The 57,847-nt window shown below is 43.6% G+C and overlaps 1 protein-coding gene across 2 annotated transcripts; it reads left to right on the forward strand.

Moving 5' to 3' along the window:
- Positions 1–7,687: 7,687 nt before the first annotated feature.
- Positions 7,688–50,203, forward strand: LOC144691678 (suppressor of tumorigenicity 14 protein homolog). 2 transcript variants are annotated; one of them, XM_078560009.1, is made up of 8 exons: positions 7,688–7,848; positions 9,157–9,192; positions 11,593–11,818; positions 19,698–19,831; positions 26,235–26,332; positions 31,901–32,010; positions 42,245–42,363; positions 48,134–50,203. In XM_078560009.1, exons 1-8 carry the CDS (start codon positions 7,713–7,715, stop codon positions 48,139–48,141), a joined length of 867 nt encoding a protein of 288 aa, XP_078416135.1. In that variant the 5' UTR covers positions 7,688–7,712; the 3' UTR covers positions 48,142–50,203. The 2 variants fall into 2 exon arrangements, with proteins under 2 accessions (XP_078416135.1, XP_078416136.1); XM_078560010.1 differs by lacking the exons at positions 26,235–26,332; positions 31,901–32,010; positions 42,245–42,363; positions 48,134–50,203 and adding an exon at positions 22,431–22,690.
- Positions 50,204–57,847: the final 7,644 nt, after the last annotated feature.

The raw sequence follows: 57,847 nt of genomic DNA on the forward strand, positions 1-57,847 counted from the left end.
GGAGGTCCCATGATGTTCAGGGTGCATTTCTCCTACCTGAACCTGAGTGAGAAACAGTGTATGCCAGTGAATTTTTGCCTGAACTTACTTCTCTTTTTTTGTATTTTTGTATTTTACTTAAAATTGATTGTAAAACATATCTTAATTCAGCTTCTGGTTGCAACAAAAGTTGACCTGAATAAACCACCAATAATAATCAGACATCTCCCCTTCAGCTAAATAACTACGTTTCATTTGCTCTTGCCAGAGAGCTGAAAGCATAAGACTTTGCAAGGATTATAAATTTCCCTGTGATGAAGGGTGTCATTGACTGCATGCAGATCACTTTACGGGTATCACATGCTAACTCTGAGATATACCACAACTGAAAGGGATTCATCTCCCTCAACGAACAGCTGGTTTGTGACCATTCTTAGCATATCATGCAGGTCAGTGCCTGGTGTCCTGGCAGCAGTCATAATGCCTTTGTTGTGTGACTATCCACTGTGCCATCTTCTTTTGAGCAACAAATCAAAGAGTAGCTAGTGGGCAACAAGGGCTATCCATTGACAACATGGCTGACGACTCTGGTGTGCAACCCACATACAAGTAGTAGGCATTATGCATACAATGAAAGCCATGCTGTTACACAAAATGTGATAGTGCACACCATTGGCTCAAACAATGCTTCTGCTGCATGGACCACTCTGGAGGAACCATGCAGTGCTCACTAGAGTGAATGTCTACTATTAGCTGTACAATGTTGCCATCATAAAGGCACAGCCTTTGCCACCAGCTATATGGCGAGCAACTGAAGAGCCAAAGGAGGAACAGAAGGAGGATGAAGAATAGATTAGGAGGAGAAGAAGAGAAAGAGGAAAGGAAGAGGCAACCTAGACAGCCCTTTCTGGCTGGGCTGTACGTGAATAACTCACCCAACTGCGAAACCAGAAAAAAGAACCACAATTTCCCATTCACCAAGAGTCCCATACCTTCACTTCCCTCTGTCACTGACTACTACAGTGTCCAATTGACCACAATACAAAAATAAAAACCGACACAAAATAAGCATTTCAAACCAGATTTATAAATCAAAGTATGCCATTTTGCATACAAATTTCAACTAATCACCCTCATGCATTTCCTTAGTTCCTGTCTTCTGTGTGCTTTTGCCTGTCCTAATTCTCCAATGCTGTATCACCCCAGTGGCTGCATATGGCCTTGGTGGTTGCCCTCAAGTAGCTCTTGACCTTGAAGGTCTGACTTAAGACAGCAGCAGTCTGGGCTGGCTGCCTGACAGGCAATAGCTAGGACACTGGCTGGGTGGAAGTGGTCAAAGGACGAATGCAGTCATCCTGAGAGAGAAACTCTCCACAGAGCCATTGCCACTCCCACGATATGGCACCTCAACGATCCTAGTAATTTGTTGGAGGACAGATTGCTGGACTGCTGTGAGACCCTGCAAACCCCTTTGAGCACTGGTAAGCATACAGCGTAGCAAGATGAGTTGGCATGGCAGAAAGCTGACTTTGCATGCAGCGGTCTGAGTTTCAAATGCAGCATTCAGAAATTGGATAGCTTTTGCTTGTGCCACAATGAAAGCTAAGGCATCAGCCATTAGATGCTACATTAAGACTGGAGTTGGCCACCAGTCACCTGCTGGAAAGATTGAGCTTCAAGCTCTGTGCAAAGTCCTGTGTGAAGTTGGAGCCAGGCTCTTTGACATTATGTGCAAGTTTTCTGGCAAACCTGCCAATACACTAAGCATTTAATTGTGCATCTAAGTTTGCTGATGATACCAAGCTAAGTGGGAATGCAAGATGTGAGGAGGACACAAAGAGGCTGCAAAGAAACATGGAAAGGTTAAGTGAGGGGGGCAACAGGGTGGCAGGTGGAGTGTTATGTGGGGAAGTATGATGTTATTCACTTAGATATTAAGAATAGAAAAGCGGGTCATTTTTTAGAAGGCATGAAGCGTGTGAATGTTCAGAGGTATTTGCGTCTACTCATACAAGGAACACAGAAAGTTAGCATGCAGGTACAGCATGCAATTAGGAAAGCAAATGGCATGTTGGCCTTTATTGCAAGGGGATTGGAGTACAAAAATAAGGAAGTCTTAACAATTGTACAGGGCTTTGGTAAGATCACACCTGGAGTACTGTGCGCAGTTTTGGTTTCCATATTTAAGGAAGGTATGCTTGCTTTGAAGACAGTACAGCAAGGGTTCACTTGATTGGTTCCTGGGATGAGGGGTTGTCCTATTATGAAAGGCTGAGTAAATTGTGTCTATATTCTCTGGAGTTTAGAAGAATGAGAGGTGATTTCATTGAAATATACAAGATTCTGAAGCGGCTTGACAATTTTTAAAATTCTTTCATGGGATGTGAGCAAGGCCAGCATTTTGTTGCCCATTTCTAATTGCCCTTGAGTAGGTGGTGGTGAACTTCCTTCTTGAACCATTGAAGTCCATCTAGTGTTGGTGCACCCAGACTGCTGTTAGGAAGGGAGTTCCAGGTTTTTGATTCAGAGACAGTGAAGGAACGGTGATATGATTCCAAGTTAGGATGGTGTGTGGCTTGGAGGATAACTTGCAGATGGTGGTGTTCCGATGCATCTACTTTTCTCATCCTTCTAAGTTGTAGAGGTTGTGGATTTGGAAAGTTCTGTTAAAGAAGGCTTACAAGTCGCTGCAGTGCACCTTGTATATGGTACACACCACTGCTACTATGCATCGGTGGTGGAGGGAATTAATGTTTAAGGTAGTGGGTGGAGTGACAGTCAAGAGGTCTGCTTTGTCCTGGATGGTGTCAAGCTTCTTGAGTTTTGTTGGAGCTGCACTCATCCAGCCAGTGAACAATATTCCATCACACTCTTGACTTGTGCCTTGTAGATGGTGGACTGGCTTTAGGTAGTCAGGGGATGAGTTAATCACTGCAGAATTCCCAGTCCTTTACCTGCTTTTTTAGCCACAGTATTGATATGGCTGGTTCAGTTCAGTTTCTGGTCAGTGGTAACCCCCAGGATGTTGATGGTTGGGGATTCAGTGATGATAATGCCATTGAATGGTTATGTTTTTTTTATTGTTTCGTGGGATGTGAATATTCCTGGCAAGTCCAGCATGTTGTTGCCCATTCCTAATTGCCCTTGAGGAGGTGGTGGTAAGGCGACTTTGTGAACCACTATAGTCCATGTTAAGGAAGAAGTTCTAGCATTTTGACCCAGCAACACTGAAGGCAAGTCGGTATAGTTCCAAATATGGATGGTGTGGAGGCTTGGAGGGGAATTTGCAGGTAATAGTGTTCCACTGCTCTTTATCTCACCACCGTTCTTGACCTGCACTTACTGCTAGTCCTTGAGAGGGTGCTGAGATTTCGATGGATGAGGGATTTTAGCTTCAAGGTTAGATTGGAGAAACTATGGTTTTTCTCTTGAAGCAATAACATTATGAAATGGTTTGGGACTCTGCAGCAAATCCTCAGCGTCCTTCTGTGCACGCTTGTCCAAGTTGTAATCTATGTTGTCTGGCTTCTTTTGTCCTCACCATTTCCAGTAAAGCAGACCAAATATTACAAAGAGAAGATTATTTTTGAGTGTGATTTGGGCTCAGTGACAGCATTCTGCTGCATGCTGGGTTATATTGGCTTTCTGTCCTGCATGAGCTTTGTTCTTGCATTCTTAGCTCGAAAGCTGCCAGATAATTTCAATGAGGCCAAGTTCATCACCTTTAGCATGCTGATTTTCTGTGCAGTTTGGTTGACCTTTATCCCAGCCTACGTCAGTTCTCCTGGGAAATGTACCATGGCTGTTGAGATCTTTGCCATTTTGGCATCGAGCTTTGGTCTGCTTATCTGCATATTTGCTCCAAAATGTTATATAATCCTATTAAAACCAGAAAGAAACACTAAGAAGCATCTTATGAATAAAACAGGTTAGGGCAAATCTTACCTACAATCTTAATATTATTTTAATCCTAAAAATAGGTAATTGGAGCACAATCAGTCATCTGACACAAATTGACTCTGAAGCAGGCTAGCTGTCTGCATTGGCCATTTCCTGCTCAAACCTCCGCTCAAATTCAATTGCAGGCTGCCAAACATAAATTGTTCCAAAAACCAGTGCAGTTAGGCAATTTTTGGAATGTAATTATTTGTTTATTTCAAAATATTCCTTGATATATTTAAGAGCAGTAGCCTGGTGCAGTTTTATTAATAAGGCTGAAAATGGATTTATCACAAAAATTAAGCTTTTTTACTAAATGCTTTGTCCACCACCTGTGAGCAACCTGATTATAAATGATTGAAATGACTTTAAAAAGCTATACAGAACCATTTACTAGCTTCATTGGTGAACAGTCAGATTTTTAGTAAATTAAATTGTTTTTAAATATTGAAAAGTTTTTGAAAGGTACCTTTGTGCTGTCACCACTGCACGGTGGGTAAGTTAATCTTAAAAGCTTACGAGAAGGGCTGCAAACAGGTTCAATTAGCGGGTAAAAGGAGTAACTCACCTCCTGATTCCCCAAAGCCTGTCCACCATCTACAAGGCACAAGTCAGGAGTGTGATGGAATACTCTCCACTTGCTTGGGTGAGTGCAGGTCCAATAAAAGTCAAGAAGCTCAATGCCATGCAGGAATAAGCAGGCCGCTTGATTGGCGCCCCATCCACCACCTTAAACACTCACTCCCTCCACCACCGATGTACATTGGAAGCAGTGTGTACCATCTACAAGATGTACTGCGTCAAGGCTTCTTTGACAGCATCTTCCATTGAAGATTTGATACGCAAAAACACAAGAATTGAGAGCAGGGATAGGCCATTCAGCACCCTTCGAGCCATGGCTGATCTGATTGTGGCCTCAACACTTTCTTGCCTGCCCCCTACAATCCTTGACTCTCTTATTGATCAAAAATCTAACTCAGCCTTGAATATATTCAATGATACAGCCTCTACTGCTCGCTGGGGAAAAGAATTCCATAGCCTAACGACCCTCTGAGAAAACAAATTTCTTCTCATCTCAGTCCTAAATGGGAGACCCATAATTTTTAAACTGTGTCCCCTAGTTCTAGACTCTCCCACAAGGGGAAACATCATCTCTGCATCCACCCGAAGTCCCCTCAGGGTCTTATACACCTCTCATTCTTCTAAACTTTAATGGGTATAGGCCCAACCTGCTCAACCTCTCTTCATAAGCTAACCCATTCATCCCAGGAATCAGTAAAGTGAACCTTCTCTGAACAGCTCCTACTGCAATTATATCCTTTCTTAAGTAAGGAGACCAAAACTGTACACAGTACTCCAGATACAGGATCACTAAGGCACTGTACAGCTGTAGCAAAACTTCCTTACTTTGATATAAGATTCCCTTTGCAATAAACACCTACCTTCATAACCATTTGTTGTACCTGCATGCTAACCTTTTGTGATTCACGTACAAGGACACCCAGATCCCCCTGCACCTCAGAGTTCTGCACTCTCTCTCCATTTAAATAATATGCTGCTTTTCTATTCTTCCTGAGAGGTGCACAAGATTATGACAGGCTTAGATAAGATAAACAATGGAAACCGTTTCCATGAGCTGATGGTACTGGACTAGGGAACGCAGATTTAAGGTTTTGGGAAAGTGATTCAGGGACGATGTGAGGAAGAACCTATGTTGAGGTGGAATTCACTGCCTATAAGGTTGATAGAAAGGGGATGATGAATGATTTCATAAGGAAATCTGATTGGCACTTGAGGGAAATAAAAGGTTTGGGGGATAGAACGGGGGAAATGGAACTGATTGGATTACTCTACAGATAGCCGGCATACACCTGTTGGGCCAAATAGCACCTAACTGTGCTGTAATGACTCTATGACCTCAACATCACCTCTTCCAGCTCAGACTAATCTTAAATTCATTTACACAGGGTGACAGATATACTCAACACTGCAAAGCACAATAAAACCCAGATATACCAACACAAATTTCAGACAAGTAACTAAAATACATCAGCAAGTCTGCAATTTAACAAGTCCTGATGCAGTGCTGCACTGCCTGCAGGACAGTACTGAGGAAGGCTGCACTGTTAGAAGGTCAGTTCTGAGGGCGCACTGCAGTGCCAGAGGGTCAATAAGGAGGCAGTGCTACATTGTTGGAGGGGAAGTACTGAGGGAGTGCTGCAAAGGGGCAGTAGCGAGGGAGCACTGCACTGTCAGAGTAGCAGTACTGAGGAGGACTGCACTCTCAGTTGGCAAGCACTGAGGGTGCACTATGTTATCGAAGGTTCAATACGGAGGATAAGCTTCGCTGTTGGAATGTCAGTACTGATAGATTGTTGCACTGTGTTAGGTTCAGTGCTGCATTCAGCATCATGATCCTTGCATCTGTTTTCAGGGGCTATCATATTTAGTCCTCAAGCTATTACTAAGCAGCGATGGTGCAGTTTACTAGTCTTACTTCTGTTTAAGCATTTTTCCTTTTTTAATCTTCCAACTTTACTTTTCATACTTCTTCTGCCCTTTGTTGCACTGTTTTAAGTTTTATGTTATAACTTGAAAACTTTATACAATAGTTACTTCCACAATTTCAATTCCACTTAATGGGACAGTAGCATTTGTGACTGATCCAAGATGAACAATTCTGACAGATGGATAAGTTGTCAGTCAACCTGATCTGCATATGTCGATAACTATAAATGCCAGGTTAAATTAGTTGGATAATTGACAGGACTCCAATTAGGTGCCACACTTCTCGTTTTTGCTAGCATTCACGTCATGGATTGGACAGTGGGGTTCTGATATTAAATGCCTTCCATGAATTCCTTTCTGCTTGGTCTTGCAAGATGCAGAGCATGCTACTTAGTCCACAGTTGTGCAAGTTGGAAGTTTACAGCTTCCTCAAAGACCTCAGCTGACATAGTGCATGTTATTATTGGAGTCGCCAACTAATAATGATTAACTTCTTTCCCTAGTTCCAGCATACAGAATTCTAATATTATCCCTTTGTTTTAAAGAATGTTATATAGTGTGTTTTAGAATTGCCAATTTTCCTACAATTACCTTCGTTGAAATCCTGATCTCACCCTTGCCTTTACAAATTAAGTGACCATTCATTTCCTAAGCTGAAAGATATCCATTATAAACTAGTTCTTAAATTCCTAATATCATGCCACTGTATTAGTCACTTATTTTAGCTCTAAATGTCAGCAAATCATTCTTCCCCTCCTTCCTCTCTTGAAGCCACTGGGCCACAGTTCCATTGAGCAAACTCCCTACAGTATCTTTCCCAAGCAGCCATTATTGATGTGCTTATTTGATAGTGAGCATTCACAGACTATTTTTCCATGGGAGAATCAGAGTTGAGTCTGATTCAGTCCTCACCTGATGTACACACATGTGCACTATCAGTTAGGAATTGTTGATGGCAATGTGAAGCTGGAACCCTGGTTAATCTTCCCTTTCAAACCCAGGACAGTCCCTGCTATTACTCTAGCTGAAATCAGCTGACTCAGACCAAAAATTCTGGTTGAGAACTGTCTCTATGGTTCAGCTACTCACTCTGTAAATTGAATGAGCTGAGGGATGCTAATCAGTCACAAGTCTGTCAAATCATTCACTACAAACTACATTTTTTTAAGGCTTGCAATAGATAATTTTGATTAATGAAGGAGAACTTAACTGATTTTCTTTCTGATATTGTTATTTTTATTTACAGCAATGGTAGTGCTACTGCCTATTTCTGGCTGCAATTTGCAATGCCAGAAGAACATGACCTTTTGATTAAATATACACTAAGTGCAGAAATGTTGTTAAACGTATTACGACAGCATCTCTATACTGACAGAACGGGAGAGAATATAGAAGTTGAACCATCTTCAATCGCACTAAAGCGTAAGGACTTCATTATATACTGAATAAATCCAGCCAAAGATAACAGAAAAAAACCTGTATTGTTGATTACTTTAACACTAAACGAAGCTGGTAAACTATGTTGTAAGATTGTGGTTTAGTGTTTAACATTTACCTTTGCACTATAGGAATAAATGTGGCTTCCAAAAATGCTGCTAAAGTATTGTAACTTTGTATGTCTCTTTAAGGTGTAATAATGCGCATTGCTCAGGTAAATTTGTGGTCATACTTTTGGATGCTGTGACAGAGAGTCTGTAAAGTCTTTCCCGATAAATGAGATAAGATCACAGAATCACAGAATTGTTATGGCGCAGAAGGAGGCCATTCGGCCCAATCGTGTCTTCTCCGGCTCTCCAAATGAGCATTATGACTTAGTGCCATTTTCCTGCCTTTTCCCTGTACCCTTCCACATTGTTTGTATTCAAATAATCATCCAATGCCCTCTTGAATGCCTCAATTGAACTTGCCTCCACCACACTTCCAGACAGTGTATTCCAGACTCGAACTACTCGCTGAGCGAAAAAGTTTTTTCTCACATCACGTTTGCTTTTTTGGCAAATCCCTTCAAATCTGTGCCCTCTCATTCTCAATCCTTTTACGAGCAGGAACAGTTTCTTCCTATCTACTTTACCCAGTCCCCTCATAATATTGAACACCTCTATCGAATCTCCTCTTAGCCTTCTCCTCTCCAAGAAGAACAGTCCCAACCTCTCCAATCTATTTTCATAACTGAAGTTTCTCATCCCTGGAAGCATTCTTGCAAACCTCTTCTGCACTCTCTCCAATGTGTTCACATCCTTCCCATAGTGTGGTGCCCAGAACATAGTACACAGTACTCCAGCTGAGATCTAACTAGTGTCTTATGTAAGCTCCTCCTTGTTCTTGTGCTGTATGCCACTAGATAGGCCAAATAATCTTCACTTTAGTCTGCGTTGTGAAGCAAGGACTTGTGAATTAAAAGAAGACATCCTAACCTAGCATAGCTTGTGCTATCCTTTATAAAATAAAAGTAAGAATGGCCATCACTAAAAGCATTATTTATAATCATAGAGCCATAAACTATGAACATAGCTTAACAGTAAATTTTGCCACAATCATGTCAAATTATTTAGTTTAACTTTAGTAATTTACGCACATTTGAATTTTGTTATTGATTATTCCGTTTAACCATAAATTCCTTTCCTTGGTCTCTTTATAGAAATGGAAATGAGGGGTTATTTGGTAATGCTTCAAAGTGAAAGTGCCCTATCTTTTAAGTTATTGACTGAGTTTATTTTGGGTCTTTTACAGTTGCTAAAGCAGGATATGTTCAAAGCTTGAAAACTGGTAAGTAGCTCAAGTGTGGAGGTAGCATACCAGTATTCGGGGGAGGAATCATTGGAATGTAAATTTGGGTAGAACAGAAGATGTTAGTTTAAAATAATAATTGCATTTATATCACACTTCTCATTTTAAAATGCCTTAAAGCATATTAAATTACTGTTTTTGAAGTGAAGTGATTGTAATGCAGGGAGTTGCTTCACACAATTAAGATAATTGGTTAAAGAAAAGATATGGGGAACATTAGAATTTTTATGCAGTGAGTTACTATAATCTAGAGTGCATTGCCTAAATGGTAGTGGAAGGTGATTCAGTCGCAACGCTGAACGGGAATTGGATATGTACCAGAATAAGAAAAAGTTTCAGCACTGTGAGGAAATCAGGAAAGCAGGAAATTGGGACTAAGAAGAAAGAGCACAGACATGGTGGGCTAATGGCCTCCTTCTGTACTGTAAGCCAGTTCCACAGGGTGAACTTTAACCTAGAGGAGTGTTTGGGTTTGGGTGCAAGTGGGTCTTGGAGGGGTGGTGGAGGGGTAGGGATTGAAACTGGCAAGCGCCCCGATGTCATCGTGCATTGCGCAATATTTTGCTCAGCGGGCACAAGCGTGTGCTGGAGCAACGCCTGCCATCAATTAACAGGCCATTAAAAAGCCAATTGCCAGCAATTTTCCGTTGCCCATGTGATTTTGTGCTCGTCGCACGGGCAAAACAGGCAGCCCACAATTTCAAAAATCTTATCCAACCATAGATGAACGGGCACCTAGCTGGGATACTGGGTGCCGCATCCATCTCCCACACGGACACTGATCACCTGAGGTCAGTGCCTGTGTGAGGGCTTACAGGTCCGAGCGCAATCCCAGGAATCCCTGATTCTGTCCCTGGAGCTGCTTCTCCATGAGAGTCGCCACTCTCTCCATGGAGGAGGCAGTGTACTCGGCCATGACGGTCAATGCAGTGCTGATGCTCCCCATGGATGCCTCCTTTACGGAGACAATGGCACGCAGGCCCTCATGGATCTCCGCCAGGTCCTCCCACACATCTCACTGGACATCCGTCATTTGCCACCTAATGGACGACTCCAGAGGCTCATCATAAGCCTTTGACTCAGCATCGTCCTGGTGCCCAGCTGTACTCCAACTGCAGGCGCCCTGGGCACTCTCTGCCTTCGCCTGCACCTCAAGCGAGTGTGAAGTGCCCTCACCAATGCGCGCTGAGATACTAGCCACTGACCTAATGCACACTGAGGTGCTGGAATCTGCACTGGTGCCTGCTTCAGAGAGCAGGTGTGAAACAGGTGCAGCTGAAGCCCGGTGGTCCTCTGTTGTCAGGGGTGGCCCTTTGGGGTCCAGAGAGCATACGCCTGCTGGTGAGTCTAAAAGGGAGAACATGTCATTAGTTAAAGTCATCACACTTGTCACTGTGCATGCCAGGCGCCCTGGTGAGACCATAGAGATCTGCCTCATGGTGCCCACGTCTTCCAATGATCAATGGGGACTCCAGGTTTGAGGCTCACATCAATGAAGAGACTACACTAGAATGGTTGCACAAACCTAAAATCTCACCTCTGTGCATTGCACTCTTACCTTCGTCTGGCACCCCTGCCTCTCCATGACCGGTTGCATGTGAATCGTGCCAGCTCTCGAGCTCCAGGGCATCTTCCTTGTACCTGGAAAGAATTAAGAGGCTAACGGGGCCTCTGCCAGTCAATGACCTTTCAATATTATTATGGGCAGTCTTCTCCTGAAACAACAGAGGAGCATTGATTAGTCCACTCTGTACATGCAGCACCATTGCAGCCTGACCAACCCCAGCTGAGGAGCACCTGGCAGGGCACATCCGAGTTGTGTGCCTCGAGCTGCAAGGCACCAGTCCAAGCAGCCAGGGCTCACCCACTTGGCCAGCTCCGGCGCCATTGACAGTTGGCACTCAGACTCTAGCATCCCTGAGGTCCATGGGGGGATAGCCACACCTTAATACTTCTGCACACTGACCGATGCCAACATGGGACTCACCCTTCCTGAGCACAGCAGGTCATTGAAGTGCTTCTGCTTCTAGCCCGCCCACCACGCCCTCCTGAAGACCTCAAAATTCAACCCTAACAGTTTACTTTCTACTTCAGAAGTGCTTCAGCTCATTTTAATTTGTCAAAAACACTGTATAAATGCAAGTTTTGTCGATTTTATCAAGCGACTTAGGCCAGGAATTTCCTATGAGTTGCTCTTGCTTCACCATCATAACTTTGCTAGAAATCAGAAACTGCATTAATGTGCATAAATGCAACTCTGAGGAAATTTTGTTCCTTAGTTCGGGATAAAGTACCTAGCTAGGAAGATCCACTTGGCTCGCATACTAAAATATTTGACCTAAGTATCCTAATCCTTTGGATTTCTTTGTGTTTTTTTAGGTCAGTGTGTATTTCGTGTTCTGTTATTGAGCAATGAACAGACGTTTATTTCACTGAGATTAGTGAACTGCAGCAAAAACAGCAGTAACTATTGGCTGGTGCAGAGTGAGAGTGATCGCTCCATCAAAACTATAATTTCAACTGAAGATGAAGGATCTGGCTGCACTGGCATGAATGTGGCAATGTACAATACTTGGGTCCCAGGCTCCAAGCAAATTGTTAGTAAGTACGTGTCATTCAGAGAAACTTTGCAATAGATCAATTTGAAAATGGATTTGAATTTCTTCTGTTACAGACAATGATATTTATCCCATATATCATTGTTGGTCTATTTTAATGAACTCCATGATTTAAATTAAAGGATGTAAGAAATAGGAACAGGAGTAGGCCATTCGACCCATCAAGCCTGCTCCCCCATTCAATAAGATCATGGCTGACCTGAACTTGGCCATAATTCCAGTTTCCTGCCTGCCTCCCCCACCACCCTCCATAACCCTTGACTCTCTTACCAATCAAAAATTTGTCTAACTCTGAAGAGTAGATTAGAGTTAGACATTGCAGGAGCATTGATCTCCTCATTAAAAACATACACTTTTAAGTAGCATCACTAAATTATTGTGGTTAATTTAACTGGCAATTAACACACAAGTGCAGCAATTTCACGAAATCGCACAGGGTGGATGAGGGTGGGTTGCTGGTTTTGCAAGGGTAATGCCAGATTGATTAGTGCAATTGCTTGTGTTTTTGGAGCTTTCCTATACTTCGCTAAAGATTAACTTTTTTTTATTCTTTCATGAGAGATAGGTGTTGCTGGCTAGGCCAGAATTTATTGCCCATCCCTAGTTGCCCTTCAAAAGGTGGCGGTGAGCTGTCTTCTTGAACCACTGCAGTCCATCTGGTGTAGGTACACCTACAGTGCTGTTATGAAGAGAGTTCCAGGATTTTGAACCAGCAGCAGTGAAGTAATGTTGTTATGGCTCCATGTTGCGATAGTGTGTGGCTTGGAGGAGAACTTTCAGGTGGTGGTGGTCCCATGCATCTGCTGCCTTTGTCCTTCTATGTAGTACAGTTGCAGGTTTGGAAGGTGCTGTTGAAGGAGCTTTGGTGAGTTCCTGCAGTGCATCTTGTAGATGGTACACACTGCTGCTACTGTTCATCAGTGGTGGAGGAAGTGAATGTTGAAGGTGGTGGATGAGGTGCCAAGCAAGCAGGCTGTCTATCCTGGATGGTGTCCAGCTTCTTGAGGGTTGTTGGAGTTGCACTCATCCAGGTAAGTGGAGAATATTCCATCACAATCCTGACTTGTGCCTTGTAGGTGGTGAAAAGGTTTTGGTGAGTCAGGAGGTGAGGTACTCGCCGCAGAATTCCCAGCCTCTGACCTACTCTTGTAACCACAGTATTTATATGGCTGATCCATTTCAGTTTCTGGTTAATGGTAACCACGAGGATGTCGATAGTGGGGGATTCCGTGATGGTAATGCATTGAATGTCCAGGGGAGACGGATGGATTCTCCCTTGTTGGAGATGGTCATTGCCTGGCACTTGTGTGGTGCAAATGTTACTTGCCAATTATCAGCCCAAGCCTGAAGGGTGTCCATGTTTTTCTGCATATGGGTGCACACTGCTTCAGTATCTGAGGATTCGCGAATGGTGCTGAATGTTGTGCAATCATTAGCGAACATCCCTACTTCTGACCTTATAATAGAAAGAAGGTCATTGATGAAGCAGCTGAAGATAGTTGGGCCTGGGACGTACTCCGAAGAACTCTTGCAGTCTTGTCCTGGGACTGAGATGATTGATCTCCAACAACCACAACTATCTTTCTTTGTGCTAGGTATGACTTCAACTAGCGGAGAGTTTTCCCCTGATTTCCATTGACTCCAGTTTTACTAGGGGTCCTTGATGCCACACTCAGGCAAATGCTGCCTTGATGTCAAGGACGGTCACTCTCACCTCACCTCTGGAGTTCAGCTCTTTTGTCCATGTTTGAACCAAGGCTGTAATGAGGTCAAGAGCTGAGTGGCCCTGGTGGAATCCAAACTGAGCGTCAGTGAGCAGGTTATTGCTAAATAAATGCCTCTTGATAGCACTGTCGATGACTCCTTACATCACTTTGCTAATGATTGAGAGTAGATTGATGGGGCGGTAATTGACTGGGTTGGATTTTCCCTGCTTTTTGTGTACAGGACATGCCTTGGCAACTTTCCACATTACTGGGTAGATGCCAGTGTTGGAGCTGTACTGGAGAAGCTTGGCTAGGGGCATGGCTAGTTCTGGAGCACAAGTACTATTGTCAAAATGTTGTCAGGGTCCATAGCCTTTGCAGTATCTCATATCTTCTGCTGTTTCTTGATATCACGTGGAGTGAATCAAATTGGCTGAAGACTGGCATCTGTGATGCTGGAGACTTCCGGAGGAGGCCAAGATGGATCATCCACTCAAACTTCTGGCTGAAGGTGGTTGCAAATGCTTCAGTCTTATCTTTTGCACTGATGTGCTGGGCTCCCCCATCATTGAGGATGGGGAGATTTGTGGAGCTTCCTCCTCCAGTGAGTTGTTTAATTGTCCACCACCATTCACGACTGGATGCTGCAGGACTGCAGAGCTTAGATCTGATCCATTGGTTATGGAATCACTTAGCCCTATCTATCATATGCTGCTTAGTCTATGAGGAATGGGTTGACTGGCACTGAGTGGGTGGCCTGGTAGGCCTCCCTCTGGGAATTGAGCATCTTTGGGATAATGAAGAGAGGCCATGCAGATCAGGACAATCTGCTGGAGGGAAGATGAAGAGGGGAGGGGAAGAAAGACTTTCAGGAGGAAGGCAAATTCAACCATAGTCTTTGGGGAGCAAATCTCTTAGCTTAGCTTCAGCGAAGATCAATGCACGAAATGTCTTTACTTCATGATTGAGGTTGTGACTGAAATCTACCAATGGCTGCAGCCACAATTGCAACCTCAAAGCAGGCAAGGACAGTAGTGGATGTTAACCCAAAAGCATAATGCTGTAAATGTGGCATATCTGAAATAGAAAGAAAAAATGCTGGAAATACTCAGCAGGTCAGGCAGCATCTGTCAAGAGAGAAATAGTTAACATTTTGGATCGATGGCCTTTCATCAGAACTAGGAAATGTTAGAAATGTAATAGGTTTTAAGCAAATGAAAGGGGGAGGGTAGTAAAAGAGCAAAAGAGAAGTTCTGTGATAGGGTGGAAGACAGGAGAGATTAAATGGCAAAAGTGTCGATAGTGCAATGCCAAAGTGAGTGGGAATGAAACAAGCAAAGAAACTAGAAATGTATCTGGAGGAGGTGTGGATGGCTGAGTGATGAACAGCTGCCATCTGAAAGAAAAATTGTGAGAAAAATGTGACTAAAAACAAAACCTCCTTTTAGGAACTAGTTAGTTTTAAGTAAGTTATGTGTGTATTTGTGTCTGTTAGAAATAAGCTATAGCTTTAACTTTAAGTTTTAGCTTTAAGTTTAAGTTTAAATTATATGTTTTATTTGTGGGTTAAAAGGATGAAACCTGGGTCTAGTTTCATTTAGAGTTTTCCTCTGTGAGATGGAGTCAGCAAGTCTGAAGTTTTGTTTGTATACCTGCATTTTAATGAGGTTTTACAACACTTGAAGTGGTTTAGGGAAGTTAAAACAAAGCAGGGAAAACTGTACCATTGCCTAGCAACGGGGGATCCACAGAGACAGAGAAACAGAAAGCAGTTTGAGTTCAATTGGTGATTACGCTCTAATGGAGCAGTTTAAGTCTCTCCGTAACTGGGCATACTAGAAGATTGCTGAGGAAAATAGGCCTAAGAATCTTAGAAGAGTTGCTCTAAAATTAAAGTAACATTGAATGTCAAGTAAGTTCTGGATCTCAAGGGAGATACCAAGTTGTCAGCAGTGGTGTACTGTTGGCACGGCTAAGTCAAAGAGAGTGCGTGGAAGGTGAAGTTTGAACACGTGGCAATCCACGGGAGAGGAACATCAGAGGGAGAAATCGAAGCCCTGGAGGTGGATCCTTGTTGAAGATGTCCGTGAGAAAGCGTCATTTGGGAGAACATTCCAACGCAAGTTCCTCGAGAATGGAGATTGGAAACCCTCATGTGAAAGACAGAGTTTCCGTGAGACCAGTTGGCTCACAGTGTGACAAGCGTCTGGGGGAGTTGATAAGAAATCGATAGCACCTGCTTTAGATGGCATCTGTCACTTGATATTTGAGTGTGGGTGTGTCCAACCACAAGTTGCCTATTGGTTTACAAGGACTGTGTACTTACTGTGGACATTAGATTATAAGGTAGATTTTTGTAACTTGTGTTATTCTTGCGAATCTGTATATTTCTGTAAAGATATGGTTGTGGGTGAAGGAGTACTGTAGTATAGCTCATCTTTTTCTTGTTTAATAAATGTTTTATTCTTTTGTTAAGAGTACATCAGCAGACTCTGTGACCCTGTTCAGTAGCCGCGCTCCACGTTTTGAAACAAAAAATAAAAAAATTAGGATCTACCAAGCCAGGTTCCACCCAGGGATGTGACTTGTCCAGTAGTAACATCAGCTGGGATCATAACACTCTAAAGAAAAAAGAAACAAAATGGGGGCAGAGATTACAGCCTGAAATAGTTGAATTCAGTGTTGCGTCCGGAAGGCTGAATAAGCTTCATTGGAACACTGCAAAAAATCGAGGGCATAGGAACAAAGGACATAGGAACACCAAAAATAGGAGCAGGAATAGGCCATTTGGCCTCTTGAGCCTGCTCCGCCATTCAACTAGATCATGGCTGACAAAGGGTTCACTGTGAGTGCAAGGTGGAGAATTAAAATGACAGGCAACTGAAAGATCGGGATCATGCTTGCAGACCGAACAGAGGTGTACCATAAAGCAGTCATCTAATCTGATATTGGTCTCCCCAGTGTGCAGTGGACTGCATTGTAAAGCAGTGAACAATGTATGCTAAATTGATAGAAATATGCGTAAATTTCTGTTTCATCTGGAAAGAGTGTTCGGGACCTTAGATGGGGAGAACAGAAGAGGTGAAAGGGGCAGGTGTTACATCCCCTGCACTTGAAAGTGCCGTGGAAGGGGAGGGTTTGTTGAGAGTCATTGAGGAGTGGATCAGGCCCTCCGGAATGCTGAAAGGGAAGGGAAAATGTGTTTGGTGGTGAAATCACACTGGAGGTGACAGAACTGGCGGAGGATGATCCTTTGAATGTAGTGATACCGTGTGCCAGTTCGTGCCAGCCAGACAACAAAAGACAATTTCTGCGCCAGGAACATTTATCCTTAGTTAGTGAAGAAGTATAGCATTTGAAAGAAAATTTAAACTTTTAGGTGAACCCTGAGTAATGATTCCATTTCTTTTGCTCATTTTGCTAAACTCTATGAAAAGTTGGTTCAATGTCTTCTATATTTAATTGACAGATTTTTAATTGTAGGCTGAACATTTACCTCTTGTAATACATTAACTGTTCCAGAGATGGATTTTTTGTGGCCGTTGAACTTCAAGTGATTTGTCTTGCCTCATTAATTAAAATGGGGAGAAATATTAAACATAGAACAGAAATACTAGAGTCAAAACTATATTTTTGTTCATTGTGACATGTTTACAAAAGATTGCCAACAAGCAATTACCTTGTGAGCAAGCAGCTGTCAGGGGATATTAATTATGAATCATTTTGCTGGGAAGATTTAATTAATGCTCCTGACTAGATATTAGAATGCTTCCTGTGGGAACTGCAAGTTGATTTGTAGCCTGGAATTTTCATTCAGTAACTGTCTCACATGAATCCACCCACCATTGTTTCATTTTAAGTCACTCACTACTAGTGCACTTCCTTTTTTTTTGAACAAACGAACTTTGCATGACCCTACTTGGAGTGGATTCTCAATGAGTTTCTGTGGTGGAAACACTTCAACAGCTCATATGAATCATACGACACTGCTAGCTAGCTAGGTGTGATTGATTACAGTCAAATCCGCTGCTGCTTCAGCAAATAGAACTGACCACTTGAGTATTTCCCATATTCATTGCTTTATGAGGAAGGGGATTTTTTTCTATTTGTTTATGGGATGTGAGTATGGCTGGCAAGGTCGGCACTTATTGTCCATCTCAAAAACCGTCCATGAGCAGATGGTGAGTTGCCTTCTTGAACCACTGCAGTCCATGTAGTGTAGGTACACCCACAGTGCTCTTAGGAAAGGAGTTCCAGGATTGTGAGCCACAGGCGGCGAAGGGACGGTGATATAGCTCCAAGTCAGGATGGTGTTGCCTGCAGTTTTGTTGCTCAACCCCAATTAGTGGGGTGGTGATGGTGGATGTTTGTGCATCTTATATACTCAGTTGGGTGGAAGGGGGGAATGATTGGTCCTGATTTCCTTTCCATGGAGAGGAGTGTTGGTTTTATCTCATTGAGGTGGGACTATGGGAGGGAAGATTCTATAATTTCCAATGTGTTGGTGAAAGCATTGCATGTGGTGATTGTGCTGTTCCTCCGCAACTCGCACATCATTTTACTGAGACTTTCTAGTTTTGTTTGTGCTCCAGTACAAAGGCCACTTGCCACATGTTTCATTTTGTTAGCTTAGAGTTGTCTGAGATTCTTCCTTACTGGAGTACTGTGTTGGTGGTGTCGGGGTTGGGCAGAGGGCGGGGGGGGGAGCAGACGGTGGCAGTGGTGAAGGGCAAGGGAAGAGGGGTTTGGACCCTTGCTCATAGAGTAATTGAGAGGTGCTGCACTTTGCTCAGCTATGGGGTAGGGCATGATTCGTGCTTAGGGGTGGTCGTGAATCAGTGGATCTCACTTGGGGGTAGTGCTTCTTTCAATGGATGAAAATCGGGCAGGTTTTGCAACTGGCGAATGATCTTCTCTGCTAGATTGTTGGCTAAGCAGTAAAAGTAACAGTGATCCTGGCTATTTTTAATAAAAGTTAGGTAATAACATTTGAAATAAGTGCACCAAGTATAGCATTTTCCAATATGAAACTGCCAATGCCCTGCACTCTAACTGCACTGTTGGCTGACATGTCATTTGAATCACATATCATCATAAAATAAGGATCATACCTGATGACATTTCCAACTGTTCCTCACTTAGGATGAATGGGATGTTTCAGTGCTTGCCTACAAAAGAGAGGTGTCATGTTAATTTGGGAGGCAAGTTAACTTGTTGCAACAGCCAGCTTATTAAATTGTGTGCGAGCAACACAAACAGAAACAAGAAATGTGTACTATCCATCCATAAATGAACAGTTCGCAACTCTGTCATATTTTGAATGTTATTATACTGTTAAAATAAACTTCTATTAATCTAGTGCAACATGTACAAATACAAGTAAAACGTGAAATACAAAATGTTTATGTAGCCAGTGCAAACGCCAAGATATATGTGAAATACTTCTATATTATCATTGCTGTTAGATTAGCAAGGCTTTTAAATAACTTATAGTGCCACCTTTTTTTTAGGGTAATCACCGTACCTATTTTACACTCCCGTCCAAGACCTCCATCAATGATTCTGCCAAAGTCTGCAGGGAAGGTCTATTCATTTCCATAGTAATTGCCAACATCTACGGACCCCACCTTGCACCACAGGCCACAAATTGTTGGAGAAGTTGCTGGTTTTGTAAGGTGCCTGGTGTTTCCCACCGAGGAAGTAAGTTTGAGATGCCCTTAGCAGCTCCCTATGAAAGTCCTACCCTGGACCCTCAAGTAAGCCCCACTTCAGCGGTTTGGCAGCACGATTGCAGTGAACACCGCACTTGTATCCTCTGAAGGTAGATGACATGGAAACTTCCAGTGTAGGGAGTCCCTGCCTTTGTCCCTGTCCCTTCTTATATCACTTGCCAAATAACTGATGTTATTTGTAGCTCTGATGCTGCGGAATCCAAAAGCCAACCTAAATCCAGCCCTTTTGAATGCTGCTGTCAATGATGCATCGATAGTGTTATGGGTTTTCAACCCCAGCGCCTGGGAAATTCCATTGATTTATTCCCACACCATCAACTCAGAATGTCTGGAAGTTTAAAAAAAAATAATAATTTTATTTTCTGTGTGTAAAAATTACTGCTAAGAAAAATTACTTCAAAAAGGTAACAAGATATTTCTGCTTGTAGGTTTAGCCAAACTGGCCTACCCATTACGAGCGAGGTCATTGTTTCTGGGAATGTACTATTAGTGACCTTTAGCCCAAGAGGAGAATGTGACCTTCCAAAATATTCAATTACATTTCTTCAGGCACCAATGACAGGTAAGGAAAGTAAAAGTTTTCTTTCTATAGAAAGATAATTTCTAGATTTCTAGATTTTGAATCAATGGTTTCATGGTACATTGCAAAACAAAATATGTGGGACAAAGTACCTTCAAATATTCCTTGAATAGTTGTTAAACAGTTTTTAGTCATTCATGTTAATTATCTGCCACAATAAAACACCTTATCTACAGATATTTATTTCAACAGGACTGAAAAGTTTAACAACAGTGATTAGCTAATGATTAAAACTGCACTAGTGTGCAACAATGGAAAATTCTCAAGTGCAGAATGCACACAGCTTCAAGGTTTCATCCCATCACATGGTCACAATTAAGTCCCCAAATTGGTCTCCCTAATTAGATAAAATAATCAGGCTACCAGAGCTATTTTTTTGTGGCTCACCTAATGCACCACCAATTTTGCACAGTGCTGATGAAGCCACCTGCTTGAAGAGATAGCTGGCAAATATAACTGAAGATTGCGGACAAAGACGGCCACTAGAGAAGCTGCAAGAACCATTATTTTTCTAACACTGCATCAAAAGTGAGTGAAGGTTGACAGTGAAGGTTACCTTCTACCCAGCAGAAGATAGCAGGCAAACTATCCAGCAGGAGTGGGCAGAGGTGACAAAGTGGGTCAGTGCCATATGTAGCGTAACTCCCCTCCCCCAGCCCCCTTCCAGAAAAAGTTAAATGGCCTCACAGCTAAGGCTAGCTAAGGTAAGCCTCTGGACCTGTATCTCTCATTGGACCTTGCCAAGCCATTTGGAAACAGCAGGAGCAGAGGGCAACACTGCAGAACATAAGTGTCACTTGACCTTAAACTTGCAGACCCTAGTTCTGAGATTGGCACCCTACACATTTCAGAGAATAGCCTAGTGAAATAGCACATCAAGCTACATGCAGCACAAGTGCACTGAAGCAGGAGCAGAGAAATAAGTAGGACAACTTGCATCCTAGCCCTGCTCCAGAGTCGACAGCTGAGATCATCATGAGCACATAATTCATATGAAAGTTGATAGCAATACACACAGATGTTAAGTGCAAGTTTGAACACCGTGTGGCACATGTTGGAGTTCAGCTGTAACTTGTGTGATGTATTTTAAATAGCATTGAGATCATGCTGTCAACCATGGAGTCGTGTGTGAGTTGTGTGTGTGCTTGAGGGACTTAATAGCACTGGAGCCTCCGACGATAGCTTCTATGAAAGCTTGAACTGCTGCCATCTTAGCTCTGGGGTCCATCATCTCCAGTTTATAAAGGCTTAAGGAGAGTGTGGATACAGGCATGGAGAGCATTCCAGCATACCTGTGCTCTGTTTTCACCCAGAACAGTGGCAGTGCTGAGGCTGAGCTCTCTGAGAGCAGCATTGCCTCAATCAGAGAGGACCTGTTGTACTCTTTCAGGATGACTGAATGCCTGAATCCTCACCAGCCACTCAAACGGTGGCCTTGTTATTGCCAGGCAGCTAGCTGGGCCAGTCCGCTCTGGTAGTGTCCAAATCCCAGCAGTCTGCAACCGGGTACTAAATACCAAGGGCTCCTTGAGATCACAGATCACAGCTATTTCAAGGGCAGGATTTTTACCTCATCAGGTGCGGCGGACGGGCCTGGGAGCAGCAGCAAAACCGACCGCCAGCAACGATCAGGACCCGACCACGATTTCATGCTGGCTGGCCAATTAACGGCCGGCCAGTGTGAATCGTGCGCTGAAATGCTTAGCGCTGCCTGGGGGCAGGGAGGAGGGCGAGCACGGAAGTCGGCGTGTGCGCGCAGATGTGCACGCAGATGTGCACGCAGATAGCTCCCTGAAGGCAGAGAGCTGCCTCAGGGAGCCAAAGATTTTTAACATGAAAAATAAAGAATGAAAAAATAAGGAAAACATGTCCCTCATGTGACTCTGCCACATGAGCAGGGACATTTTAAAAATTAATTTTAAAAGTGTTTATTTTTTTAATCACAGGTTGAAACCTCATCCCACCTGTGGATCAGGTTTCGCAAAAAATGCAATGGCCGCTTGGTTTAAATTAATTAATTAATGGGCTTAACAGCGCTCTTAATTGTTGGCGGGTGTGCTGCTGACTCTCGCGCATGCCTGCCAACTGAAATATCGCCTGATGACGTCGGGACGCTCGCCCGACATCATCGCGCACTATTTTTCTCCTGTTCAGGTCGGGCACGCGCCCATCCGACGAGGGAAAAATGCTGCCCCAAGTGTCTGCAGGAGCGTTCATTAGCTTTCCAGTCCCAAGCTGTAGCCACTGGGAAATCACTTCATAGGAGCACTGGAATATATAAACAAACATAAGATAGGCAATAAGGATTGCACAAGGGTGATTTGCAGATAGACATCAGTCACATAACCATTTGTCAAATCAAGAATACAGTCTTTTGCAATAATGAAGTAATACGTTTTGTTTTAATATAGCTGTTAATCTTCATAATATTAGTGGAGCTACAGGAACACCCATGAAGTTGCACATTTGCGAGCATGGTTGTTGTCAGGTCTGAGTTAGATGAAAGAAGGGAATATTGATGCCTTGGGTATTGGAGGAATAGTTCAGGAGAATCTTTTCTAAATAATATGCTGCTTTACAGCTCTGGTGGCTTGCAACATTGCTGGTCTATACATCCTTCAGCTTCCTGTTTCCTTCTTCACTGTCTTACTCCACATCACCAATCTCTGGAAGCATCAAGGCAACTCCCCTCTGTATCATAGAATCATGGGGCAGGATTTTCAGGTTGTTGGGCAGGCGTGGCAGCAGGGCCCAGGAGCAACAGGGAAATGGTCTGCCACCCGTGATCGACCTCTGACCACGATTTCACGCTGGCCAATTAACAGCCAGCCAGTGTGAAAGGCGCACTGAAAGGTTCAGCGCTGCTGTGCTGGGGGTGGGAGGAGCGCAAGTGCAAAAGTCTGCGCATGTCCCGGGGAGCACGCACTGAAAGCTCCCTGATGGCAGGGAGCTGTCTCAGGGAGCTGAACAATTTTAAAATCAAAAATAAAAACTTTTAAAATCTGAAAAAAAATGTCCCGACATGGGACTAACTCACAATAACATGAACAGAATAAAAATTCTGCCAAAAATTTATATTTATTTTTTATTTAGTTATGGAAACCTCATCCCGCCCGTGGATGTGGTTTGCTAAAAAATTGAAAGGCCGCCTGGCTAATTCGCCTGCCCGCCAATCATAAGGTTGGGCGGGCAGCGAAAAATAAGTTTAAATTAATTGATTAAGGGCCTTAATAGACCTCTTCATTGTCAGTGGGCGTGCTGCTGGCTCTCATGCGCATGCCAACTGAAATATCGCGTGAGTGCACAACGACGTTGGGACGCTCGTCCGAAATCATTGCGCACAATTTTATATCCGATCAGGTCGGGCACACACCCGCCCATGGGACTAAAATCCTGCCCATGAAAACTTGCAGCACAGAGGAAGGCCACTCAGCCTATCTCTATGAAAGAGCTATCTAATTAGTTCCAATTCCCTGCTCTTTCCCCATAGTCTTGTAATTTTTTCCCTCTCAAGTATTTATCCAACTCTGTTTTGAAAGATGCTTCCAGCATCCTTTCAGGCAGTATATTCCAGATCATCATAACTTGCTGTGTAATATAAATCCTCATCTCACCTCTGACTCTTTTGCTAATTACCTAAAATGTGTTCTTTGTTTACTGACTTTCTGCCAGTGGGAATAGTGCCTTCCTGTGTGTTCTATCAAATCCCTTCATGATTTTGATCACCTCCATGAAAGATCTCCTTAACCTTCTCTGCTCCAAGGACAAAGAACCCAGCTTCTCTAGTCTCTACATATATTTGAAGTCTCACATTCCTGATACCATTCTAGTAAATTTCCTTTGCACCCCATTCAAGACCTTGACATCCTTCCTAAAGTGTAGTGCCCAGAATTGGACAAAATACTCCAGCTGAAGTCTAATCAGTGTTTTATAAACATTTATCATGACATCCTTGTTTTTTGTACTCTGTGCCTTAATTTATAAAGCAAGGATACCATGTGTATTTTTTTTTACAGCCTTATTCCAACTGTCCAGTTCTTGCCAAAAGATTCTCTATGTAAACACCCAGTGGTGCAGTACAGAGAGATCTGGTGCCCTCATACATGAACCACAAAAGTTGGCAAGCGATGCAAATTAAATGTTGGCCTTAATTGCAATAGGATGGAGTATAAAATTAGGGAAGTTTTGGTACAGCTCTAGGGTGTTGGTAAGACCACACACACTGTACTGAATACAGTTTTTGCCTCCTTATTTAAGGAGGTATGTACATGCATTAAAGACAGTTCAGAGAAGGTTCACTAGGTTGATTGCTGGGATGAAGGGGCTGCCTTATGAAGGAAAGTTGATTAGGTCGGGCCTATACTCATTGGACTTTAGAAGAGAGGTGATCTTATTGAAAGATATAAGATTCTGAGGAGCTTGACCGGGTAGATGCTGAGAGGATGTCTCTTCTCAGAAAGGAGAAGTTAAGCAAGGAGGAATAGTTTCAGAAAAAGGGTCACCTATTTAACATGGAGATAAGGAGGAATTTTTTTCTCATTTGAATTCCGAGAATTCAAAGAAATGTGGAGGCTGAATCATTCAAGGTTGGGTTAGACAGATTCTTGAACAAAGGTAAGTCAAGAATAATGGAACACGCAGAAAAATGGAGTTAAGGCCAAGATTGGATCAGCCATGATCTTATTGAATGGTGGAAAAGGATCAAGGAGACATATGGCCTATTCCTGTTCTTATTTATCGTGTTTTAATGTCTTTCTGTTCTTGCACCCTTGTTAAAATTGTACTATTGACTTTAATACCTCTCCTCATTCTTCCAAGATTGTGGAGCATGCAACACTTCACTATAAATCTTGACATTTGCTCTGAACTGTACTGCATTACTCCTCTACAGTTGCTCAGACAGATTAACTGTTCTTTTGAGTTTCTCATTGAGAATCCTTGTTGTTGCTTGGCTGTCGTTATATCAGCGCTCCTTGCATTAGAGTAATTGTGAGTTGGTTGGTGAGGGTATAGCCCTTGCCTGTCACCAGCCAGCCTGCCACCCAATAGCCTGGTTGAAGCAGAGCAGATAGTGAAAAGTGGCACAAAATAAAGGAGATCGAGTGCAGACCTATATAACTCACTGTAGCATGCGGTCATAACAAGTTGCACAATGAGTGAATGGAGGCATTTCCTGCTGAGAAGCAACATTAATTTGTAATGGTCAACCCACATCTATGGGTATGAGATCTATGAAGTACCAAATAATCACTCTGTCAGCTTGCCGCTCATTTTAGGTGTAAGTCAAATTTCTTCCTTAACTTGTAGCACTCCATTCAAGTGGTACCTGAAATCTAGCACCAAATTTACCTGGGGAGTATAAATGCAAATTGCTGGAGAGAAAGTAAATGAAAGGCTCGACTGATCTCCCACTGGCCATTCTGCTGCTCCTGAATGAGGACTCGTTTTTTTGGTAAACTGCTGATTGTGCTTGCTTGAACCATCACCTCCATATCTCACCCAGCAAATAGAGACAGAAACAGTCAGAAAACAGTTTTAGATGTTTAACGGGATTGTCATCTCCATTAAGGTGATCTTAACTCATTATTTCAGGTTTCTAGGGTGCTTCAGGGACAGGTCTTCAGCTGTTTTGACACAAATTGTTTGTGAGGTACTTTTGCAGGGTGAGCTTGTGGAGGGCAGGAGCTGCTTCACAGCATTTATGTTCTCAATTGCTGAACATGAGAATGCTATGTGCTTATCTTTGAGGCTCACAAATAGGACCAGCAGCAAGGAAGGCAGCAAAGGTCTCTATGGACTGAAAGAAAATTGTGAAGGAGACAAGGAGGTAGGAGACATTCCAACATGCGAGTATTCAAGAAAAAAAATCATACCAGAATTTCACAGAAGAGTAGCACTTAAGGTATTTCAACAGGGAGACATTCACTTACAAACGCCAGGGCATGCACTGCTTGTGGGAGTGAAAGTCATCGTGGCTTAAACCTTTGTCTCTGGCTGCTTCCAGGTATCTTCTGGTGACATGAGCAACATCAGTTAGTTTGCTGGTCATTTGACAAAGTAGTAGGTGGTGCACATCTGTGTGAGTTGACGACAATTCATTCACTTCCCTGAGGCTAACAGGCAGGAAGAAAACACTGGGATTCCTCACATGGTGTGGATTTCTGCAAGTGTAGCACATCTTAGATGGGATCTGCAGAGAGTTCAGAAATCCTGCTACTTACATTTACAACCGACTCTGAAGGAACTACATCAGTACAAGTGGTCTCTGTTATTGTAACTTCTCTAAGCCAAGTGCTTTTAGAAGCAGGGCCTCCTGTCATTTGTACAAGGCTTGAATGAACAGAATAACATGCTGATAAGTATCTATTTTTTCCTTTTTTTTTAGAATGTGGTGGTGTCCTTAGTGGAACAAGTGGAAGCTTCACATCACCTAGTTTTTCTAACAACTATCGAGGAGAAATCAATTGTACATGGAATTTGAAGGTAACTCGTGGGGATTCGGTCTCCAATACATTTTGAAAAATAAAACACGTTTTCCCAATTGTAGAGTTCTGTTGCTCCTACAGGCACACAATGTTATTAAATTTATAGTCTGCCCCATCAAGCATGGAAGAAAAAAATGGCAAAATATCCAATTATCAGTTCTTATGATTCTGTATTGAGTACAAACTAATGAATTGGAAATCTGAAAGCAAACCCACATTCTTTCCTTTACAGAAAAAAGCAGCATTTCTTCTAAAAATGCCCATGCTATAAGTTTTTCCCTGCCAGAGGGATAACACCCTTTTTGTATGTTTGTTCAGGCCAAAAGAACTGACATTTCTATGATGCTGTGTGTCCTCATGATTTCCAAAAGTGCCTCACAGCCAACATTGTCTCTCAGCTGCCCGGATGTAGTCACACAGCAATTGGGAAGTGCCACATGGGGGACAAACAAGCCACACACAGGCAGCGGTCCCTTTTAAGATGTGTGCATGCATGGTTGCACGTCAGTTAAAGAGACTGCGCAGTGCAACAATTTTTAAATTGTATTCTTTTACGGTATATTGGCTAGGCCAGCATTTATTGCCCATCCCTAATTGCCTTTGAAAAGGTGGTGGTGAGCTGCTTTCTTGAGCCACTGTAGTCCACCACAGTGCTGTAAGGAAGGCAATTCGAGGATTTGACCCAGCAACAGTGAAGGAACAGTGATATAGTTTCAAGTCAGGGTGGAGTGTGGCTTGGAGGGGAAATTGCAAGTGGTGTTCCTATGTATCTGCTGTCCTTACCCTTCTAGGTGGTAGAAGTTGTGGGTTTGGAAGGTGCTGTTGATGCATTTTGTAGGTGGTACACACTCTACTGCCACTGTGCATTGGTGGTGGAGGGCGTGAATGTTTGTTTGTGGATGGGATGCCAATCAAGTAGGCTGATTTGTCTTGAATGGTGTGAAGCTTCTTGAGTGTTGTTGGAGCTGAACTCATCCCAGCAAATGGAGTGTATTTCATCACACTCCTGACTTGTGCCTTGTAGATGGTGGACAGGCTTTGCAGAAGTCAGGAGGTGAGCTTCTGTTCGCAGAATTCCCAGCTTCTGACTTGCTTTTGTAACCACAGTATTTATATGGCTGGTCCAGTTCAGTTTCTGGTCAATGGTAACCCCAGGATGTTGATATTTAGGGGATTCAGTGATGGTAATGCCATTGAGTGTCAAGGGGAGATAATTGGGTTCCCTCTTGTTGAAGATGGCAATTGCCTGGCACTTTTGTGGTGTGAATGTTACCTTGACAAATAGACTGTGAATAGCGAAGGAAAATTAAAGGGCAATTGCTCACAGCAATTCATTACTTTAATCATCTTGATACCTTGAATCATGTTCATCCTTAAAGGTGAACAAATTCATGCTACATTGCATGTCCAGCTCTGAGCCAGCAGCAAGTACACAGTCATCAGCAAATGGGAAAATGCAAGATATGTTCTTGGAGACCCTCGTCTTTGCCTGGAATCATCTCAGATTGAGCAACTTTCCATCCATGAGATACCTGATTTTGATGGCAGGACCACCATGGAAGACATCAGAAAGCATGGCAGAGAAAAACATGCTGAAGAAGGTTGGCACTAGCACGCAGCCTGTTTAACCCCATTAGTGACTGGAAATGGGTCTGAAGTCTCCATCATCCATTGTGAGCATGCCGTCATGGAACTGTCGAACCATTGTGATGAATTTCACAGGGCAGCTGAATTTCTCCATTACCTTTCAAAGGACCTCATGGCTGACTGTGTCAAATGCCATGGGCGGGTAAACAAACATGATGTAGAGGTCCACGTCCTTTTTTTTATTTGACATTTCTCCTCGAGCAGTCCAACTGCAAACACCATACATTGGTTCCTCTACCTTTTCTGAAACCTCACTAATTCTCTGGCAGCAGATCCAAGCTGAGGTGTTGCACTAAGCGGTTCTGAAGGATTGTGGCTAAGATTTTGCCAGCATTAGAGAGGAGTGAGATTCCTCTGTGATTGCCACAAGAATGGCAAGTTCCTTTTTCATTCGTACAGGTGAACAATGGAGGCATCTATGCATTCTTGCAGGATGATTCCTTGCTCCCACATAGACTGAAAGAGTTCAGTGAGCTACTTGATCAGGCATTGATCGGTAGCCTTGCAATCCTTGGGGGTGGGGGGGCCATCAAGAGAGCAATTGAAGACAACCTGTTTTGCTTCTTCATTGATGGAGGAAGGCTGAGGATGTGGTTAAAGTGCTCTGGCCATCTTTCTAGAATTTGGGATTTTTCTGTGAGCAGTGTTGACCCATTGGCGCTGAAGGTTGTTGATGAACCAGTAGACTGGGACACATAGACAGATTTCAGAGCATCCTAGAATCTCTTCCAGTCTTCATGGTCTGCATAGGACTGAATTTCATTTACTGTCTGATTTGCCCAAATGTCTTGCATCTCTCTGAGCTTGCACTGGACAGTCCTTCAGGTGTTTTAGTAGGCATCGTGCTTGAATATTGATGATTTGTCACTGAGGAAAACCCTGTGGAGGCATTGTTTCTCCACCAGTAGTTTCTGATTACCTCATTGTTTCCATCGAACCAATCTTGATTACAAGAGGTAGGACCAAAGGCCTTGAGAACAAGGGAGTCTACTATATCCATGAAGGTCACCCAGTCATCCTCAATGAAATGAGTATCTATTTTCGCTGTACACAGGTAACTCTTGAGTTTCTGCGATTCCTTCATGACTGCCTGTTTGAGTTGTGAGACATTGAGATGCATCTGCACCTTTGTGCCCTGGGGCATCTTGTGGTGATAGATCTTGAAGTTTAGCTTTGAAATGATAAGAGCATGGTCAGTCCAACAGTTAGGACCACAAATGGCTTTTCTTACATCTATTTGACACATCCTGCCTATTCCTCTTCCTGGTGATGACACTGTCGATTAGATGGCAATCCATAGAATGGGGCTGCATCCAAGGTGTCTCATTGTGATTAGGGAGTCAGAAAACTATTAAGAGCTCTCACTCAGCACACTTCTTCAGCAAAAGGAGACCATTGCTATTACAACTGCTAACCCCGGTTTTTCCGATGACTCCCTTCCCACGCCTGGTGATATGCACCAGCTGTTGAAATCACCATGAATGATTAGCTCGTTTGACTTTGGCACAGTACCAATTAAGGAGTCATCATAGAATTTATCCTTGACTTCATCAGGATTAATCATGGTAGGGGCACATACACTGCCCCTAGGGGGGAATTTAACCACTATCAGATGATCATTAACACCCTTGGGAAGGCAAATCAATTTATTGACGAGATGGTTCATGGCAGCAAAGCCTACAGCTTTGCTCTGTTCGTTCTTAAACAGCCAAACTCAAAACGTGTAACCTACAGGTTTCCTTGAGCTGACCTGCTGACCCTCCTCAGATAGACGAGTCTCACTGAGGGCGGTGATCTGGACATTGTACCTAGCCAGCTCTCTACCGAGAAGAGCTGATCTTCTCTTGGGTCTGTCAGCTGTGACGTTGTCCATGTTCCATGCATCAATGGTCACCAGTGTCATCTTTATTTTCTTTTTTGAGATTGACTTATGACTGCATCGATGGGATCCCTGCCAGCTGCAGCATGTTGGCCAGGGGGGGTGAAGGAGACAATATTTAGGGCACCTTGTCTGGCCCCTTCCTCATACTAGAGAGGTTAGCAATCCTGAAAATGGCTGCTCAGTCGCTCAGGGCTGCTGAGTTCCAGTGAAAAATTCACCTGTGGTCTAGGGCCACCTGTGTGCAGGTTCGCAGCTACAGCTCCCAGTGAATCTACACCTGCTATGTTGCTCGCCCGTCATCGCAGAACTTGTGACAAATAGATGATGGATGATAGAAAAATTATGAACGTGACTTTGCACATGAATTGGATTATAGTGAGGGAGAGTTGCGCATTGTCAGCCTTACTGTTTCATCCTGACCTGTCTTCGTTTAATGGCAAGATAAGTCTTGACTGCTGGAGATAGATGCAGTGGATGACCAGAATGTTGCCTTCGGTGTCTTGTCAAACTCTACACAGTCCACAAAACAGTGCTGTCCTAGCTTCAAGACCTCTGGGCCTTTTGGCTGGTCTCATCCACCCAGTCCCCAGAATCAGTCTTTATATGCCAGGATAGACAAATTCCTAAGTCACCAAGGGTAAGAGTCCCGATGGCTACCCTCACCTGGTTTGACCCACCTGACCCAAAGTGGTTTACTGGGGTGTGGCCACTGTCACATGATAACTACTTGGAGCCACAGGTGAGAGCTGGGTGAACGCGGGGACCAATATAGGATGAGCCGTTCTAAACAGCACGGCGAGCCTGCCTATAAGAGGTGCTAACCCTCCCTTGCACCCCCATCTTGATATGTGGCATACATGGCAACCAATTTGTCTACATTAAATCCCACAAACTGGAAATAGGATGAATAACCAATTAAGAAATAAAGAAAGAAGAATTTATATAACACATTATCAAACCCTCAGGATATCACAGCATGCTACAGCCAATAACTTATTTTTGAAGCACAACCACTGTTGTTAAATAGAAATTCTGGGAGCCAATTTGCACATAATAAAATCCTACAAATAACAATTGAATGAATGGCTAGGTTTATTTTCTTTTGTGATTCTAAACGAGAGAGAAATGTTTTTGACAGTGCACTGGGAGAACTCCCTGTTCTTCAAATAATGCCATGGGATCTTTTACATCAAGTTAAATAGAAAGAGTGTGTAAGTTTATGATCTCAGCTGAAAAGCTACAGGCAGAATTTTCTGCTCTAGCTGATGATGAGCTTGGAGGCGGGAAGGGCGTGTAAGTAGGTGGGATGGTGGCACACCGGAACCCCGCCACCTTGCTGCCTCTGCCAGAAATGCAGCCAGCTTGTCACGTCCGGGAATGGGGCAGTTGTGAGGGGGAGGGTGGTGAGTTCTGCTGGGAGCCATCCCCCTTCCCTTGCTGCTGACCCTCCTGCACCCCTCTCCCTGCAATTATTCCCCCACCCCACATTACTTACCTGTGGTCTGGGTTGCTGTGCAATCCTGGGACTCCAAGGCCTGTTCTTCAGACAGCAGACATGGTCTCCCCAGTGGCGTTGTTGAGCACAAGAGTTGCAGGCCTCTGATTAGCCAGCTGATGGTTCTCCCAGTGCATTAGCTAGTGTTTGTCTCACAACCAACAACACAAAATAAATTAATTGGGCAGTCATCTTATTGTCATTTATGTAATTTTATTTGTGTAAAATTGCTGCTACATTTGTCTACATAACAACAGTAATTGAATTTCAAATTAGTTGATTACACAAGTGCTCAGAAATTTGAAGTGATAGGAACAATATAATGCAAGCCTTTATTTCTATCTTTCATTTGGCCATTGACACTTCTGTGACAAGACAAGGATATGTTTATGTTATGCACACCTCCACTTGGGGTAAAACCAATCCCAAATATTTTTCTTGGAGTTGTGACATGTTGTTTCACTTAGTCAGTTTACTATTGATGAAGAATGGAGAATGATGCAGAATACAAACCCTGGTGCTTTTTTTCCTCAATGCTGTAGGTTCAAGAACATTTTAGAGCTATAATTTTTTTCAGAGAATTCAAGCTAGGTGGCCCCTCAAAGTCGGGAGAATCATGCGTGACAGATTATCTGGAGGTTGCTGGTCAAAGGTGAGCAGAACATGTAATAGCGTCAATTGTTTTTTTTAGTTCTGTAATTTCTTTATATTGCAATTCAAATTGATGAATATATTGGCCGACTAAATAAAATCTTATTCTACATAGAAAGCTGAATTAAAGACACTGACTAACACAAGATACAAAAGCTTGAAATGTAAATTTCATACAGTATTTTATACAGTCTAAGCATATTCAACCAAAATTTTGTCAAAGTAACAATGAAGCTAATGATGATTGTTGTTGTTTATGTATAAATGGTACAGCAACTTCAAGTGAGGAGCAGGTGTATAATTAAATGCGAATATCCAAGTTTCTGAGTTCCACCACTCTGCCCTTAGCTTTGCAAAAACAGCATCTCACCTCACGATTGGCATGGACAGAGTGTCATGAAGTTGCTGCATTTGCACGTTAGATATAACTAAATTAATTGCAAATATTTAGGGCTAGTAATTAGCACCCTTTTAACAACATGATAATTGTTAATTATGGTCAATCAGCCTCACAGAATATTAATAACAACAGCAAATCTGTATATTTGGATTCACTGGTTCAGCTCTTTAAAAATGGATAAATAGGTTCTAGTGTTAGAAGCAACATATTCAGATGTGTAATCAACCTCTGAATTTTGAAATTGGATTAAATTATGGACATTGTCTACTTGCGTAGTTGTAATGAAAATTATTTTTAAACTAATTTCTCGATTTCATTTGACCGTCTCTGCAGTTATAATTTGTTTAAACATCCAAACTGTGAAACGTTCGATTTCCCATGAGAGAGAATAAAATATACAGCTGAGTAGCACATCAGGATTTTATTGCCCACTTGTTGAAATTGCTTTGGATGTAGTGCCGCTCAGCTGTTTGAATTGCTAATGAGTACAGCATATTTAAAAGTCGAATGGTATTTGCTGGGGTGGATACTTAATCTCTAATGGATTCTGCCTGTCAATCTGATTTTCACCATTGACAATGCTGAACCAGATAATGTGACAATTGTAGTTATATGCTGCAAAGTCCTCCAAACTAAAATGGGAGGCTTGTGCCAAAATTGGGAGAGCTGTCTCACAGACTAGTCATGCAACAGCCTGACAGAGTCATACTCACATCATCATACCATACAGACAGTGTCCCAGACATCACCAACCCTAGGTATGTCCTGTCCCACCGGCAGGGCAGACTCAGCAGAGATGATGCGGTACAGTGGTTATACAGGCAGGAAAGAGTTGCCCTGGGAGTCCTCAACATGGACTCTGGATCCATGAAGTCTCATGGCATCAGGTCAAACATGGGCAAGGAAACCTCCTGCTGATTACCACATAATGCCGCCACCCCCCCGTACTCCTCCATGTTGAACGCCACTTGGAGGAAGCACTGAGGGTGGCAAAGGCACAGAATGGACTCTGGTTGGGGGACTTTAATGTCCAACAGCCAGAGTGACTCAGTAGCACCACTACAGACTGAGTTGGCCAAGTCCTAAAGGATATAGCTGCTCGACTGGGTCTGCGGCAGGTGGTGAGGAAACCAACATGAGGGAAAAACGTTCTTGACCTCATCCTTACCAACCTGCCTGCCACAGATGCAACTGTCCATGACAGTATCATTAGGAGTGACCATCGTACAGTCCTTGTGGAGATGAAGTCGCGTCTTCACATTGAGGATACTCTCCATCATGTTGTTTGTTACTACCACTGTGCTAAATGGGATAGATTTAGAACAGATCTAGCAACTCAAGCATGGGCATCTATGAAACACTGTGGGCCATCAGCAACAGCAGAATTTTACTCAACCACAATCTGTAACCACATTGCCAGACATATCCCCCACTCTACCATTACCTCCAAGCCATGGTTCAATGAAGAGTGCAGGAGGACATGCCAGGAGCAGCACCAGGCATACTTAAAAGTGAGGCATCAGCCTGGCTAAGCTACAGCACAGGGCCACTTGCATACCAAATAGTAAAAGCAGCAAGCGACAGACAGAGCTAAGCAATTCCACAACTAACAGATCTGATCTAAGCTCTGCAGTCCTGCCGCATTCAGTCATGAATGGTGGTCGATAATTAAACAACTCACTGGAGGAGAGGCTCCACAAATGTCAATGACCATCTCCAATGGGGGAGAATCTAATCATCGCCCTTTGACATTCGATGGTATTACTATTGCTGAATCCCCCACTATCAACACCCTGGGGGTGATGATTATCAGATACTGAACTGGACTAGCCATATAAATACAGTGGCTATGAGAGCAGGTTAGAGGCCAGGAATTCTGCAGTGAGTAACTGACCTCCTGACTCCCCAAAGCCTGTCCGCCATCTACAAAGCACAAGTCAGGAAAGTGATGGAATACTCTGTACTTGCCTGGATGAGTGCAGCTCCAACAACACTCAAGAAGCTTGACACCATCCAGGACAAAGCAATCCGCTTGATTGGCACCCCATCTACAAAAAACATCCACTCCCTCCACCACCGATGCACAGTGGCAGCAGTGTGCACCATCTACAAGATGCATTGCAGGAACTCACCAAGCCTCCTGAGACGGCACCTTCCAAACCCATGACCGCTACCATCTAGAAGGATATTCAGTTGCTCCCTGGGTATAAGAAGACAGCACACACATGGGAACACCATCACCTGTAAGTTCCCCTCCAAGCCACAGACCATCCTGATTTGGAAATATATTGCCGTTCCTTCACTGTTGCTAGGTCTCAATTCTGGAACTCTCATTCTAACAGCACTGTGGGTGGACCTACACCACATGGACTGCAGCAGTTCAAGAAGGCAGCTCACCACCACCTTCTCAAGGGCAATGAGGGATGGGCAATAAATGCTGGCCTAGCCAGCAACGCTCACATCCCATGAAAGAATTAAAGAAAAGTAAAATACACATTGAACAGGTATTCTGCCAGGGTTTTGCTGACTTCATCATTGAATTAGCTCTCATTCAATGGGTGACTGTCCTACCAGCTTATTTTAATTTTCCCAGCAAAGTTGCTGGAACATCATACAACCTCATTTAAAGGTCTTAATAAGCATCATATTTTTCAGTAAGGAATTTATAACTGATTTCACTCCCCTTTTTAGATTGTAGAAAATAGAATAGAACTTTAAAAAACCCTGCTACTTTAATAACCCCCCAGTTTTTTCTGTCAATTTTAATGTCCATCTCTATTGTCATCAAATAGCAACAAAAAATATCTCCCAGAGGCATCTCATACTTTTTGAAGGCTACAATTGGGGCAAATTATCCTGCAATTTGCTAAAATGAAATAGTTATAGGGGAAAAATCATAAGTGGTTCTGCAGATCACTTCTCTTGCCAGGAGTAAAGTCAGTTTCTGATTACCATAACAGTTAGCCTTAGTTAGACAGCACAAGTCAAATGGGCATTTTCTAACATTGGAGTCTTAATTGAAGTGCCTGAGAGCTGAATGCTTGCTGACTATAAGAACAGCTGCAACTGTAAGCAATTTATCTTATAGATTCAATAGAGGTTTCCCCATATTCAGTGTGTAAGAAGGCAGGCTAACATATCAGATATTGTCTTTTTTTTCAGCCACTGGTGTTTCCTCAGGAAGAGCTATCTGTTTCCAAACTACCTCCTGTAATGCGTCAATGGTTTACTTGTAATTCTGTGTAATTAACTGTGTTGCTCTGTGTAATTATTCCCTTGAGTTTCTGGATCCAAAAAGCTACCTCATGGTAGCTTCAGGGTTTAGGGAATTGCCTCACAGAAAGGACATGCTGATTATGTAAGAACGTCTGGTTGTGTTCAGCTTATCTTACAATCAGTGAGCACTCTGCCCTTTCAACAGTTGCCCTGAGCTGCTAATGTGCTGGCTAGCGGTCACAATAACCAAATGGGCACTCCCTTTTACTATGAGCTGGCCTGAGAGAGGAGGAACATCTGTGTTTCAAAGCATGCTGCTAATTTAAAGTGCTAGTGAGTGGAAAGCTTGATCAGAAGTGTGTGTGTGTTCATGTGTATATATATACATATATATATATATATACACACACAATATATGAAAAACACTACTAGCCATTCAATTGCAATTGTTTATTTGATATTCTGAGTTTATTATATCGGAAGGTTAAAGAATTGGAATTAGACAATAAAATGTACTTCCCTTCTCTTGTTACATTCTACACCACATGTTTTTTTAAAAATTCATTCATCGGATGTGGGCATCACTGGCTAGGTCAGCATTTTTGGCTTATCCCCAATTGCCCTTGTTCAGGGCGCATTTTAAGAGTCAACCACATTGCTGTGGGTCTGGTAAGGATGGCAGATTTCCTTCCCTAAAGGACATTAGTGAACCAGATGGGTTTTTACAACAATTGACAATGGTTTCATGGTCATCATCATTCATATTTTTTTGATCGAATTTAAATTTCATCATCTGTGTGGTGGGATTTGAACCCAGAGCATTACCCCAGGAATCTAGTGACAATACTACTAATGCCACTGCCTCCCCTGGTTTATTCTTATTACTCACGGAACTGACATAGCAAGCTACTGAGCTCTGGAAATAATTGCTGCTGGGAGGCCAAACATCACCTTCACTGGGCAACCAAAAATTACACCATTACCTCTGGAGTACCCCAAGGACGAACCTTCGCCCACTCCTATTTTTCACCTATATGCTTCCAAGGCATATGATGTTAGGTACTTTTTACCAGGTCTTGCATCTCCCCATGGCACTATTGTACTTTTTATTTGCTGCCAGAAAGAGTTGGGGACAGTAAGTGAATGGGTGTTGTAAAAGTAAGTGGAGGTGTATAAAGCATTTGAATAATATGTACCTGCTGAGAAGAATCAAGGATGAGGATGGGCAGGTGGTGAGTGTAGAGAGAAGTGAGGAAGGAGTGCTGGGAGAAGTTGCTGATTGTGTAAATGCTAGGATGTGAGAAGAGGAATGGTGTCAGTATGTAAAGTGAAGAGAGCAGAGGAAGAATGTATTTGGAATGAGAGGTGTTGCAGTGAATTCTTGTAATTGTTGAATGATGTTGATGGAACAGGCAGAATTATTGAGAAAGGTGGAGGAGGGAGTGAAAGGAGTGTTGTTGAGTGGGATGGAGTGATGAAGAATTGTACTCAACCTTGCTGGTGTTATTTAAACTTAATTACCATCTTCCTACACTGAAGCTAGGACCTAAGGGTGATGGGTGTTAGCACTGGACTCTGAGCCACCTCTGTGCAGGCCTACCAAAATTGTCAATATGCTTCTGCTCCTGTGGGGGCTGGAAAACTATGTCTCTCCTTACCCAGACCACCTCCAGCAGGACCACCGGCAAGGTATCCATAAACCTGGCAGCAGCCCTGCAACTTACTACTGCCAAAATAATTGTTCCCACTGTAGTAATTATGGTTTTATGTAATGTGTAGTATACCTTTGAGAATGATGTTATAACGGAAGATCACATGGTCTTATGTAACCAATAGAGGAGTAGTGCGGGCTACCTCGGTAGTTAGTAGTCAGAAGTATGGAGACAGGGTTTGAGTTGGAAGCACACAGTGTAGCTGCTGAGTACCTCTGTAAATTAACAGATGTATTTCGCCTAAGTTCTGTCCGCTGATCAACTCTGGCAATTGTACAACTTGGCCATCCCAAAACATGCGTGCAACCGGGATCTATAAGTCTCAACAAGCTGGTGACCAGGATCCAACAAAACTGGTGACAAGAAAAAAGCAAAGATACAATAAACTGCCTTTGAGAATAAAACAAATTAACGAAAGAAATCAAAAGAAACGAAATCGGGCTGTACTTCGCACAATAATTGTAAGTAGAATTTCCATCCTTTTGTCGAAGCAATCTCCTCACAGTACGCTGCAATTCGGAAGAATTGATCCTTTTGATCCAGTCATGGACGATTGGTCACATTATATTGAATGCCTCGTGTTCTTTTTCCAAGCTAACAACATTACGGAGGTTGAGAAGAGGCGAGTGATCCTCTTATCCACGTAAGGCCCATGGATTGATTCGAAGTTTGATGGCACCCAGTACCCCAGATTTGAAAAGTTTTGATGAATTGGTGGACCTCTTAAAGGGCCATTACCAGCCAAAGCCCTCGATAATGATGCAACGGTTCAAATTTAACTCAAGAATTAGAGCCCCGGGGGAGACAGTTGCTTATTATGTGGCAAGGTTGACAGTTAACAGAAGATTGTGAGTTTGGTACATCTTTAACTAACATACTCAGAGATCGTTTAGTGTGCGAGTGTGCAGTGTGAATTCAGACATGATTCAGAAGAGATTACTGTCTGAAACAAATGTGGATTTTAAGAAGGCACTAGAAATAGCACTGGACATGGGAAAGCACTGTAAGGGATTCAAAAGCCATACAGGGAGTGCAAAGTCTTCCATGTTGGGGGGGAAGCCCCAGCCAAAAAGGGCGTAAAAATGCAAGACTCAGCTGAGAAGCGGAAAACAGCCACCGCTAGCAGGCAAATAAAAAGAAATGACTTAGCAGGGGAAAAAAAGGAATAATTGCAACAGAAGTGGAAACAGACAACCGTATAATGAATGTTTTATTGTCATTGAAATGGACACCTAATGAGACAATGCAAGTAAAGAATCAGGCAGACTTTCAAACAAATGAAAAATCCCCGTGAGATCTACAATATAGAAGAGCCTGAAGCAATAAAATCAGATATTTATTGTTATTTAATTTGAAGGTTGGAAAAACGGAACCAATATGTGCAACAGTGAAGGTAAATGGCAGACTTATCAGAATGGAAGTGGACACAGGAGCTTCCACTACACTGACTAGTGAACACACCTTCAAATATCTGAATTATGGTAAATATAAATCAAATTTGGAAGAAACTGATGCCAAGTTAAAAACTTACATGGGTTAAGACATCCAAGTCAAAGGCATGAGCAGAGTTACTGTCCATTACAGAAGCCAATCAGCAAACTTAACAGTGTTGAAAGTGAGAGGCAGAGGACCAAGCCTAATAGGATGAAACTGCTGAGGGAAATCAACCTTGATTTGTCACAGAGATTCCAAAAGGGAGCTGAAAATGTTCCTGTTTTGGAAAAGGAGTGTGTAAAGTCTCAACAACCTAAGAAACGCAGGATGTTTCAAGCAAAAAGAACTAGGAGAGACCATCCAGAGGGACAGAGTCCGAGTCTAGGTGAACAGCCTCTAAGAAAAGTAAAAACCTGCCAAAAGACCTTCACACACTATTAGTTTCCCTTCTGTCTAAGTATGTACCTCTGGAAAAGTATGAATAGAAACAGAAAGAGTTCTGCACCTCCCTAAGTAAAATGAAGAATGAATTGGCAGAAAAGACACAACAATGCTTAATTTTCCAGGAGGCAGTACACCAATGCAAAAGAGATGGAAGAGCTGAAGAGACAGCTGCATGATGCTAAAGAGGCTTTGGAGACAAAAGATGCAGAATTTTTCATGGATGCAGCCAAATGATGACATTCCAGGAAACTCAACTACTGAGTTCACTCAAGAAGCAGCTGGGAGTAGTGTGGCCAATATGGAAGTCGAAAAGAAGACCGAGAATAAAGTCAGTGTCAGAAAGAAGAAAGCTTATCGAAAGAAGACAGAAACACAAATAATACCATTGATCCTGCCTGCATTCAAGTATACTTTTGTCCATAGGCCTGGAAATCAAATTGCAAACATTATTGTACAGAGTCATTTGCCCTTACAAGGAAAAGATGAGGATGTCCAAGTTCCACAAGAACTAGTTTTGTTGATGAATTTCTTAGATTCACCTCCGGTATGTGCTAGACAGACCAGACACTGGACAAGTCGAAACCCAGTCTTATCCAAAGTATGAAAAGAAGTGCTTTGTGGTTGGTCACAAGAGCATGTGTTTGATGAAATTACACCGTATTTAAACAGAAGACATGAAATAACCAGCCAGGATGGTATATTATTGTGGGGAGCATGAGTGATTGTTCCTCCAAAAGGAAGAAAGCCATTGTTGATTGAACTACATAGTGCACATCCAGGAATTACCCGAATGAAGACCATAACACGCAGCTCTCTATGGTGGCCTGGGATGGATGGAGAAATACAGAGTTTAGTGAAGAATTAGGTACAGTGTCAGCAATTGCAGAAGTTACCTTCAACAGCTCCGTTACACCCTTGGGAATGGCCAGGAAGCCCATGGGTACAATTACACATTGATTATGTGGAACCTTTCATTGTTGATACCCACTCAAAATGGATGGACCTATGAGATGAAGTCACCAACACCTTCTGCTACAATTGAGAAGCTACGTCAAAGTTTTGCCATTCACAGACTACCAGAAGCAGTCGTTTCTGATAATGGCACGGCATTTACGAGTGCTAAGTCTCAGCGGTTTGTCAGCCTCAACAGTATCACTCATGTAGAAACTTCACCGTACCACCCTGCTTCAAATAGACTGGCTGAAAGAGCGGTCAAACATTCAAGGCTGGCAGGAAGAAATCAAATGGAGATTCCACAGCAACCAAGCTAGCATGCTTTTCCATTATAGGACCACCCCTCACACAACAACAGGTCTCACACCTGCAGAATTATTGTTGAAACACCACCTCAGGACGAGATTGAGCTTAATAATGCTGAATTTAGGGAGGAAGTGGAAAGGAGTCAGGGAAGTCAGAAAACTAGACATGACTGGCATAGTCATGACAGAAAGTTTACCGTAGGAGAGACGGTTTATGTGAAGAACTTTGGAGAAGGACCAAAGTGGATACCGGGTGAAATAAGTGCAGTGACTGGACCTCTATCTTACCATGTGAAGGTGGAAGGCCGGGTCATACGGAGACATGTGGATCATCTAAGGAAGAAACAAATCCCCAAGAAATGATTCCACCACTGCTCATGACCGAGTCAATGTTTCCTGTTGAAAGAACTCAACCTTGTCCACAGGTGTCAGATGTGTCTGTTGTACCTGCAAGAGTTGAGGAAACAGATTTGCAGGTGCCCACCAAAGAACCCGATATTCAGACAACTCCAGGAAAGGAGGTTCCTGACAAAGCATCTGAAGTTGTAGAGCTGAGACATTCTACACACATTTGGAAACTCCCAGAAAGACTGAATTTGCAAATTACTTACCTGTGTAAATAATTTGCTATTTTTAGAAACTTGTACTTGTAAATGTAAAATGTGTTTCCAAATAAAGGGGGAGGGTTGTGTTAATTATGGTTTTATGTAAGGTGCAATATACCTTTAAGAACGATGTTATAAAGGAAGATCTCATGATCTTATGTAACCAATAGAGGAGTAGTGTGGGCTACCTCAGTAATCAGTCTGAGTTAGTACGGAGAAGTATGGAGACAGGGTTTGAGTTGGAAGCACACTGCTGAGTAAGCTTTGTAAATAAACAGAATGTGTTCCACCTAAGAACTGTCTGCTGGTCAACTCTGCCTATTGTACCAACTCGGCCATCCCAAAACAATCGTGCAACCCGGATCATAAGTTCCAACAAGCTGGTGACCAGGATCCAACGCCCACCTTGTTCCAATGAAATCTTTCAGAACAGGATGCAACCTTGTTTTTAAGAAATACATTCCTGCTTGAAATAGGCTTAAAGAGGCCTGCTTAAAATTGCACAAGAGAAAATGGGCGGGTTCCCCATTTCCTGATCTGATCAGGTGGGCAATCTGTCAATCATATTAAAATGAAGCCCAAAAGTTAAAATCGTCTGGGCAGCACATTGGCAATATCATGTGGGAATTGCTGCTCAACCGACCCACCCAATTCCTGCCCTACGTCAAACTCAGAACTATTATTACAATAGTGATAAGCTGTTCCTTATGTTGCAGAAAGTCATTCCTGTGACATTAGTGTTTAGACAACCTCATGACACATGAACTGAAATTTAATCTGGATTTGTGAGTGGGCTGAAGGCCAAAAAAATGACAATTTTCTCCACTCTACTCTTGTTTCTGATACAAACTTTTAGCTTCTAAGAAGTGTCTTGATTTAAAGGAATTTTAATAAATTAGACCATGCTTAATCACCTTGTTTAGATATTAATTTACATGGGAACAGTTGCGACTATTCAGCTTTTACTGCACAAAGGACTAAGTAAAAATAACTTGTTTTCAAAATGCATGCATTGAAGTCAAATTTAAATATAAGGAAAAATACTTAATTTCTTTATTATTAGTGATAACATGAAATCACGGGCTTTAAAGAATGTGGTAATATAACAAGATACCCAAACAGCTTAATAGAGTTAATAGTATTCATCTTCTGATTTCTTCCATAGATTCTGTGGAGACCAGAAGCCATTTCCTTTTTACAGTAATAGTTCCAGTTTACAAATATACTTTCATTCCAGTAAAATATACACACAAAGTTTTGCTGCTGACTACATAGCCACTGATGGTAAGAATCAAAGCTTTGAATCTTTTTCATTTGTTAGATCTACGGGCTATCATCAATCACAGAGCTTAATGTAAATATACAATATACTTAAAATTATTACAATTGAAGATCAAATTAAAAAAGCATTTAGCTGATTTGAAATGAGAAAAGTTCTCCAGAATCTGCTGTTGGTTTATGTTTAGTACTGGAATAGCTGGCGTAGAAAAATGGAATTGGAATGTATTCTGTCACACAGCTACCCATTTTAATGTCTGCTGGATTTCTAGCTGAGAGTGATGGATGATATTTATACATCTGTTGCATAAGGGTGACATACTGAACTGATAATCAAAGGATGGAAATAAGTCATTCTGTGTATTTCCTGTCATTTGACCTTCAGCAAAATTGAATGCCACGGAGGCCTGTTTGTCTTTGGCAAACAAAACTTTACCTTTTTTTAAAGACATTTTCCCTATAAATAAGACCAGACAACAGACCTAATACAGTGATACTGGGAGAGGGTGGCAGTTTTGGGGAGGAAGGGAGGAGGTAAGTGGATGAGGTATAGTGGTTGAGAAATGGGAAGTATGAATTTCCTGGATGTCCTGGCAAATTAAACATGTAGAGATTGGTTGGGGGGGCCAAAGAGTTAGGGGTAGGAGGAGTTTTGGGTCTCAGGGGTCTGAATGCAGGGAGGGATCCAATTGTGAATGGGGGGCGGGGGGGCGCTAGGTTCCAATCTTGGTGATCTAATCCCATGGACTGGGATGCAGTTCTGCAATGGCACTTGTAGGATCTGACAGTTCTTGCCCCCCTTCAGCTGCTGTGTTTCATGAGTCCTGGGAAATCCAACCTGTAGCCATTAAACTTTAAAGCTAAAATCTGAATCGCCCAGACACATAAAATATTTAAGTTGGCAACATCCCTCTGGAGAACAGGTTAGAATTCTAATTTGATGCGGGTGTGCTGGTTAATTCACTCCCACTCTGCCCTCTCTGTCCTTGGTCTCTTACCCTTTTCCTGTGAAGCTCAACGGAAGCTTGAGGAACAGCATCTCATCTTTCAATTAGGCACTCTACAACCTAAGCTCAACACTGAGTTCAACAACTTCGGATCCTAATCATGGCTCTCATCTTTCTTCAGACAGCAGCTGTTGGTAATTTGCAAGGAATTTGCAATGAGGTGTAGGAATTAGTTATAATGGGGGACTTTAGATGTAATGGTGTAAAGGGCAGAGAGGGGCAAGAGTTTCTAAAGTATGTTCAGGAGAATTTTCTACATCAGTATGTTTCCAGTCCAATTAGGAAGGAGGCATTTTTTAAAAAATTATATGTTCATGGAATTTGGGCATCGCTGGCTAGGCCAGCATTTATTGCCCATCCCTTGGGAAGGTGGTGGTGAGCTGCCTTCTAGAACTGCTGCAGTCCATGTGGTGTAGGTACACCCACAGTGCTATAAATAATATAAAATAAAAACAAAAAAATTGGAAAAACTCAGCAGGTCTGACAGCATCTGTGGAGAGAGAAAAACAGAGTTAACGTTTTGAGCCCATATGACTTCTTCAGAGCTAAAGAGAAGTAGAAATATGTTGGATTTTATACTGTTTAAGAGGGGTGGAGGAAGTGGAGCAAAATAAAAGGTCATGGATAGATGGGAGCTCAGGACAAATTTGACAAAGACATAGGACAAAGGGAGTGTTAATGGTAGTGTTAAAGACTAAAGAAGGTGCTAATAGTGGCATAAAGGTAAGATAGCAGAATGTGTTAATAGCAGAACAAGGGTTAGCGCTCTGTGAAAGCAAAACATAAGAACAATGGCCCTGTGGGGTGGTGGGAAGGTTGGGGAAAAATAAACAAATAAATAAATTCAATTAAAAAAGGGTAAAAATGAAGGAGAGAGTTTAATTTTCTGAAGTTGTCAAACTCAATGCTAAGTCTGGGAGGCTGTAAAGTGCCTAAGTGGAAAATGAGGTGCTGTTCCTCCAGCTTGCATTGGGCTGCACTGGAACATTGCAGCAGGCCAAGGACAGACATGTGGGCATGAGAGCAAGGTGGTGAGTTGAAATGGCAAGTGACAGGAAGGTCTGGGTCATGCTTGTGGACTGAGTGAGGATGTTCTGCAAAGTGGTCACCCAGTCTGCATTTAGTCTCCCCAGTGTAGAGGAGACTGCATGCAAGCAGCGAATACAGTAGACTAAGTTGAAGGAGGTGCAAATGAAGCACTGCTTCACCTGAAAAGAGTGTTTGAGGCCTTGGACGGTGAGCAGGGAGGAGATAATGGAGCAGGTGTTGCACCTTCTGTGATTGCATAGGAAAGTGCTGTGAGAAGGGGATAAGGAGTTGGGGGTGATGGAGGAATGGACTAGAGTGTTACGGAGGGAATGGTCCCTATGGAATGCTGCTGAGTGGGGGGAGGTGAGGGGAAGATGCGTTGGGCGGGGGGCATCACGCTGGAGTTGGTGGAAATGGTGGAGGACGATCCTTTGAATGCGGAGGCTGGTGGGGTGAAAAGTGAGGACAAGGGGGATCCTGTCATGGTTGTGGGAGGGAGGGAGGGAAAGGGATGAGTGCAGAGGTGTGGGAGATGGGTCAGACATGTTTGAAGCCCCTGTCAACCACAGTGGGGGTGAACCCTCGGGCTAAGGAAGTAGGAAGACATGTCAGGAGCGTCGTTTTGGGAGGTAGCATCAATGAAACAGATGCGATGGAGGTGGATGACCTGGGAGAATGGGATGGAGTCCTTACAGGAAGCAGGGTGTGAGGAGATGTAATCGAGGTAGCTGGGGGAATCGGTGGACTTGTAATGAATATTGGTAGACAGTCTATCACCAGAAATGGAGACAGAGAAGTCAAGGAAGGGAAGGGAAGTGTCAGAGATCGACCATGTGAAGGAGAGAGGGGTGAAAATTGGAAGCAAATTTGGTAAATTTTTCCAGGTCCAGACAAGAGCATGAAGCGGCACCGATACAGTCACTGATGTACCAGAAAAAGTTGTGGGAGGGGGCCTGAGTAGGACTGGAACAAGGAATTTTCCATATACCCCAGAAAAAGACAAGCATAACTGGGGCCCATGTGGGTACCCATAAAAAGGTTTAGATAATATCACCACAGGCATCACCTCTTTGTCCTTTCGTCTATGACATCTTTTGGCAATCTCCACCTATCACTGGCCCTCTATCCAGCTCTACCTGTCCCACCCCCCTTAAACCAGCTTATATTTCACCTCTCTTCTATTTTTCCTTAGTTCTGTTGAAGAGTCATACGGACTCGAAACGTTAACTGTGTTCCTCTCCGCAGATGCTGTCAGACCTGCTGAGTTTTTCCAGGTATTTTTATTTTTGTTTTGGATTCCCAGCATCCACAGTTTTTTGCTTTTAGCATAGATAAGAAATTGGCTGAGTGACAGGAAACAGAGTAGCAATGAACACTTGTATTTCAGACTGGAGACAGTATACAGTGGGATTCCCCAGGGGTCAGTGATAGGACCCCTGCTTTTCCTGACGTATATTAGGGACCTAGACTTGGGTGTACAAGGCACAATTTCAAAATTTGCAGATGACAAAAAACTTGGAAGTATTGTAAATTGTGAGGAGGATAGTGATAAGCTTCAGAATGATATAGACAGGCTGGTGGAATGAACAGTCAAGTGCCAAATAAAATTTAAAATGGAGAAATGTGAAATAATTCACTTTGGTTGGAAGAATGAGGTGAGGCAATATAAAATTCAGATTACAGTTCTAAAGGGGTTGCAGGAGCAGAGGGCCCTGGGGGTATATGTGCACAAATCATTGAGGGTGGCAGGACAGGTTAGAAAGCGGTTAATAAAGCATACGAGATCCTGGGCTTTATAAATCGGGCTGCTAAAGTAAGTACATAGAGTACTAAAGTAAGAAAGTTATGATAAACCCCTCTACAAAACACTGGTTTTGTGTCAACTGGAGTCCAGTTCTGGGCACCACAATTTAGGAAGGATGTGAAGGCATTAAAAAGGTGGAAAAAAGATTCATGAGAATGGTTCGAGATGAGGGACTTCATTTACCTGGATAAATCAGAGAAGCTGGTGCTTTTTTCTTGGAGAAGATTGAGGAGATTTGATTGAACTGTTCAGAATCATAAAGTCTAGACAGAGTAAATAGGGAGAAACTATTCCTATTGGCAGAAGGATTAAGAACCAGAGGGCACCAATTTAAGGTGATTGTAAAACGAAGCAAGGCAACATGAGGAAACCGCTTTTTTATGCAGCAAGTAGTTAGGATATGGAATGCACTTCCAGAGAGTGTGGTGAAAGCTGATTCAATGGTGGCTTTCAGAAGAGCAATGGACAATTATCTGGAGAAAAAAATTGCAGAGCTGGGGAGAATAAGGTGAGGGACTGGGATCCTGTGTTCTTGTTTTGGTTTAACAGAGCGTCAATCCAATAGAGGCTACTGGAAACTGTAATGCTAGCCCAGAACACGATGGGCAAAATTTTGCCCTTGATGGGCAGGCGGGCCCCACCGGCTCGGCGGCAGGCAGGCAGCCGATTGCCGCCACCGAAACAGGCCCTGCCGCCATTTGAATTGGCCCGCCTAGCGGGCCGCCCGAAGGGAAGCGCTATGTGCTTCCTGTGCGGGGGGTGGGGGGGGGAATTCCCCAACTGTCAGAGTGCGCTCTTTTGTGCATGCGCGCGAAAGAGCGCAGATCTCCCTGAGGCAAAGTGCTGCCTCAGGGAGATCGCTGAAAGGCTGGCAAATATAAAAACAGAACAATAAAAAATTCATTAACATGTCCCCTTCATGTGAAAATGTCACACGAGATGGGACATGTTAATGAAGTAAATGAAAACTTTATTAAACGTTTTTAAAACCATTATCAAACCTCATCCCGCCACTGGATAAGGTTTGTAAAAAAAATCACCTACCCGCCTGCCCGTTGCGCCCGTGCGCCGAGCCAAAGTTCACACAGGCCCCTCAAAATCGTCAACGATTGGCAAGTTAAGGGCCTTAACAAGGCCTTTAATTAATAGCGGGCGCGCGTCCCACTGCATAGCGCGCCTGCCAACCGAAATATCGTGATGCCACGCGCTGACGTCGGGACACTCGCGCGACGTCAGCACGCAACGTTTTAAGTGCTGGCGTGCGGGCTCTGCCACCCACACACCAGCCAGAAGATTCTGCCCGATGTTTCTGAGTCCCAGTGGAGTTTTCTGCCATTTCACTGGATTCCAGCTGAGAGCCAAATTATGTTTTTCTCCCCAGAAGTTGCTTACTCTGTTCAGCCAAATTGATTTCAGATTGGAGGCTCCATATCTTAGATGACATGTTAAATTGGTGCTTGTTTTCCTATGAAGACCAGTATAAAAGATCAAATATTATTTGTGGAAGAGTAAGGAGTTCTCCTAATGCCCTTTTCAATATTCTTCCCTAAAACAACACCAAAATCAGATGTATTAACCAATTATCCCATTTGCTATTTGTGGGAACTTGCTGTTCACCAATTGATTGTCACAATGGCCTTTGTAACAACAGTGGATACTAAATACTTTGAGATATCAATAGGATATAGTAAACTACTAGGTAACTGCAAGCTCTTCCTTATTGAGGTGGAATGCGCCAAGCCAATCGAATGTTGACTGGCACCAATATTAGCACTCAAATCCATGTACATATCATTCTCATTTTCACCATAATCATATCAATTTAAAACCAACTGAAACATATCAGAGTTTCTATTTTGTACAGACCTACTAACTACTAGGGGAATAATGATCTTGTAAAATCCTCCATCTTAAAATCTGTTTGTTTATTTTCCAGGCAGGTAACCGTACACGCACCAAGTTCCACTCATGAAACAAATGGATTAGGACATTTCTACCCATATATCCAGCCTTTACCATACGAATAATGTCGTCATAGATCTACATGCAAGTTTCAAAGCATCTCTGCATGCAAGACCAATGTTGAGTGTGTGTACTGTGCAAAGGGAAATGTTTCCATCTCAGTTAGCACCCTAGCACTATTTTCTTCAAACCTTGCTCCTAACATCTACTAAGGCAGCTGTCGGGACACATGTGATCTTTACAGTTGTTCTCTTGTTAAGCTGCCAAGTATATCAATGAAAAAAAATATTTTTAAGAACAGTGAGGGTCACTGATTATTACCATGGTTTTTAGGTTTCCTATTTTTTTGGATATTCAATAAGAAATGTCATTCCTGATCCAATATGTGCTTTTAAACCCAACTCATTTAATGCTAACAAATGCTTAAGTTTCAACTCCTGTATTCCTCATAAGACCATAAGACATAGGAGTAGAAGTAGGCCATTTGACCCATCGAGTCTGCTCTGCCATTCAATGAGATCATGGCTGATCTGATAATACTCAACTCCACTTTCTTGCCTTTTCCCCATAATCCTTGATTCCCTTACTAATTAAAAATATGTCTATCTGCACCTTGAATATACTTAACGACCCAGCTTCTACAGCTCTCCTTGGTAAAGGATTCCACAGGTTCACTACCCTCTGAGAGAAGAAATTCCTCCTCATCTCTGTCTTAAATGGGTGACCCCATACTCTGAGATTATGCCCTCTGGTCAGACTCTTCCACAAGGGGAAACAACCTCTCAGCATCTACCCTGTCAAGCCCCCTAAGAATCTTATATGTTTCAATAAGGTCGCCTCTCATTCTTCTAAACTCCAAAGAGTACAGGCCCAACCTACTCAATCTCTCCTCCATAAGAAAATCTCTCCATACCCAGAATCAACCTAGTAAACCTTCCCTGGACTGCCTCCAATGCCAGTATATCTTTCCTTAGATAAGGGGACCAAAACTGTTCACAGTATTCTAGGTATGGTCTAACTAGCGCCTTGTATAGTTTTAGCAAGACTTCCCTATTTTTATACTCCATTCCCTTTGAAATAAAGACCAACATTCCATTTGCCTTACCTATTGCCTGCTGAACTTGTTTGTTAGGTTCTCTCTAGGCTCTGACTCCACAGGATCTCAAACCACCCACCCAATACAAAAAAAGGAGTGACCATAGCAGCTACTTCATGATTATATATAAGTAGCAAAAAAGGTGCAATTTAACAGGAGCTTTCATAACCTTGTGTCACCCCAGAGTGTTTTCGAAGTGCAGTCACTGTCATAGTTTAGGAAATATAGCATAGTCCCTCTTCCACCACCCCTTGCCCTAGAAATATTCCACAGGATCATCAGTCATAAAAATGAAGGCCTTGAAATTCCTGGGCCAATGAGCATGGAATTTGGATGCACTGCTGTGGGAAGAGTGGAATTTTGGAACTGCGTGATCTTTCCCCTTTTCAGCAATTCAGCATTCCTGCCACTTTTGGGCAGGCGCATAATGTAGACAGAAATTAGTGAGTATAACATGATACCTCAAATGAAGAAGATAAATCAAATAACATATTTTCCTCATTTATGCCCTCAGTGAGACTGGACACAAGGGATACCTCTGTGTATTCCTGGCACCCAGTATTGCTAGGGTTGTGGGTGTGGGATTCAAAGGTTGATGGAGATAATGCAGTCAGTTGTTTTCTGGAGTACTGTGGACTGGTCACCTTTAATTGATTCTTCTTGTCCAAGATATTTTCTTTTGTCACAGAAGGAGCATACTGTTTACTTGCTTTATGAAACGTTTATACTATACAAATTATTAAAACACTAAATAGATTTTTGTTTATAATGTAATTTTTATAGATCTTATTTTTTATATATTTTGCTGACTTTTAATTTTGGAGCTTGTTAATTTTCTTTTGTGTTTTTCCCTGGTAATCTTATGATATTTTAATCAAAAATGTATATTTATAGAATATTCTGAATTGAAAGATCTATATTTTTTCATTAAATATTGTTTTACTAGTACTGTATTGTTTTAACTAACCGGGGGCAGACAACTTCACTGAAGTTAAGGCAGACATACTTGTTTTCAGAATAGACCTCTTGACCAATGAACCCCAAGGCTCAGCATCTGTCTCCAGCTGAGCAGAGCTTGGAGGGTCCTGTCTCTGTCCCTACCTCCAGCACCTGCTCCTGCTCACTTGTGATGTAACCCAGCTATCTGCCTTGAGGGCCGACCATGGAAGCTGTGCATGAGTCATGTGATGATGCTTGCTCAGTGTGTGACTTCCTCAGAGTGTGCGACTTCCACTGAGGACTCTTCAGCCTGATCCTGCATCATCTCCTGTGTTAGGATCTGTGAGGGATGAAAGACATGAATTAGAATTGACAAGGCAAAGGGTTCAAAGTTATCATTGTGCAGACGATCATATTTCAGTTACAAGTGACTCCAAGTTAGCATGAATCATTAAGATAAAAGCAAAAAACTGCGGATGCTGGAAATCCAAAACAAAAACAAAAATACCTGGAAAAACTCAGCAGGTCTGACAGCATCTGCGGAGAGGAACACAGTTAACGTTTCGAGTCCGTATGATTCTTCAACAGAACTAAGGAAAAATAGAAAAGAGGTGAAATATAAGCTGGTTTAAGGGGGCGGGGGGTGGGGGGGGAGGTGGGACAGGTACAGCTGGATAGAGGGCCAGTGATAGGTGGAGATAACCAAAAGATGTCATAGACCAAAGGACAAAGAGGTGTTGAAGCTGGTGATATTGTCTAAGGAATGTGATAATAAAGGTACAGATAGCCCTAGTGGGGGCGGGGTGGGGTGGGGGGGAAGGGATCGAAATAGGCTAAAAGGCAGAGATAAAACAATGAATGGAAATACATTTAAAAATAATGGAAATAGGTGGGAAAAGAAAAATCTATATAAATTATTGGAAAAAAGGGGGATTGGAAAGGGGGTGGGGATGGAGGACAGAGTTCATGATCTAAAGCTGTTGAACTCAATATTCAGTCCGGAAGGCTGTAAAGTGCGTAGTCGGAAGATGAGGTGCTGTTGCTCCAGTTTGCGTTGAGCTTCACTAGAACATTGCAGCAGGCCAAGGACGGACATGTGAGCATGAGAGCAGTGTGGAGTGTTGAAATGGCAAGCGACAGGGAGGTCTGGGTCATGCAAAACGGTCACCCAGTCTGCGTTTGGTCTCTCCAATGTAGAGGAAACCGCATTGGGAGCAACGAATGCAGTAGACTAAATTGAGGGAAGTGCAAGTGAAATGCTGCTTCACTTGAAAGGAGTGTTTGGGCCCTTGGACGGTGAGGAGAGGGGAAGTAAAGGGGCAGGTGTTGCACCTTCTGCGGGTGCATGGGAAGATGCCGTGGGAGGGGGTTGAGGTGTAGGGGGTGATGGAGGAGTGGACCAGGGTGTCCCGGAGGGAACGATCCCTGCGGAATGCCGCCAGGGTGGGTGAAGGGAAGATGTGTTTGGTGGTGGCATCATGCTGGAGTTGGCAGAAATGGCGGAGGATGACCCTTTGAATGCAGAGGCTGGTGGGGTGATAAGTGAGGACTAGAGGGACCCTATCATGTTTCTGAGAGGGAGAGGAAGGTGTGAGCATGAATCATTGCTGTGTACTATGTGATATCTAATTCTGTGACCAGGTATTTTGATGATCCCCTTCTCACCCCATCTCCAATAGCAACGGGCTCCGACAGTCTGCTGATTTCTAGTGTGTGGTCCTCCACTGTTGTCAGGGTGGCAATTACTGGAAGGCCATCCCTGCTTCCCTACCTCTCCCTAATGTTCTGAACTCTCTTCTCCTTCAAGGACTGAAAGCAAAGAGTTATGAATGTGAAAAATGGATTGTGATTAGAGGCACCGGGGGCAACATTTGTGGAGGGTGATTGTGTGGGATGTGTGTTGAGCTAGCAATAAGATGAGGGCGAGTTCAGATACGGATGCAAGGAGGTGCCTCAAGAGAAAGGAATAGCTAGAACAGTGAGTTGTGTTGATCTGAGGGGTGTTGAGCAGGAGAATGCTCAGGAAGTCAATGAAGGTGTTGGCACTTGAATGTGGCATGCCACTCACCTTTCCTGCTCTTGTGGTCAATGAACTTCTTTTGGTACTGTATTCATAAGGGACCACACTCCTGCTCACTTCTTCACCTGTTCCTGTCATGCCTGCTTCATTTCAGAGGCAAGCCTTTTCCTCCCGTCCCCTGGGAAGAACCTTTTATACCTCTTCAGGTGTTTATGGTCCTTACATTAAGACTTCCAGGTATAACTAAGAGAACCAGGGGACAGCCTTCCAAAATTAAGACACCATCATTTAAATTGCTGTCTCTGTCATGACAGTTGTAGCAGGTCATCCCCTGCCAGAATTCCTTTAAATTCCCAGGCTTGAAGAGTCAGGTGCGGGTTATGATCACACCCGCCTTCTCCGATCAGAAAACGCAGAAGCGAGATGCTAATACTGTGAAAAGGCCGTATCATTAACTTTCAGGGCCCTGACCAGGTGCCAGCCTCATCCATTGCAAGTAGATCCATCAGTTAAAATTCTTTCCATTGTCTCAATTACAGACAAGGCCATCTCTGACCACTTATATCTCTCATCACTCACTCCCTCTTCCAAACCATTTTCTTCTGCATCTCTCTTTAACTCTCTTCAGGAGGCCCCACGAAAATCCCCATCCTCAATGAAGGGGGAGGCCAGCACATCAGTGCCAAAGATAAGGCTGAGGTATTTGTAACAATCTTCAGCCAGAATTGCTGAGTGGATGATCCATCTCAGCCTCCTCTGGTGGTCCCCAGCATCACAGATGCCAGTCTTCAGCCAATTCGATTCACTCCACGTGATACCAAGAAATGGCTGAAGGCATTGGATACTGCAAAGGCTATGGGCCCTGACAATATTCCAGCAATAGTACTGAAGACTTGTGCTCCAGAACTTGCCACGCCCCTAACCAAGCTGTTCCAGTATAGCTACAACACTGGCATCTACCCTGCAATATGGAAAATTGCCCAGGTATTTCCTGTCTACAAAGAGCAGGACAAATCCAACCTGGCCAACTACCGTCACATCAGTCTACTCTTGATCATTAATAAAGTGATGAAAGGGATCATCAACAGCGCTATCAAGCGGCACTTGCTTAGCAATAACCTGCTCATTGATGCTCAGTTTGGGTTCCTGGTCACATTACAGCTTTGGTTCAAACATGGACAAAAGATCTGAACTCCAGAAATGAGGTGAGAGTGACTGACCTTGACATCAAGGCACAAGTGTGGCATCAAGGAGCCCTAGCAAAACTGGAGTCAATGGGAATCAGGGGGAAAATTCTCCACTGGTTGTAGTCACACCTAGCACAAAGAAAGGTGGTTGTGGTTGTTGGAGGTCGATCATCTCAGTTGCAGGACACCACTGCAGGAGTTCCTCCAGGTAGTGTCCTAGGCCCAACCATCTTCAGCTGCTTTCTCAATGACCTTCCTTCTATCATAAGGTCAGAAGTGGGAATGTTCGCTGATGATTGTACAATGTTCAGCATCATTTGCGATTACTCAGGTACTGAATCAATCGTGTCCAAATGCAGCAAGACCAATAAGTGCTGGACTAACCAGTGATGCCCACATCCCATGAATGAATTGAAAAATAACTATTTATGTTGGGTCTGACAAAAATCAGGTGACATTATAGTTGAGAACTTGTGACAATTTGATTAATGAACAGTAAATTTTAATATAGATTAATGTAATGCACGTTGAAAGAGGAATCAGCAAATATATGCACAATGAAGAGTTCCTGTGGGATTACATTAAGTGCCTTCCTTACATTGAGAATGCCACTAACATTTGATCAGTGCCTCCCCCTTTTAGGAATGCTGGTAGATCTATACACATTTCCTCCATTTTCTGTTTTTAATATATATTTTCAGCATTTGAAGTCTTTAGGGAAGACATCATTAATGTCGTAGTCAAAACAGAAAATGCTGGAAAAACTCAGCAGGTCTGGCAGCATTTGTGGAAAGAAAAGGAGTTAATGGGCGGAATTTTCTGTGCTCACTGGCATCGGGCGTGTTCGGTGGCATGAGCGGATGATATGGTGAGAAGGCCAAAAGTCGGTTTCACGATGTTGTGAAACCAGTTTGCGATCGTCTGCTCAGCCTGTTGATAGCAAGCCACGTTTCCCGTCATTGGACTTCGGGAACCTCGTTGTAATACATCAGCATATCATAAGGCTAGCCAGCCGGACTCGTTCCCCGTACCCCACTCACCCCTGGGTTCGTCCACTCACACCGACGTGATTGCACAATAGCACATAAAAAGCGTGTACTAGGCGGGCTACGCTTTGAGGGGAACTCGGAGGTGAGTGCAATGTAACTTTACGGAGGGTCGCCTGTTGGACTTCAAGGTTGAGGCACGTTGGGGGTGGGGCAAAGGCTGCCCTGCACCTGAGGTGACTTGGAGCGGGGTAGGGGGAACGAAGGCTGCACTGCAGTTGAAGTGACTTTGGGGAAGGGGGGCAAAGGATGCGCTGCGGTTGAGGGTAGTGCATATGCACGTGCGAGGGGATGTGGGGGGGGCGCGGTGGGCGAAGGAAGCAGCCGCACATTGGGGACACCTTGTATAAAGTGACCATTCCTCTGCCGCTGAGACAGTTCAGGCGCAGTCACATTGATATGATTGGAGTTGGGCCTCTAGCTTATCTGCCCACTCGAGCAACATAGAGGCCTGAAAGTGCCACCAAGTGCCCCAGGGCTTTTCGCCCCTAGGGCACAGATTGCAAACTAATAAGCATTTTAGTGGACTGCAGAACAGTTGGACAACTGGGCACAATGTACAATCTCCTTGCTAAAGTTGGCCTTGGAACAGCCACTGGTGGAGGTGCTCACAGCCCCTTGCAATGTCATTATCCCGGTTTGGGCCAGTCTCCCCCATGGTTCAAGTTAACAGTACAGCCTTACAGTGTGGGTTAGGAGAATGCCTGTGCCTGAGCTGACAGCACAGCATGCAGTCCAATGGGCAAAGCTGCCATCAATTGGTCAGGTGAAGTGGGGTGGAGGAAGGTGGGTTTCAGGCAGCAATGCAGCGCACTAATCTCTGGCCATCCAAGTGGTGGCCAGCATTCTCTGCGATGTGTTAAATGGCCTTCAGATTTAACCAAGACAAGTTCTTAGCAAACCCATGCAAACCCACACATCTCTCTCTTTTATCCTGCAGGAGGAGTATATCAGGATCATTGATCCTGGTGAACTAGCTGTACGCCTTGTGGTGTACAGAAAGCGGAGATGAAGGAGAAGAAAGTGACGAAGGTGCCTCGTGGCGCAGAGGGAGGAGCGGCAACATCTGGAAGAAGGGGCGCTGGGGCTCCTGCACACACTGCTGAAGAGCCACAGGGAACCATCGCTGGTCGGTGCCTAGTTAGACCCAGGGTCTATAGACGCCGCCTTTCATTCCTGCAGATGACCAAGAACCTGTGTCGCTGAAGATTGCACATGTCTATGGAATTGTTTGGTCGTATCTGCCAGCTGCTGCAGTATTTTGTGCCATGTGGACATGGAGGACATCCACTGCCGGTGGCCATGAAAGTGACAACTGCACGCAATTTCTACGCCAGTGGCTCCTTTCGGGGCTCCACAGGTGATCTGTGGGATATCACAAGCCTCCATCCACAAATGCATTCATGAGGTCACGGATGCGATCTTCGTGAGGGCACACAACTTTGTGCATTTCACCCGGCACCAAGAGAGCCAGAACGATTGGATTTGCCCAGATCTCAGATTGCCTACAGATGCACTCATGTGGAGCTCAGGTCTCCGTTGCAACACGCGATCAACTATGCCAGCCGCAAGTGCTTCCATTCACTGAATGTGCAGCTCGTGTGCAACCATCACAAATGCTTCCTACATCTTACACGGTTTCCAGGGAGTGTCCACGACTCCTACATTCTCAGTCGGTCACAGACTCCTGACATCTTCCAAGGTCGACAGAAGCTGCAGGGATGGCTGTTCGGGGATAAGGGCTATCTGCAGAGGACGTGGCTGATGACACCCTTGCTGTGGCCTCAGACTGCAGCAGAGAAAAGGTATAATGAGGCTCATGCTGCAGCTCGCAACTTGGTGGAGCAGACCATTGGGATGCTGAAAATGAGGTTGCCTGGACCGGACTGGTGAAGCCCTGCAATATAGTCCACAGAGGATGTCACGCATCGTTGTCACCTGCTGCATCCTTCACAACCTGGCGAGCTGGCTGAGGAGGAGATGCAGGAGCTGGAGGTCTCCTTGGATGAGGTGGATGTCGACGGGGATGAGGGTGAGGAGGTCCTTGAAGGCAACGATCAGGCCATTGCACTGGCCAGATGAGGCTGGCATGCTTGGGAGACCCTCAAAGCTGCTAGATTTGTGGAGGATAATGACGACATGCAGTGAGGAGACACCATAAGATTCTCACATTGCATCTGTGAACGTTTGACTCCAGTCTGGCTTATGGCAGCGCACGTACCCTCTGTGATAATTCTCCTGTCATGGAGATGCAGTGGAGGCCCTGATAGTCGCTCGATTGCAGGATGATGATGATGACATGCAGTGAGGACATCCCATAGATCTTCACATAGCGTCTGAGAATCTCTGACACCTGTCTGGCCAAGAGCAGCTTGCTTGCGCTCCATGATCAGGGCCATATCATAGAGACGCAGCCATGAAACTTGATAAGCATCTGATCCTTTGTCCATCTTCAGCACCTGACTCCTCAGGAACACAGCGTCACTGGTCACAGATGCTGAAGAGATGGGACTAGCTGATCTTAAAGGTGCTAAGAGCACACAGAAAGAATGACGGAACTCTGTGACGCCTGCCCACGACATTCTGCCAGCAATAACAAGTACCATCAACATGAAGGCATCAGTAATGTTTCCAGGGAGTGTAAGCTGGACCATCACTTCGGTCTGAAAGATGCACAAAGCACAGGGAAGAGGCCCTGGATTGAGACACCTGCCTTTATCTTGTGCAGAAAGGTTTCACATCTGAGTGGCACAAACACTGTTCATCAGAATAAGGAGCCATAGGCAGGGAGTGTTTATTTCGGCATTCTGCTGTGTGGCAGTGGCACCCTCCTTGGCCAGTGGAGCTGGGACTGCTGAGGTCACAGGAAGAGGGCATTCAGATGGGCCAGACAATCCTGGAGTCACCTGGATAGATGGCCCTGGGGGAGGGGGGGTGGTGGTTGGTACACCTGCTGATCCTCTTCCCTATGGGTGCCCAAGGGCCCCTGGCTGACTCCTCGAGGAGAAGGGGTGAGATCGGGCTGCCCCACACTTCTCTAGCTGTTGGAGGCCAACTGTGACATCAATGATGGAGTTCAGCCTGCGCAACAGTGCAGGAGCGACGCCCTTGACCAAGGTCTTCTTTGCGGCCACCATCCTACCAGTGTTGACCTCGGTGCGTTGGCATGCCAGCGCTATCACCTCGGCCTGAAGGCGTACGGACTCCTCCATTCTGCCTTGCAATCTGAGGAGTGCAGCAGACATCCCTTCCTGATGTTCCCGAGCTTGCCTTTGCAGTTCCAGCAAATGTGACATGACCGAGTCCAGAGACTCACCATCTGACTTGGACTCAGCAACGTTCTGGCCTCCAGCAGTCTTAGAGTCATAGAATCATAGAGGTCTACAGCACAGAAAAAGGC

This window comes from Cetorhinus maximus, chromosome 16 (assembly GCF_964194155.1).
Source record: "Cetorhinus maximus chromosome 16, sCetMax3.hap1.1, whole genome shotgun sequence".
Classification (NCBI taxonomy): domain Eukaryota; kingdom Metazoa; phylum Chordata; class Chondrichthyes; order Lamniformes; family Cetorhinidae; genus Cetorhinus; species Cetorhinus maximus.

Excerpts from the sequence above, each read along its gene's own strand:
- LOC144691678 (XM_078560009.1), top strand. The coding sequence starts at position 7,713 with ATGCCAGAAGAACATGACCTTTTGATTAAATATACACTAAGTGCAGAA. Across the intron at positions 9,193-11,592 it reads TGTTCAAAGCTTGAAAACTG|GTCAGTGTGTATTTCGTGTT; the intron begins GTAAGTAGCTCA and ends GTGTTTTTTTAG. Across the intron at positions 32,011-42,244 it reads CTGGAGGTTGCTGGTCAAAG|ATTCTGTGGAGACCAGAAGC; the intron begins GTGAGCAGAACA and ends TTTCTTCCATAG.